Here is a 72,089-nt window from a genome sequence, read left to right on the forward strand (position 1 = left end):
GTCACCAAAAGATACACCATCAGGACCCCTATATTCAACACCAGCTGGCCCCGGCTAATAAAGATGCATGTTTGACATCTAGCTTTGCAACCCGTCTCTTCCCTCTCCATGTGGGCTATTGCTACTCTACCTCTTTGTAGATCTGGGGAGAAATTGATTATTTTGGAAATACCTTCATTTAACAACATCTGTAGCTCTCCAGTTCTCACACTGCCTGGAAAGATATCGTATCTGCTGGATCAGATCCATGCTGTTTAAGACCTTTCCTTGGCAACAAAAAAATGTGCTTTCACAGTTCATCTTTTCACCCCTGTGTCCATTAATAAATGGGAAAAGGAAATGTCAGCTTGCTTCTTCTTAAAAAAAAAAGGCAAAACCAGTATTTGCCTAAGTATATGTTTTGGTAAGTGAGGAATATTATTTTTTGCAAATGCAAAATATTCCCCAGTGTGTTTGTAATGAGTAACTTGTTACGTGGTTGAATCAGAAGTGACCTGAAGAAACTGTGGGGAAAAAACCCAAAAGCCTGGATGAGCATCATCCTTGTGAACAAATAATCGCTTTTATACCTGAGGACAAAAGGTAAAAAGAGAAAAAAAAAATGAGCCATTGTAGAATTGGAGGTCTCTATGTGACGTGCAATGGGCACTTGGTGACACTTGCACATTTTTTGAGGGAATGGGAGATGCAGATCAGTGGGATTCGCGTGCTTAGCTCAAAATTACTCACAAAAACAGGTCCGTTGCTCTGATTCTATCATTGATGTTAAGGATTATAGTTTGAGAGAACAATTTACTTCATGTATATTAATCACTAGCTGCTTCTCTGGTACGAGGAGCCAGCGCAGGGTCCAAACTCCAAGCAGTTGAGATGGTACCAAGAGGGGCGCAAGCTGCAACTGTAGGCAGCCTTACACCAGATCACATTTTATAATACAGCCCCAACACCAGACCCAGTGCATGCATGTACGTGCCTAGAGGAACATGGGAAACCATGCAAAGTACAGCAGCAGCGAGTTACCTAGTCCTTGAGCTGGCACAGAAAAAAGATCAAGGCATTTTCAAAACAGCACACAACCTCCAGGTTCTCCTGCATGTGGGCTTTTAACACTCAATAGAATCGATGATCATGTCTTCACATGTTTTCCTCAACTCTGAGGCCCAAAACCTACAGCTTTCCCCAGAAACAGGGCTGGGCAGAGTTCACCAGTTCAGGCTTTGAGCAGCTTCATCAACCCATTATTTTAGCTTTAATGTAAAGTATTCCTTCATCTCTACTTAGATTAAGAAGTCTGAGCAAACCTGAAACCGGAGAAACCCTGGACTCACAGACCTTGCTTTCAGGAGCTCCTCAGGCTGTGCCCTACTTCAAAAACCAATAGATGTGTTAGGGGCTACAGCAGAGAAATGCCTACCTGGGTACTCACACACAGACATGGCTCTGCACCAGATTAGCATAATAGCTACATCTTCCAAGTCACTAAGGACTCATAAATCACCCAAACAGAGCAACTCTTTCCTTACCCTAAATCTTCTAGTCATCCATCTCTAGCCTCACCTATCTCCTATAACACTCTGAGCCCATCAGTTACTAACTAGATGAAGCTGCAGGTAATTAGCTCCCAGATACATGTGCTTGCATAAACAACCTTTGTCTGTTGGCTTGTATTAACTGCTGAGGTCACCATCTGCCTGGCTTGGATGGGCCCAGCTGGAGCATACATCAGTGGGACCTGGGGATCTGAGCTTCCCTGTGAAAGGGTACAAACCTCCTCTGCATTTCTCAGACCCCTGTCCTGAGCTTGCCAGACATCTGTTTACATCACCAAGTCAATTGATCGCAAGACCATTGCTCACAGCAAGGCATGTGTCACCTTTATATTGCAACAAGTGTTCAAAACCAGACAAGACTTACTTACTCTGGAAACCCACTCTGGTCCAGCAATGCAGTCAGCCTAGCCAGGCAGGGAAGGCAGCTCTCACCCTTCCAGAGCTCTGGCCTACTGCAGCTCCTTATGTAATTTACTCCTTGCAGAGAGAAACTCTGCAGCAAGCTATTTATTGCTCATTTTGCAGTCCCATGAATACATCTGTAAACTGAGAAGTTACTGTGGTTGCTGATGATATGATATATTGTGGGAGCAGACCAAGAAGAGCCCAGGAAATTAACTGGTTTTGTGAATGTTATTTATTTATTCTGGTTTTTTTTAAACACACTTTTAGGAGGTTGGAAATTCTTAATACAGGAAGATTGGTTATATTAACCTCATGTTTTTGCTACTGAAAGGACTTTCCAATCTGACTTCTACAGGAGATGTTTTGGCAACAAAACAGTGCAGCTATGATTAACCTGATAAAAGGGAGCCAGAGCTGGAGTATTGATGGTATGTGCATCTAGGCTCTAGTTACAAAATGGGCTTTTAACCACATTCTCCCTTGCGAATTTGTGTTATCAGAGGCCATCTTAAAAAAAAAAAAAAAAGACAGAAAACCTTTCTTTTTCATTTTATGTGCGTATGTTTCTTTTATTTCTTTATGTTTATGAAAAATGAGACATTAATAACCTTGACCAGAACCACACACTGAGCAGACAGGCATTGTGCAAACTTCCTTACTTAGCTTCACTAACCCACGTCATGCAGAGACCAGGAGCAGCAGCGAAACTTTTTAACTAGAGGGTATTAGTGGATCCAGTTGCAGTTTTGTGAGGGAATCCAGAAGGATTGTATTGAGACCAACAGGCTTTTTGGGCTTCATTTTTTGATCTAATTTATTTTGAGAATACATTTTCAAAGCTGATTAGCTAGTGTACTAAATCATTGTACTGCCTAACCCCAAAAAGCAACCCTGACAAACAATTAACAATGGAAACACCATTGTGGCAACAAGTGATGGATGGCTCAGGGGTGTAGCTTGGGCCTAGTCTTTGTTCAGAAGAAAGTTGTTGCTGCGAAATAAAGAAATCGGTAGTAAAAGGTGAGAGCAAACAGATCATATCTGGAATAAAACCATTCGCTCTGTTTGAGGCTCAGGAGAGACAGGAGAGCCCAGTGGCTCAGAGGGAGCTACAAGTCAGAAACTGCGATGCACCAACGCTGCTTCTGCCATAGCCTGGTATGAAACAGCCTGTCAAGGTTTCTCAGCTTCCACTGTGGGTGAAATGCAATGTCTGCTTGCCTGCAGGCGGGGCATTGAGGTGGGGTGACTGCTCTCTCCCAGGATATGCATTCAAGGCTTGTATGCAGGACCTGTAATTTCAGGCCTGCAGAGACCCTCCACCTCACCCTGACCTGCTTCGATCCTCGGAGCTCTGCTCTGAACAACCAGCTGGACATCCTGGTCTGTCTGCCAGCCTACGCCCAGCAAGAGCCACACCCTGGTCTGGCCAGGCTGCCCAAAGTCTGCTCGAAGGCCTGCTGATCACACACTGGGGAGTGTTCCACAGAAGCAGGGTGAGCCTGACTTTCCCAACCTGCCTTGGACTCTCTCTCTTGTAGAGTCAAATGAAGGTGTTTGGAACAGGCGTGCTACTTTCTGATGATGCAGACAACCGCGCTTCATGGAGTAGCAAAAGCTGCCTCCTAAGTTCCTGAAAGACACTGCAGAGTTCTTCCAACTGAACAATCCAGAGAGCTGGATTTTCACCTGCAGACATCTTCTTGTGAACCAGGAGCTCTGGGATTTCTTTTTAACTCTTTTAAGAACATGGTTTCAAGTTCATTTCTATTGCCACAGGCTGTTTACTGATTCCTACTTTTCTAACCGTTGTTCCAAGTTTTGTGTTAATTTACTGATTTGTTTATAACTTATTGCTGTACTCTGTTAAGAGAAATACAATAATTTATCATAATGCCTCATATTGATTTTATTATGCAGTGATTAGAAAGTAATAAAGTTACAATGTAAAAAAGGAAGCTGTATATATATGTACTGTAGAACAGGTGGTAGGTCAAGATTAGTTACTATAGACTACTAGAAAGACCACATGGTTGGAAGGACCATTTAAGGTCCACAGTATTTCAGAGATTAAAATCTTTGAGAAACTTAACCAAACAAGACAAACTGCCCTTCTGTAATCTGCACAGGAATGTTATTTTATGTATGCTTCACATGCGCACACATGCATATACACACACACATATACCTGGGTCATAGGTTTTTTTAGGAACAGAGTAAGAGAAAGTAATTGATTATCCAAGTAAATTATTTATCTTCATTTTCTGAGGAGGCTCTTACTGAACCCTAAGACAACAATGTGCTCAGCCTTGACCTATCCCATAGCCCTGTACTGTGTTAAACAGCTGACTTGCTGAGGTTGAATTAGACAAAACACTTCTAGCTTCAGCATCAGAAACAAAATAATAGCAAAAATAAAGCCTAAAGAACTCCCTGACCATGTTTTATGTGCCAGATTGTCACAGAGAGGAACACAGACTGAAACTCCGAAGCAAGTTTAAAAAGACCTCCCGGTTGTTTTAGTGTTTAGAGGTTTGCTTTGGGGTAGATTTGGTTTTTTTGGAAAACAGGTTTAGTTTCAGGATGAGACTCCTGGGACCGTTTGTGCCCATTTCTGCTCAAGGACTATTGAATTAACATGACCAATTGTCCTAAGAGCAACAAAAAAAACCAACAAACCCCACCTCCACCCTGTGTCCCTGAGCCTTCTTCAGCAGCAGCTCTAACGCTCACCTGCAGTATTTTGGTGTTTTTTTTGGCTTGCCCTAGCCCTTAGGAGCCCAAGGGGTGATCAGGATGTCATTATATGGAGCTATATATGGAGCAAAAAAATTAAAAACCTTCATTCACAAATCTGCACAGGCAAAATACATGCTTTGGTGACTGCCTGCAACGATGGGCATGTTCTGACACTTAGGGAACTTCTGCCTGATGTGCAACGAGGACAGTGCACTGGGCACATCCACTTTTCCTTATAGAACTGATAAAACTTCTATTGTGCTGCTACTTCATGCAGGACCATCCCACCTTGCCTAAACCCCTGGCCTACATACCTCACAGAATCTAGGTGATCATCTCTGTATGTATTTGCTGCGGGAGTGTGTTGTGTGCAGGGTACGGCCGTTCTCCAAAACCCTCTGGTTGTTACACACTTGTCCCCACTGCTTCCCCCCGCACAGCCTGCACTGGTGCCGGTCCGCAGCGCGGGGTGCCTGTCCCAGCGCCGTGGCTGGGGCAGGGCTCGCTGTTAGCGTCAACACAGTATGGTCCTTGCTGACCTGAGGAGGTGATAGTCAAATGCAAATTGGAATAATGCCTTTCTGCCTATCTCTTAATGGCATTTTCATTTTCTGGGGGATTTTCCCTCCCACCCAAAGAAGATATGCCGTAAGCCTTGAGTTTACTTCTCATGAATGTATGTTGCCTAATATTCGTGCGTAGCATGCTCTGACCCACAGGTTTGTGTCCGGCGCTGGGTGCCCAGGGCTGGGCGCCCGCTTTATTCCACCTGAAGCTGCAAAAGACTCGGGGCAGTTACTCCCAGCGCCCCTAAATGCCCTTCAGGTGCCGGGGGCTGCCGTCTCTGCCCACGACTGCTGCCCGCCGCTGCCCCGCCGCGCCCGCCAGGTGTCGCCCTGACAAAGGTTTGCGGGCAGCAGCGGCGGGCCGGGCGCTGCCCGCGGGCCGGGGTTGCTTCGCACCACCCACACCCTAAATTTCATTCCCTTCTCCCCGCAGGGTCTGGGGCCGTGAAAGAGGCCCCGGCCAGCGGCGGCCGGTCGGGAAGGTGACGGGGGAGTACCTGCTGCACCGGGACACACTGAGCGGTGGGGGCAGGCGGGAGCCCCCTCCCTGCCCCGGGCACTCGGCGGGGACGGATTTGGCGGGGCTGGCACCCCCGCTCGCAGGTCCCGTGGCGGGCGGGCGGGCGGGCGAGGGGGGCGTCGCGGCCGTACGGAAGCCTCGGCAGGGCCGTGCGGGAGCGCCGGTGGGATCGGGCCGCCGCTCTGCTCCGCCCGCTGCCCCGCGAAAGGAGCTTCAACCCGGCTTCCGAGGACGGGTCCTGAGGGCCTTTCACTGGGTTTTTGTTTTGTTTTCAGAAAAACACTATCAGCAGAACAATTCCCGCACCACACCCCTGTTATCATTTAGGTAACCTCCCTGTTTGAAATATTTTAAGTGGATAATAAAATAGTCACCATATCCGCGTAAATTCCCACAACGAGGAGCCGATATTCTCCTCTCGCCGGGCCCCCGCAGGAGGGAGGCCCTGCAGAGCATCCCGGCAACCGGCTCCTCCCGCGGGGTCCCACCCGGCGCGGCTAAATCCCACCTGATGTGGGACCCCTAGCTGCCAGCGGCCCGGCCTCCCGGTCTCTCTGTCATTGGAAGGATCGCTCGGAAAAAAAAACAAACAAACAAACAAAAAAAAAAAAAAGGAAAAAAAAAGCGGAGGGGGCACGGCAGGTCCACGGGCGGTGGGCGTTTGGGCAAAGCGGGGCTTTTTCTTTGCCCACCGGCTGCCGGGGGACGGCCGCCCCTCCGTACCCGTCGGTACCGCCCGACCCGCCCCGCTGCGGGACGGAGAGGTGCTCCCGGGGATGCCCGTTCGCTCGCCCCGCCGCGCCGGTTCATTTTGGCTCGGAAACCGGGAGTAACAGCAGCACGTTACACACGGGGAGGCAGAGCCAGGGGAGGAGCGTCGGGGCCGGAGCAAAGGCATAAAACCAGCCCCAGGTGCTCAGCAGCCCCGGCGAACGGGCGGCTATCGTGGAGTCAAAACTTCAGCTCCGGCGTGTCCGCCGTCCCCCCGGCGCGGAGCAGCGCGGGGCGTGGGCCGGGCGCGGCGGCCCCATGCCGCCCGGCGGGCTGGGGCCAACCCCGGGGGCACCCCCCGGTGACACTCTCCGCAGTCCCCGCCGCTGTCCCCCGGGCCGTGCCCGCAGCGGGAGCCGCGTTCTCCGCCCGAGGAGGATCGCTATGAGCCTCCGTGCAGGCAGGTGATCTGTCTGCCATTTCTTGTTACCCTTCTTACCACCTCCCCCGCCTTTCTTCCCCCCTCCCTCCACCCCCCGGCTGGACAACTCCCTCCTTTGGAGAACACGCCCAAGTAGCTGAAGAAGAGAGAAAGGCAGGGAAAGAAAGGAGAAAAAAAAAAAAAAAAAAAAAAAAAGAGGGGGGGAGAGAGGGAGATAGTTAGCATTGAACCTGGGGGGAGCGCCCGGAGCCGCCGGCTCTCAAGAGGGTCCCGCAGCCCGTACATTGCCAGCAATAAAGCGCTACGTGTGACAGGCATACAAATCCGGGATAGAGGGGGGAAAAAGAGAGGGGCAGAGGTAGAGCGCGGAGCCCTAGGCGAGGGACATGGTGAGTGCCCGCGGGGGCTCGCCGGGGCGGTGCGGGGTGCGGCGGGGGCTGCCCCTCTCGGCCGAGCTGCCCTGACCCGCAGCGGCACCGCCACACCGGCCCCGGGCCCGGAGCGCGACAGGCATCGTTTCATATGTTGGTCTGAGACACGGCAAGCAAGGAATATGAACAGGAAAACAAGGCGCTGGATCTTCCACATCTTCCTGAGCCTAGGGATTGTGTACATCAAGATCGGGTGAGTAACTTTTCTTTTTTTTCTTCTCTTTCTTTTATAACAATTGCGCTCTCTCTCGCTCTCAGCCTAACCTGCCCAGACCTGTTACTATTTAACTCGGGAAGTCTCAAAAAAAAAAAAAATTATGGTGGTGATCACGGTTACTATTATTTCTTAGAAGACAGGTAGAGCCCCCGCGCCTTTGCGATACCCCGGGGGTCGCAGCCCGCCGCGGGGCGAGGTGGCGGTCCCGGCGGTGTGCGGAGCCGCAGAGGGCCGGGCGGCGGTCCCTGCCGCCGGGGTGAGGGGGACCGGGGAGGGCACCCGGTCCTCCTCCTCCCTGACCTGCTGTCTTCGTCACCGGGGTGCCGCACCCGCCTCGCCCCGTCCGGCTCCCGCCGCTCCCCGCAGCTCGGGGCCGGCCTCGGCTACCCAGCGGGGAAATGCCCCGCTGCTGCGGGCCGGGGAGAGGCCACCGGCGGCACGGGAGGGGAGCGGGAGGGCGGTGGCTCCCATGTCCCGCAGCATCCCTGGCTTGGCCCGGCCAGGTGCGCCCGGTGGCGGAGGGGCAGAGAGCGCAGGTTATCTCTGCTTCCCGCCCTTTAACTGTTCGACGTGAGAGGGGAAAAACCCTCCCAGTCTGCTGCCTGTGCGTGGCCCGGGCACGCAACACTGATGCATGCCCTTTAATTTACGAATGAGGAAGTTGGGTCCCGTTTTGGCAGAAGCCCACGTGTTCCTTATCTCTGCTTTGGCTTCGGAGAGAGGGAGAGGGAAGCAACAGCAGGGGGGAAAGGCGGGTACTTTCCGGGGACACCTGCCAGAGCTGGGTCCCACGGTGCGGGAAGGTGGCAGGGTGCTGCGTCCGCCACTGGGACGAGCCTCCCCTTTGCCAGCCCTGGTGTCTTGTTGTTGCAGGGGTTTTTCCTCTGTGGTGGCCCTGGGAGCCAGCATCATCTGTAACAAGATCCCGGGTCTTGCCCCCCGGCAGCGGGCGATCTGCCAGAGCAGGCCCGACGCTATTATCGTCATCGGGGAAGGGTCCCAGATGGGCATCAACGAGTGCCAGTTCCAGTTTCGCAACGGGCGCTGGAACTGCTCTGCCCTGGGAGAGAGGACCGTCTTCGGGAAGGAGCTGAAAGTGGGTACGTTGCCTCTCTGCTGTCTAATGACCAGCTCCCACCGCATGAGACCAAAAGGGGGGCACGGCTGTTGGTGTTGGGAGAGACCAGCTAGCTCACTCAGCTTGTGCCAGCCAGGACAGGACCATCGCCTGGAGCGCATTCACAGGGATGCTGTGGCTGTTGTTACTGATGTGATGGACTTCTGTGCTTCCTCCCAGCAGGGCACCTGCCATGGCCCTTGCTGCAGTTCAGGAGAGCATTTCCACATGTGTTATCTTCCACCACAGTATTTCACTGCCCTGCACTCACAAATGCTTTCTGAATGGTTTTCCACTGGTGTGCACAGGACAGCATCCTTAAGGAGGAGAAAAAGGTGTTAGATTCTGATTAAAGGTAGTTGTCAGAGACTGCGTGCTGAGCGGGGTTAGAATTATACTTCTGGGGTGCGGGCACCTCACCAGTGATACTGGCCTGATGTTTCTACCTGCTGGGACTAAGGTCCAGCAATCAGTCTCATTAGAAGAGATTTCTACCACATAAACTCTATCCAGTGTCCTCTCTCCCACCAGAAAGAAAGGGTTTGTTCTGGTTTGGGATGTCAGGGCATTTGCAAAAACTCTTCCAGTCCACAGGCAGAAGATCCCATTTCCAGTTTCCCTTTTTTTTTTTTTTCCCCAATTATTGCAACAGTACAAAATGCTTCAAAATTCTTAACTAAAACAGCAGTAATAATGACAAACACAAATAGCTGGGGAAACAGAGCTGAGGTTAAAACTCTCATACCTCTGGATGGCAAAATATATAGTAGTGGAGCTTACTCAATGTCTGTTGATTGCACAGCACTTCAAATACAAAGAGCAATGAAATGTCTTTTCCAAGTACAGGTATAGCCATTTTTAGAGCCATCACTGAAAGCTAATCACTCACAGTATGGCATTCCACATCCAGAAGTTGAAGTCAGGACCTGTGGTTTCCAGCTTTGAGGTCTTTCTGCCTCCTTCCCATCTCACATGTAGGTACAAAAACCCAGAAAATCAGTCAAACAGTGCTTAGCATGATACAAACCACGTAGGTTTTGTAAGAACAGAAGTGCCTGAGGACAGAAGCTAGAAGAGCCCTGAGCAGTCGTACAGCAGCTGTGCCTGGCTTCTAGCTTACTGGGAAACCCTCTGGCCTGGCCTGGTCTGTCTCTGGGCACTATTTAGTTATATATGGACAAATGGCAGGATATGGCCCTAGTACCTCATTTCTTGTGTTCTCACGAAATGCAGAGATACAGCATTGTCATTCTGCTTGGGAACTCCTGACAATGCCTGGCATTAACAGAGCATATATTTTATCACATAGGTGCATGCATATTTTCCAAAACTCAGACATGTTTAAGAAAAGAACAGAAAGAGAACAAGATGACTAAATTTGAAAGCCCCGTGTAAGTTACTGATCTTTCAACACTTTTGATAATCAAACAGAGTGAGTCAAGTAGGGAATGTAAAACCCACCCTGCACGGCATTGTGAAACATCTGAAAATGGACCATTTTTTCAGATTAGCTCATTGTTTCTGTTCCTTGAGCTGAGCTGTTCCTGTCAGTGATCCATGCAAGTGTTTGCCACTTATGTTAGTGAAGAGTCCATTTGGATGGCTGACAGGTTTGGGCTCATTTAGTCTAAGAGTAACATTTCCTTAAACAGAAAATGTGAGAAGGATTTCTTCTTCTCCAACAAATCTTAAAACTGTGGAGTTATTGTGGTCTGTTGTATAAACATGCACTTAGTTCCTCCCCCCCCTCCCAAAATTGAATTATTTAGCTAGCAGTTTATATTTAGGTACTTTTAAAGAAAGTCAATATTAAAGGAAGTAGACTTTGATCTGTCTTTGAGGTGATAACTCCTAATATGTTCTATCTATCCATTATGAAGCTAAGATAGATAGAGCAGATTCATTGTTGGTTTCAGAACACAGTCAAGTGTCAAATAGCATCCAAATTATAAAGCTTATTTAAAGAATAACCCCAAACTTCACATTTAAACAGGTTATACATTTACATTTGAAAATAAACTGATAAAAATCACACAGGTTTGAAATCTGCAATGGTGAATTTTACTTGCACACAAGGCATGCATGGTGTCTCAAGGATAAAAATATTCAGGCCTTCAAACACCATGAAATATTATAACCACTCTGGCTCAGGTTTTCTCCTTGTTCTTCTGCTTCTTCCCTATCAGCATGTATAGAAACCTAGAATATCTGACACAGCTCTTCTTTCTACAGCTATAAAGAAAAAGCATGTTTCCTACATTTCTCTCTCTTTCACTAAGATCTCTGTGTTGGGGTGTTCTCTAGCTCACCACTCAGAGAAATAAAGGCTAATATTTTGTTCTGGTTAAAAGGATAAAACCTGTGTACCATAAAGCCATAAATCTAATTTGATGCCCAGAAGCAGGAGGAGATCAGGCCTGTGTGCTCTACCTTAAACAGGAAAGAGAGAGATATATGTGCTATGAAGGACCATATACCCTATAAGATGTATTTTAAGGTTCCTGTGTAAGACTGCACACTAACAATCCAGGTTAACATTAGGGCAAAGATACTGTACCCTTGAAACTTTTTAAATTAGCAGCCACAGCTCTAGGTTCTCAATCCTTTGACATGGTGTGTATTACGAAATACCATTCAAACAGCAACTAATACATTAGTAACTTTTTTAGCATTTGAAGACTGATTATATTTCTCAACAAATTGCGTCCTTATAGTTATTACTTCAGGAGTATGTGGGGCACCTTTGTCTTGCCACTTGCAATAAAGTCAGCAAGCCACATGTGACCTCATTTTGCTTTCTCTGTTAGAGGGCTTCACTCTGCCTCTGGAGCGGCACTGATGTACTTGCTCTATGATTAGGATATGACTTCAGACTGACAGTGATGTGGCTTGCCTTGATACTGCACTGCTGAGCACATGCAGCGAGCAAAGTCTAATATCAATTTGGAAGGATGTGCTTAAGTAACTCTTATGCTAATAGGATTTGCGCGTGTTAGTCCATACAGATAAGTTCCCCTGGATACCACAGATTCTTGTGAACTATTTCCCAACCCATGATTTTGATGGCACACCAAGCTAAGTCTCTTCAAAACCAGGTTTCGTTACTTTCATCTTTATTGGGTAATCTGTTTTATAAATGTTATGCAAATGTACCCAAATTATTTAAATTCTCATGTTGACACTGCAGGGTGATTCAGGAGGCCTAAGTTCTCCTTGTGGCTCTGCCATTGTGTGGCTGAGGGACCTTGGCACTCTCCTCTGTGTTCTTCTTTTCCTATTTTTAAAAAGACAACAGGGATACCAGCATTGGTGACACTTTGAAGCCTGTAGAAGGAAAGCAGCAAACAAAATTATTTTGTTCTAATCTGTAGCATGTATGCATCTGCATTTTCACAAATTCACATATAATCAGTCTTCCAGTTCTAATTTAGTTGTAGAGTTACAGTTAGCAACCATATAAATTCATCCATGGAGGCATGGATGGTGTATTTGTGACTACAGACTCGAGTTTCCAGCTTGTTATAGCATGCTTCCAACCAGTATACAGCATATACTCTCCATTTCTTGAGTCATTTTATCTAGTTTGTCCTTCAAAAGAGATATTCTTCCCTACTGACATACTGTGGATATCTTATCGTGACAATAGTGCCAATAACATTAAGAGAAATAACAGGGTAAAAGTGATGTCAGTTTACTCCAGCTGAGGACTTGGTCCAGTTATGACAGGAAATGATAAAAGTCATAATCAAGACCAACACGAGGATTTTTTTTTCTAGACAGTTCTGTAGACACCCTATTAATAATGTAAAGTTACAAAGAGAATTTTTAAAATAACCATTGAGATGATGCAATGCTGCAATTATGGACATTTTTTAAAACAAATGTATTTGTTACAGTGGTCAGCAGTTCTGTTCCCAAAGACAGCTACAGCTGAAATCAAGGTTTTAAAGCAGGATAGGCCAAAACCGCCCTGGCCACCTCTCTTCAGGTGAAATGTGGTTCAAGCCTAAACATCTGAGCAACCAGGGATGCCTCTAACAGAATCTGGAAAACAGATTTGGGCTCTGATGGATCACAGCAAGAGCAGGTGCTATGGTGATGGCCATTCAGCAGGTGCTCAAGCAGTCCATTTTGCAGCCTGCAACCTTGTGAACAAGTATTCAACAGTAATTTTGCTGTTTGTGATAATCACAAGCCAAGGAGTAACTATCTCAGTTGTCTTAGGATATACATGCTTTTCATGGTATCTAGAGGACAGCACCATATTGGTATCATAGGGCAAAACCACAAAATTACGTCCTTTTGTTGTAACTGAGCAGCACTGCCACTATTAAATAAGACTTTCCAAGTGAAAATAATACAAACTGTTTGATGGTGACACAGCAAAGTAGGAACTTATTTCAGTGCAGATCTATGAAAAGAAAGGCACTACAGCCTTGAGGAAGCTGTCATGGACCTTGCATGGGAGAGGATGGAGGGAATCAGACAAGGGCTATGAAGATATATGGTGGTCCCTGAACAGCATTACAGCAAAACTGGTTTCAACCAAGTCTTCAACCTGGTCTTACAGAAATTCACCCATTTCTTTTTTTTTTATACACTGAAAGATGTTTCAGTATAATCATGTTAATACCTTCACCTACCTGACATTACTCATGTGAATAAGAAAAGCTGAAATCAAAACAAGAATCCATGTAGACTTAAAACTTTCGAGCATAGCAGGACAAGCCAGCACCTATGTATGTTGTACACAGTGCCTTTGACTCAGGGATATTACAGAGGTACCCATATGCACACATTAAAACCAAAGAGGCTGTTAACTTTCCTTTATACAGTATGCTGTGAGCCCTACACCACTCACTGGACTGAAATTAGCAGTGAATTATTTTCCATATCTTAAAAGAAACTTTTCTTCTATAGCTTCAACAACATAAAGGAAGAGGGAGTGTTCCTCCTCATGCTTATTGAAACAAATGACAACTATCCTACAAGCAGAACTCTTAACTAGCTTATTCAGTAACTATCAGGAACTATTTCTTTTGCTAGCATGCAGAAAAGAGCAAGATCTAGCTCATTCTCCTATCTGGTCTGGTAGATCTGAAAGAAAAACAATAGAGTAGAACTTCATTTTGTCGCCATGTTGAAGAAAAACACTTTTGAAAACATCCTGATACTGGTGTCTGCAAGAAAGGATTCCATCTTCAATCATTTTCTAGAGCATTTTGATTTTAAATACTATTGTGGTCTCTCATGTCAGGTTTTAAAGTCTGATTCTTTGAATTACAAAATAACAGACCAAGTAAACAATTATTGGTAGATAATAATGAAAATGTTTCCTGTTTTTTATATTGCATGGAAGATTACCTGCACAAGTCTGTGGGAAACTAGGTTCTAAGTGTTGCTGCACTATTCAGCGTGGTCAATATTTAGAAGAAAGATTGATAAATACTCTGTTTTCTGAACCAGCGGTGTTATGAAACCCATGAGATATACAGAAAAGAAATATTGCTGTAATTAACAGGACTCTTGCTATCTACTCAAGGAGGGTCAGGATTTTCATTTTGATGCTAAGTTTCCAGCCTTTACAAGCAGTTTTTTTTAATGCAGTATCTTGTATGAGAACAGTTATTTGCAAGCAAAACAGCGTCCAGGCTGAAATATGTCCTGAACATCTAAAACCTAGCATGCTGCTTTATGCCTAAAATCAATCTTTCTCAGCAGGGACTGTCACAGTAAGATAAAACATTGCCCCAAGGTCACTACAATTGGAATTCCCATCAGAAGGTTTTCATACCTGCCTTCAGATGTGTCTTGTGAGTACATGTTTCAGAGAAACAAAAATACTACATTTCTTTAGAAAGGTAGGAGAGCTATCTCCTATTGCAAGGTCAGTACATGGGGTTTTCTAAAGTAAGGCAGTGGTGTGGAGGGATCAGAGCCATCTGAAAAGGGGAAACTCTTGTTTAAGCTCCAAAATACCGGCTATGATTTTTGTAATGTGCATGGTTTGAGTATTAACTTTATAAGTTTAAAGAGGATATTTTTGAAAAATGGTCACTATACTTGACATTTCCTCTCCAAGAATTTCACCTGTTGATGAAACAAACTTGTGAAAGTGGGCGGTGACTAAATCCCCCAAAGTCTCAAATGCCTCTTAAAGCAACTCATATTATTTATTGGTACTAATCTTTGCAAAGAACACGCTGCCAATTTATAAGGGAACTGACGTTTTCATTTCAAATCAGTACAATATTTTAAGGCACCAAACCCCTCAAAACTTTGAACCATCACAGAAGGGGGAAGCAAAATAGGAGGGGGATACTTCAATGATTTTTTTTAAGCTACCATTTTTATTAATCACACATGCTAGGTTAAAGAAAGATAAAAATAAATAACCTGGAAGAAAGGAGGAGGCACACCCCAAAGTAGGCAGAAGATGAGTTCTGTTCTTCGTTTTTCCTAGTTATGAGTTATGACCTCTATAGAGAGATGTAAAGTAATGTTAGCTATGGCACATAATTGGCAAGGTATGTTGTGTTTTCCATCTTTATATTGTCTCAGTCATATTTCAGCTCATGTCACTGCAGATAACTCCCTCTCTGACCCTTTGGCTTTAAATGGCAGAAAATACAACCCGTGTTTTCCAGTGAGATAAATAGAACTTTGTCTTTTTTATTTCACAGCTTAGTCAGTTTATGAGGGGGACTGATAGGGCAGGCCAAGCTATTTAGAAACATACTTAGATCCTGAGAGAACTGCTGAACACCTACCGACTTACTGCAAGTAAATTCACTCTGTATCTTGCAGGCTTAGGTCCTGTTTCCCATGCAACAGCAAGTTATTGTGCTTCTTTTTAAAACTAATTTCTCACTTCTAATCAGTGTGAATGAGTTCTTTTACAAACCATTCAAATTTTAAGATTAAACTTAAAAAAATTGAATTAGCTAAATTAAAAGCAGAATGCAGACCACTATTTGCAGCTGATACACAGGCAGGCCACTTGCTGATCAGCCAAAGCCCAGTCTTACAAACATTTATACACAAGAGCAAAGATATGCATTTGAGTGTTTGCAGGATTAATGCTCCAAGGTATGCATGCGTTGTATATAACCGTGCTCAGTGTTAGGAGAGCCACCTGTGCTGGTAATATCTATGTTTGCACTTACCTGTGATAATCTTAGTGCTTCCCTTTATGACATCTGACACTTTATAGTGGTGGCTGATTGTGCAGAGCTCAGAGGCAAAGTTAAAGACAGCTTGGGATTGTTGCATGCTACCCAGTGAAGATTTAAAGACAGGACTCCAGTGTTTTGGAGGATGATTTGCATCAAAAGAGTGGAGCTGTAGAAATACTGGAAGTCATGGATGCCAAGCTATCTGCCAGTAAAGCAAACGGACCTGCAACACACTGCATACCTTATTTAAATCCAGAAAAATATAGAAAGAGCAGGGAGATATTTATGTCCAACACATGACACAGCATCTATGTTTATATAGCACTTAAAGTACTTGTTTAGGCTGAGGACAGCCCGAGGTCTGCATGGGAGGAGCAGAACCAGGCAGACGTTGATGCCCATACCCCATTGCCAGGCCAAGTGCTGATGGGTGGCACTGCTGCGGTCAGGAGCAGGGGGTGCCTCCCCACTCCCCACCAGCTGCAGCATAACTGCGCTGAGCTTGAACATCGCTTATGGTAATACAGCAGTTATACCTGGAAATGCTGGCATGGTTAGAAAGCCCTGTCAGATCACTGGCCTCATAAATGACCACATCAACCTCTGAAAGACCACTAGATCTGATGCTCGGAGTTAAGCTCTGGTGTGTGTTTAGCCTTTGCTTATTCGAGACAATGAGAAAACCGTGTCATTCGGGAGCTGAAAGGATGGTTTACAATTCTGATACATGTTTTTCAGCAAGTCACTGGCTGAAAAAGCCTCCACAAAAACCTCTTAAGTAGTCCCAGCATCTGGGATGACAGTTTGCACCAATCTTCCACAAAGATCAACTAATCTGTCCATTATCTGCATTTTTAAATTACAATTTTACTTTTTTAAAAAATATTTTTTTTTAAAAAGATTAAACTCCAGTTGCAGTTTAAGGATGGATTTAGTGGGGATTGCCTGCAAGAAGATTTAATTCCTGGGTCTCCATTGAACGCTTCTAGTAAATGGGTCAGAAAATACTTCAAGAGACAGTTTGAGTATCTCATGCCAACGAGTACATTTTATTTAAACTCTCTCCAAAGGTCTTTTCTGATCTCACTGATGAAAACATACCAGTTTACTCTTCCAGCTACTGTCTGATCTTTCTAGTCATCTAGGGAAGGTAATGACTGCAGATTAGGGTTTTCCATGCCCTGTCAGTCATACAGAAGAGTGAAACCCTTGATGTTACCATCAGCCCACTGACTAACCATCTATTTTTGCTAGGAAAGAAGTGTTTTGCTTATTCTGGTCATTAACCAAAGTGGGCTCTGTGTCTCACATGGTGTGATGCGTTGCTTCCAGTTCTGTTCCTTCTTAACCCTATGTTTTGTACCATATCTCCTGCTTTGCTAATTTCTTTGTCCTCCTGAACCAGAAATGCTGGTCCCATCTATGAAGTACTTTGCGATGCTATAGTCACCATCACCTACAGCTTAAAGTAAATATGAGAGAGTCTCAGTATTGTGTTGATATCAAACCCTGACCTTTTTCTAATGTTAAGATCCTCAATTTTTTACTACTAAATTTTCAGAGGGAAAGTAAGGCACAGGTCAAAGTTGGCTGTCAGATGCACATAAATACTGTAGGCTGAAGAGGCAATAAGAAATAAAATAAAGGAGGATTTTGTCAGGTAATTTCCCAAATTGTTCATCTTTGGGAATCCAGAGGTGATGAGGTTGTACCTTTCAACCTACCCATATTTTGAGATTAGACTGTGGAGCAATACTTCCCTGGTCAGAGTGGTCTAGTGCATCAGCAGAAGCTTGGAGGAAACAAAGAGTTGCCTGCAAGGAGCAGCTGTCTGAGCATATCTTGTTAAAGCAGTGTTTCCCTCTGACATCCTCCAGGCATTTCAACTGTCTGCTGAAATCAGAAGTAGAGCCATAGTATTTGTTATTTAAAAGTGGCAGGAAAACACATATTCTCATGTCATCCCATTTGATTACAAAAACCTATTACACTGTTTTGGTATCTAAAGCATTGTCACAGAAGAGGCTTGGAATGAACTAAGCCTACCCCTACCCTGTATGCTGACATTTCTATAAGCCAGACAAGGGTAACCAAGCTTAAAAAAGTGAATCATTTATGGAAAACAGGGATAGTTTGATGCAAATGTGACAAGCCACTTTGTCAATACTACACAAGTGCCAAGGTACTTCCTACCTGGATCAATTCCTCCAGACGCTTGCTTTGTTTACCTTGTAATCTCTTAACTTTTAGTTTTGAAAAGCTGCCAAGCTTTTTCCCCAAACAATACAAACTTATAAAATAACTTAATTTCTGTAATATATTTTATGATTAAGCTTGACATCAGATTCTGATTCTGCTTGTACTAGTTTTATACTCTCTGTGTTGAATTTTTCTCCCTTCTAAGAAGCAAAAGAGCTGCTTAGTCTTTAAAATGCTGAGTGTGTCAGATTAAAATTATTTCCCAGTTGAAAACAACTTTTTTTAGATAAGAAATCATCCAACCAAAGGAAAAACAGAACCAGATACAAATTTAAACTCAAAATATTTTTTTGCTGCTGTCCCATTTTTGCTGCTTCATGAAACAGAAATCTAGTGTAATGCATTGCCCCTTCAAGGAGGGACCATCTGAATGGAGAAACCAGGACTTCTTATTGTACTTCTGCTGTTTGTCAGTGCATTTTTTATAGCGTTGTACTTAAAATAGGGAGGATATTGTTGAGGATGAACTAGAAAGATGCTCTGGCTGGTGCTGGTGGGTTCACTCTGGAGTGGGACCCCACTTCCACCTGCCTCCTCTGGTCTCCCCACGCAGCCACACAGAGGCACTGAGAGCACAACTTCAAATACAGCTAAAGCCTGCGATGTCTATCTTATGTTCAGATTTTCATAAAAAGCCTCTAGTTCTAGAGTCTCTTCTGCAAAGTCCACAGTCATAACAATTCAACATTTTATGGTTTTTCTTTTTTTTAAAAAAAGGGAAGATGAGAAATCCTTTGAGGAACTCTCATACTTAAGTTCTTCAATAAACACAGTGCATAGCAGTATCAATGGGAGTACTGCCTATGCTAATAAAAGGGCATGAAGTTGCCCATTAACAGAACAGGTTTTGATTATGTCAACTTGTTTTCCATTTTACTTTCTTGCCATAAAGAAGTGAATATTTTTCATTGAAAGAAACATTAAGTGACAAGCACAGAAATCTAGATCATATATGTGAAAGAGATGTAGCTGAGAATGAAACGCTTGTAGCATTTCTTTCCCAAGTGATTTTTTTTTTTTGTGAAATCCAATAAACAGCAGAAATGTGCTTGTTTCATGTATAATAAAATATTGCCAGCAGTTGAGGTCTGCCAGAACTTAACTGGTGGGTGTTTGGAGAAGGGAAGCTGATCTTCCCATCTGCCCTCTCCTAATTAAGAGCCTGATTCTGATCCTATAGATGAAAGGGTACATTTTGTCATTGGAGAAATAATAGTAGGGGTAAGTTCTTAGTTTGGGAGATCCAAGAATTTTTAAAGGGCTGTTTGATATGCATGGACAACCTCTGCAAACCCCCTTTTGTTTTGAAGGGGTCCTCTGTCAGCAAAACTGGTTCCAAAAGACTCACAGATCCCATAGGATCCACACATACGAAGTCCACACACCAGAATGCAATAAAGCTTCAAGGAGATAAATTAAATCATAGATTTAATGTGAGAACTCCCCCAAAGAAACAGAAGCCTGTCATTATAACCATATTGCACAATATAATATTGGCTTAACCACTTCCTCACAGCCCTCTGGTGAGGCTGTTACTTTGCCTTGCTTTTGTCATGGTACCTGTCATTTTTCCATCCTGTGAGAATTTTTGAAATTAAAACCAAAACTTATTTCATTGAGTCTGCACAAATATCAGTGTTGAAAGCTTTGTGTCACCTACAATGTGAAAGAAATGTTCCAGTTCAGTTAAAATATTTTCAGAACAAGATTTCTAACAGGGGGTGTTTTCCTGTAAAAATATCTTTTAGTGTAGAATTAAATTTCTAATTAAAATCCTATTTCTGAGATGATTTTTAAATAAGTTAAATAGGGATATTTTGACAATTTCACCCCCAATTTCCTCCTCTCCTCTCCTCTCCTCTCCTCTCCTCTCCTCTCCTCTCCTCTCCTCTCCTCTCCTCTCCTCTCCTCTCCTCTCCTCTCCTCTCCTCTCCTCTCCTCTCCTCTCCTCTCCTCTCCTCTCCTCTCCTCTCCTCTCCTCTCCTCTCCTCTCCTCTCCTCTCCTCTCCTCTCCTCTCCTCTCCTCTCCTCTCCTCTCCTCTCCTCTCCTCTCCTCTCCTCTCCTCTCCTCTCCTCTCCTCTCCTCTCCTCTCCTCTCCTCTCCTCCTCTCCTCTCCTCTCCTCTCCTCTCCTCTCCTCTCTCTCCTCTCCTCCCCTCCCCTCCCCTCTCCTCCCCTCCCCTCTCCTCCCCTCTCCTCCCCTCTCCCTCTCCCTTTCCCTTTCCTTAGCATTTTCTAACCCACCCTTTTGTTATGAATAGTTTAGTTTGACTACTACTATCATCTGGAAATATATATATACATATAAACATATATATATATGAAGTTGCCTAAATAATACCTACTACTATCTCCTACTACCTTATGGACAACTATCATTTTAGAAAGTGAACATCCACAAAAATCAATACTTAGAAGAGTAGGGACCTGCTTATGACTGCAGATTTACAGCCCTTCTAATAATAGCCTTCTGATGTTTGCAATGTAGGACCTTGCCTGTCTTTTTCTAACTAATGTCACCATGTTGTATCATGCACTTACAGCACTGTTTTAATTTCAGGTAGCAGAGAAGCAGCGTTCACATATGCCATCATTGCTGCTGGAGTAGCACATGCAATCACGGCTGCCTGTACACAGGGCAACCTGAGTGACTGTGGTTGTGACAAAGAAAAACAAGGACAGTACCATAAAGAGGAAGGATGGAAATGGGGAGGCTGCTCGGCTGACATCAGATACGGAATAGGATTTGCCAAAGTGTTTGTGGATGCCCGGGAGATTAAGCAAAATGCAAGGACACTCATGAACCTACACAACAATGAGGCCGGGCGGAAGGTAAGTACTTCTGCTCTCCCCCAGACAAGGTCATCTCTGGCCTAGGATTGGAGATGCTGTTAGACCACGTACAGTGCATGAGAACTACAGTGCATTTGAATGCTAACCTCATTTTACAATAGACAAGTAGGCACCTTTGCAAGTTATACAAGCTTGTTGGACCATCTGTCCATCAAATGTTTGTCTAAATGTTACTCTACAGTGGTAAAAAGAAAAAAAGCAAACAAACATTTTATCTGGGAAGTCAAATGGTACTTATGATAAAAAGCTTGCCTGCTACTGTGTGGGTGAATAGGATTCTCATCAGGTTCAGACATGAACTTCTCACTCATTTGAAAAGGGATCATTTTCAACCCAACTGTTTAAACCTTGTTCTTTGTGTGAGGACTACCTTTATAAAGAGAAAAATACTTTAGCAAAAAGAACTCAGACTGCTCACTGTTACACCATTATATGGATTTGGTGTATCATTTTGCACCGCAACATCTCCGCCTCCTCCCCATTCTTTGGGACTGGGTAGCTGAACGCAGCGACTGCAGAACCAGTGCTCACGAAGACAGGAATTCAGCAGCTTCTGATATGCATGCTTCCTGGGGATCCTGGGCACGTGACTGCAGTGGATTTGCTGCCTTTCCCATTTGTTGAGCTCGGCCAGTTTTCTGATTGTCAATGGCAGCCATTGCAGATGCAAGACCCAACCCTACTTCTACTCCTTAGATCCTTGCAGGTCAGGCATTCTCCAGCATGCCTCAGAGCAGTCTCAGTGGTGAAGGGGCTCTGATTTATATCACCTGGGAATAGCCAGGATGTCTGTGTGCTCCCCATACAGCTGTGTGCAGGTACAGTACAGTGCTGCTTTCCATGCAAATGTTACAATTTTGCTGATCACATCTTACAGCATGAATGCAAATCCTCTTACTTTCTTAGCTCTCTATTTTGCCTTCTTCGCTGTTTGCACTCCTCTGTATTAGTACGGATTTTAGCGTTATGTTAGTGTGACTTAGAAGCAAATGGGAGAAGGAAGTTAGGAACAGCAGTTAATTTGTGGATACTATTTTTGTTGTGGTAATTACCTGTAGGCTCTGAGACATCTCCACTTACGCTGGAGCCAAGCAGATGGCATTGAATAAAAGCCATTTCCATCCCAAACAAAAGTCTAACTTTTCTTTTATTTAATGCTACTGTAGTAGTACTATAGGTCAGATGATGTTTTTCACTCTGCCTAGTGTCCCAAATGCCCGTGTCTGCCTCCCTAGTGTAAACATGGTACTTCAAAACACTAGCAAAATTAACACCGAATTCTGAGAATAACTCAAGGACTAACCATTAATATTTGCTAATCAAATGATCTGAGATTTAGTATCTTGAGTATGTGGTTTCTTGTAGTACAAAGGCATGTACTGAAAAGCCTGGTAAAACACCAAGGCCCACAGTCTGCTCTGCTATACAAGCACAAATCCACTGAAATAAAAAATAGCAGAGGAATTTCACCTTTATGGGAAAGCTACTTCCCTGAAAGGTGTGCTTTTCTTTGATAGGTGCTAGCAATAAAAGATTCCCAAGAAATGACACACCAGCCTATAGGGGACTGCAGACATAGATGGAACTGGCTACTGTCTTAGAAAATTGTTTCAATTACAAAGCTCAAAGATATAGACAAAAAAAGAAGTTGCATTTCTTGGATCTGTAATCACCCAGGTATAAATCTAGGGTAGAGGAGGAGAGATACTGGTCCTGGAGGTGGCCTGTGGAAAAGCAAAGCATTCAGCAGCCTCCCCTTGAGGACATGAGCTCCTTGTGTTTCTCACCTATATGTGCACAATTTGACGTCCTAGAAGATTATGCTTGGAAGATTCAGCTCTAGGCATTGTTACCTGGGAGAACAGTAGTGCGTCCTATCTCTGGCGATCTGCCATTTCTCCAGCAGGCTCAGGAACTGTTCTGATCTAGAGATATTTCTACGCTTCTTCCTGCATCCCTTACAGAGCAAAATTACTCATCTTTGTTCGAACAAATCTCTGTTTGAAATCTTCAGGAGAAAGAAAGAGTAACTGACTGAGAAGAGGCATGTTATTCCACCATCCCATAGAGGATGAGTAAATTATGTTTTTGCTAGACAGATTCATTTCAGGCTTTGCTCTTATGTGAATGATCACAGATTTAAAGACAATTGGCAGAGAGAGGCCTTTTCGGGTATTTGGCAAGCTAGGTCTCTCACAACCTAACTCACAATAAAAACTGTCTTGTTTTGAGGTGGTACTCTCCCTTTTGGATCTGTATGGATCTAATCAGCCTCCACACAATCTATTTTTGGTGGGTTTCCTCTGGGCTACAAATTCTTGTCTAGTTTTACTCGCTCATGGCTAGGGTTTTCATGATATTTATGTACCTAGGAGACAGACTGGCACCTACTGGGCTTCCAAAAAGAAACTAGATGTTCAATTCTTATTGATTTGTTATCTTCACCTGTAGGCATTGCTACACTGTTCAAATGTCAGTCCCCTCTACTTCTCTGGTCTTGCAATGTGAAACTGCACCGTGTCCTGTGCCCCACTCCCCCAGATGCTCATGAATGACCTGTGAAAAGGTCCTTCTTTAGGATGACACCAGCTGCAGGTGATTCAGGATGAACTCTAGTAAATCATACATATATCATTATATAATGGTCTTAAGAATCAGTAGTAAATTAATCTATTCCATCCTGGCAAGCAAGAGATGACAGACTTTACACTGTCAGACTTCATTGGCAGGCCTGCTGGGCTTACCAGAGAAACTGAGCATAAGCAGGACTGTATGGTACAAACCAACAGAGGACCACCAGGAAAAGCCTGATACAGACTTTTTGGAGATCACATTTCAAGACTTTCCACCTTCTCATAATCTTGTTTTATCTAGGCAGATATCTCCCTACTGCCTGCGGTGCCAACAACAGTTTCTCTGCACGTATAAAATACATGAATCTGTCATAGCAATAGTACAAGCATCTGTCAGCTCTTTCCAGAAGCAAATAAAAATTGATTGTGTCAAATGTGGAGGATTTTAGAGGCCATAGGTGGAGAACATCCATGCTGCTATTCCCTTTCCTGAACAGCCTTGTTAGCGCAATGCTTGAAAAATGCTCCTGTGCACACCCATGATGCAGCGCATCCCACCTGAGGTGAGCGTGTGTGAAGTGTCTCCATTTCCAGCTGGTCCTACCCTGCAAACTAATGCCAGTGCTGTTGACAGTTCCTGCAGAATGAGCACCCATAATGCCTCCACTGCTGGGGTGGAGCAAGTAACAGTTTTCCTTACTGTTAAAGGACAGGGCTCTAACTCTCTGTTTTTCTCTCTGTCTTGGCGACAAACCACCCAGGACTCAGTTCTGTAGCACATAGGCACAACTTCAAAGTTCCCAGGCTACTCGGAGGAGAAGGGACAGAGTTCAAAACAGGGGTTGCATACACCCTACAAAACTGGCTTGAAGCAGCCAGAGAAGCCTCACATCATTTGTCAAACCTATCAGAGAGCAGCTATTTCTGACCTCCAGAAACAGAGTTTAGGGTATCTTTCCACTTTGAATTAGTATTTCCTGAAATGCTGATTCACTGCAGGAAGAAGCAAGCAGTACAGGGAGAACAGGAGGAGGATTCATAACAGCTGGGTCAGGAAAGAGAGATAAAGCTTGAACTAATTTAAAGGCATAATCCTGATTTGCCCTGAAAATTTCCATGTGAGGGGTTATAATTGCAAGACAGAATTGTCTGTTAGCAAGTTTGTCTTCTCAAGTACAAAGTTAATTACATTACTGTAACACAATAATATATTTCTGAGAGATAGTTATGCTCCAGGAAATAAGAATGTTATTCTCCAAGTTACCCTGCTAAAAAATAGCAAAGTTGATATTGAAAAGTTCTGCATATTTTGGCTGTAAACTTTTCATTTTGACAGCACAGCAAGGTACATGACCAGATTGCTCTCTCCTCTCTTTTTCTCTGTGACATTGAAATTCCACGAATGGTATCTTGCATCAGCGTTACATCATATTAAGTATAATGCAATATTATGAGTCATTGTTATAAATCATGGGCACAGGCTGCATTAGAAGGCTTTTGCAATTCAAGAGCACATCAAGGTGGATTTTTATTCAGTGTTTCTCTTCGGAGGCATACCTAGGTGCACTAACTTTGCAATGTATCTTCATCCTCTGAATCAGTAGCATTTCAGTTTTCCCTTTCAGCTCTAAGGGTCATAGAGGAATTGCAGTGCATGCCTGTAAATATCAAGCAAATCTATAAGAAACCAGAAGGCGTTTCTGAAGTAGATCATGCAATCATTGTAATAAACTGAAGTGTTTAGTATTTTATCATTTAGGGAAAGCTGTAATAATGTTGAAGTGAAGTACCAGCATTGGGAAAGCATGGAGTTCATGAGTTCTTGCAAGCTATTCCGTAAAGCCTATGCTTATGTCCCTCACCCCCTTTACTTGCTAGCATCTCTGACCTCAGGAGGAGATTGCTGCCATATAACTTTCCTGAAGTTCTTCCAGTTCTTGTATAGTGTGCAATCACCACACCACTGCAAGAATTTAACTATCCTCCAGAGTTATTTCTACTTCATTCAAGATACCTTCATCTAGCCTATTAGCCTGACTACAAGAAGCAGCACAGAAACAAGCTTTTGCAGATGAACCACTTGAAAGATTGTAAGGATCTAGCACATTGTTAGAAAAGAGAAGAATAATAAAGGAGGCTGCCAAAAAATTTAACATTTATAATTTTTCTGAAAACAGGCATGAAATTCCGGAGATTTAATAGTTCTGCCTGAACTAAGTCTTAAAGCACATGGAAACACGGCACTATTCCTGCTTGCACCCGTAGCTCAGTTCAGCTGCCTGCAGTGGAGGGGGAGTGCAGCTTGTGGGCTTGTAGCCCCCCTGGGGTGGCCCTGCCTGAGGAATACCACAGCCTTCCAGGGGGACCCCAGCAGTCCAGCAGCTCCTGGGAGGAGCTCTGTTTCCAGAAGACGATCAGGGATGCATACTGCCTGGCAAGTGCAGTGCTAGCAGGGTACAGTTGGTGTGCCAGGAGGACGTGGGGCCCATAGTGGAGCCAAAAGATTCCTTCCCACATATATGTACCAGCTGTAACCTGTCCCTAAGCAATCTCTGCACACAGCACAACTGGATAATAGTAAACAAAAACATGTACTTCTGTATTCAGCTGTCTCTCAGTTCCATGAGAAAGAATGTCTCTAATGGCACATGCACATGAGAATAAAGCTCCCCTGTGTCTGGAGCTTCTGAAAATTACCATAGACTCCAGAGAGTCTAGGAGACCAGCTTCAAGCAGAACAGAACTGGGTGAGGCTGCCTTGATACTTCTGGCACCAGTAATCAAGTGGTATTATAGTATCAGCAGCACAGCCACATGTTCCTTGGAGTTCAGGACTTAACAGTGCCCTTGCAATTGCACTTAATATTTTCCAGTGGTTTTTAACTTTTTTTTTTTTTTTGGCACGGGCACAGAAATGTTCCTGAATTTTGAATTTTGTATTCAGAAACTTCTAGTTCTTAATATTAGGGATGCTCCTTAAATACAAAGCTGATGAATGATTTTCCTCTTTACTGGTAGATACTAACTACTTGTGAAACTATCACAGCTATGGTATATTGTTGCTTTTGAGTGGCTTTAGGATGGAATGCATTTTTCAGTAATAACTTTCCACTTCTAGTTACAAGTTCCTGTGAGGGATCGTGAAGAGAGAAGCATACCCAGGACTAGTTGTGATGCCTGCTCGCTCAAGAGCTTGTTCATTTACATCCAGCTCCCCTTACTACTTTGGGCCTCCATCGTCAGTAGACGTGTTGAGTGCATAAGAGCATCAAGCACAATGCTTAACCCTGTGCTGCACCTGCAATACACAGCTGGCTGAGCCCTTTCAGAGGTTTCTTTCCTGGTTGATAAGAGACCAGGAAAAGGCCTCCTATGCATCCATTCCCGTAGGAAGATGGGGACCTCAGTCTGTAGGTGCCCTTTGTTGATAGTGGCAGTAGCAATTCTGACAGACTTCAAATGTAGTTGTTTAGACCCTGACAGATGAGGTTGGTAGACATGTTAACATGGACCCTGGCAGAGCAGAATGGGGCAGAGCAGTGGCACAACTGTAATGGAGATAACTATGCCTAAAACACTGCACAAACAATCTTCAGCCAAAGCAACACACAGCACTTCCACTCACAAAACAATTGTAGTCTTAACAAATCAATAGCATGGTTTCACTGCTAACGTGTCACATAACATCTAGAAAATCTGGTGTTAGGTGCACCAAATATGGCTATATAGAATGTCCTAGTAGCTGGCTTGCTTAATTAAGCTGTACAATATTTTGCCTAGACTAAACTGGGCAGATGGAGAAGGTTTAGGACAGGGCTTGTGGCTCACTGTGACCAGAAGGAATATGTAAAAAGGCTTCTGACAAATCTCACTGACATGGCTGTAAGGTACAGGCAAAGGGAAGGAGTGACCACCCACAGACCTGGGTCCAGTTACAGCACGTTTTCCAAGGTAAACCCAATCCTGTCCCACACTACAGTTCTTGTGCTTCACAGCCCCCCTTCTGTCAGAGCGCTCGAGACTCAAGTCCTGGCACCACAGCTGTAGTTCAATGCAATTAGAAAAGGAAGCCTTAGTTGCAACAAAGTCTTTCCTGACGACTTTGTCACCACAGGTTTGTTGTGGGGCAGCAGGCTTTCCAGAAAGGCCAAGCACAGAATTTGGAGGAAGTCCAATTCACTGAATGGGAAAACTCCCTTTGAGGTTGGTGGAATCACAGGACACAGTTGAGTGCTCCCAAAAACCCCATCCCTAGAAAATGTTTGCAGGGCAATTTACTAGGTGCAAAACCAAAATACATCCTATGCACTCTTAAAGTATTTTGTTTGTCTTTGAAAGGATGGAAGTTCTGGTTTATGGCTTTCTTATTTTTTTTTTAGATAATAGTCTTAAAACAAGTCCAAGCTTGACAGACAAGCTCTGCATCTTCTCAACAGTCCAGAGTAAAGATAAAGGGAACATTAATGTTAGTCTAAAATATGAGAGGGAATTGGACTGCACAAGAACTATAATCCGTAAGAATGAATTTTCATTCCACTTGTCCTCCACTTTCAGCTAAACAGAAACTGTGATACATGGTCCTACTTGTATGTTGGCTTTCAACTCCCTCCTATGTCTTACGTGGTTGAAAACTGAATTCCTGATTTACGCTGAAGATTAGAAAATGATAAATGCTATCACTTACCTGCAGTTGCAATTTTAGAGGGTTCTGGCATTATGAGCAAAACATGCATTTCATGTATATGATTACTAGAGCTGACAATCTGTCATGCTGCTGACAAAGATAGTTGAGACCGAAGGCCAGGGTCTGTTAATAAATAACAATTGTCTCAAATTCCAAATTTAATATCATGCACATTTTATAACTGAAATAATCAGATGCTTGCTATAATGACTAATTTGCTCAGCAAAGCCACTTGCTAGGTCACACATTTCTGGACATTTTCTAATTTAATTCAGTCTTTCTCTTTGGACAGTTAGCAACATTTCCCACAGGGCATACACTTGACATTCAGTACTTAGAGGGGAACATTATCTAGGCAAAAATAGTTGCTGTATAGATTACTCAGTTGTCCGACTGTTTTCAGCAGCTTTGGATGGGACCCTTGGTAGAGTTCAGTGTCTCTCATGTTGCAGAAAAACCCCCATCATTTCTAAACAGACATTACTGAGTTGAAACAAATGCAACTATCACAAAGCATAAGCACTTCGAAGCAAATACATGCTATGCTTGAGTATCATAAAACTTGTGCTGATTGTGTAATAAGTTGTGAGAAAGAGAAAACTTAGCACCTATTAACCTTCAACTCTGACCTATGAACATGGCTGTTTTGCCTTGTATTATTTCCATTAACCTGTGCTTTTTGAAGTTTTATTGAGAAATTAAACTCCTAAAATTTTGAGATTCATGCCTAAAGTTTGGGCTAAGTTGTTGCAAAATTTCCAGAAATAGCTGATGAGCACAGTTCTGCTTCTTCTGTATTCTTCAGGTGACATTCATCAAACTGCAGATTTACGTTTCCAAATGTAAGACTGGTTTACTTGCATAAAACTTCCATCTCCATATTTTAGCAACTTAAGCAAAAAAATAACAGAAGACAGGTATTGGTCAAGTTAGCAGGAAACTAATGGTTAGGCCAGGCTATTAACTGAAAACATTTTTAATACACAAACAGGCAGTGTTTATACTACACATACAGTTTACACTGAATTATGCTGGGAATCTTGCACTGTGCAGACTCATTCATTACATCTCTGACAAAGTATACCCACTCATTACATAACCCTAGGTCTGTGTGGTTGAATCTCTGCTGCCATGTTGTCTCAACAAGGACAGAAATGGGAACCTTCTGCAGTTGCAACCCAAACCTCTAGAATATGAACTGAAAATATCTCCAGGAACATTTCCAAGAGCCTTACAATGACAAGTCAGTAACATGAACTCAGTTACTTGGGCTAAGCAGAGTTGCTTGGAAGAACACATAACAGAGGTTTTGGTAAAGATGAAAGTTAAACCAAGGTTTGGTTCAAATGTTTTATTAGACACTTGGTGGCAGAAAACTCTGAAGTCATGAAGCCCTGAACACTCATCAAAAGCAATAATTACTAGCATTTGCTGTACAAATGGAACAGAGTTTTGATTTAATGGAAAAAATTTCTAGGTATTTTGAAGTAAACAATTAAAAAATCGATTAAATGAAGAAACCCCTTTTAGTCCAAGGACACAGACAGGGCCTGTTTTGGTACTGGAATAATGTAGAATTAATCTATTAAAGTATAAGGGTTTCAGGTAATTGCAGGGAGGATGCTTGACTCTGCATGCCCAATTACTGCCAAAAGGCACTGGTATTAATTTGCATTAAAACTGGTTATTGAAATGACTCTGAGCCTTCTGGTACTTAAAAGTGAGCTGCACCTAATGGACTAGATTTGGTCCCCTGGGTCAAACAGAAGGAAAGTGTTAGTATTCACAGACTCTAAATCAGATGGAAGCCAACATCTATTGCTAGTGCTCTAGCAATACGTTCTTTTGGTAATGTCAGCAGGTGGCCTACGCTAAGGAAACTGGCCTTGCCTTAAGCATACTAAATCTTATAGTAAATATAAGAACACACATAATTATGAGTACAACTATGTATTCTCTTACAGGGCTATTCCCACATGAGATTTTAATTGAGTCATAGTACATATTGTTATCTTTGGGTACATAAATCCTGCAGTCATAAAACAATTAACTATTGAGAGAGCACAATAGTTAGTGTGTAAATAAAGAGATTCACTAAGGAGTCAAGAATATGTGTCCAAAAGGTTTGGATAAAGACCTTGGTTGAAAAAGAAAATCTCCAGGAAGTGTAAACAATGGAGATCCATTCCTGCAAAAGCATGTCTTACAGGTGATGGCAAACTCTTTCTTTGTGAGTTGCCTGGGATCTAACAACACTAGTGTTCACGCTGCCACCTGGAGTATTTATAGGATCTGTATCCTCCCTGTGGTCTTTTATTTCACAGAAGTTTCCTCAAAATGTCTACCCTTTGTCATATTTTGTTGACTTACTAAAAAGTTGCAGATGTTACCAATGGGACACGAGAAGATAGGAAGGCAGAAGGGAGACAGATACCAAGTGAGCACTTAGGCTTTGTTTTCTCAGGAAATCAACCTGAAAAGCCTGCCTTGATATAGTTGGAACACATTTAGGCTAAAAGGTGCAATCAAAGTCTTAAAATATTTTCCAGAACAATAGAGATTTAAATAACTATGTTAAGGAATATCTTACCATTAAGATTTTTATAAATTCTATTTAACAGGATTATACTTTATATTTAGGTTCCTCTTAAAGAGAGATTCATAAAATGAATATCTGATTAATACATTAAACATGTACTGTAGACATGCATTATTTCTTTTTTGATGGGTTTATGTACTAGTGAAAGTCGTGCTTAGAAGCTATTGTTACAGGCATCCTATGACCTTCTGAACTGAAGACCTAGAGCAATTGGTTAGCCCTTTGTTAAAAACATCAGTCTTGATATAAGGCTCATTTATATATGACTTACAAAGAGGAACTATTATTGGTATTGTTGGATGGTGCTACTTAACTCATCTCTAAGTAGTAAACAGGTAGATCTATTAACAAAGAGCAAGAGCTGTGCTGGTCTGGAGGATGAGTTGACCAACAGGAATAACGTGCATCATTATGGTGCACCTTAAAGGCGAATTTCTGTTAATATGTGGTTGCTCATCTGTAAGACAAAAGCTTCAACTGCTGCTTAAAATACCTGCTAGAATGAAAAGGAGAAAATCTAATAAGGTAAGTTGGCAAGACAGAAAGCCAAAGAAGTTTGCTTAGACTGCACTAGGCATTATGCATAAAATTAGGAAATTCCACCTTCTTCATTGACAACAGGCCAGCAGATCCTTGTTAAAATTCTTGGCCTAGATACGGCGCTGCTGATCTTGGCAGGTGCTAGGCTACAGAGATAGGCTCTGCTGGTAGGATCTTATCTCTGATAAGTGGAAGCTATTTGAAAACATGGAAGTGTGGATCTATTGTCCCAGCTGCAACTGGAGGGGGAAAACTTATGTATAAAACTTAATTTGAAAGTCATTGTTGTGGAATAATTATTCTCACAAGAATATTACAATTAACACCAAAATCATGTTACTTTATGACACGTGAATATTTTGAATTGTAAACACAAAGTTTGTGGAAAAATGTTCACAACACGCAATTTGTGTGATCAAGTTTCTACCTTATGATAACTAAAATAACTGCATGATTATTAGCTGGAGGAGTAATGGTAAATTTCTCATAAAATTACAGGAATAGCTATCACTTACCTGAGGAGCCTGTTGCTCAAAGTGCTAGCATGGTGATATCCTACTCAGGGTACAATCATCCTTGGCAGTGTGCTTGAAGCCTCTGCCATGGTCTAGGTCATGTTATCTCTGCAAAACAGTGTGACTGAAAGGCATGGAAGTGAGTTTGAGATAGCTCAGGTGCTCTTTTGTGCTGAATAAATGGTAGGTAGGCAGAGTGGGCAATGGGTACACCTTCAGCGCTGTTTACCAAGTTGTGAAAAGTATGTTAGGTATTACAATTGAAGCTTAAAGATGTCTCTCTGTGAACCAAACATGAAGATACCTCATGCTTCTTTCTAGACAAAAGGAATTAATGAAGTTAAGAAATACTGCATTATTATAAAGACAGTCCTGAAAAACTAACGTAGAAGTACTTTGAAATCACCTGAAAAACTTGATAGAAAGGAAAAACATCCTTTGTTTACTGTAACTGCTGGCTTGGAGAACAAAAATTTATATAAGCTTTTCAGCATGAGAAATATGCCTTGCATAATATTATTTGCCAAGTACCTAAGGGTTAACTCTCACAGTTTGGTATGCAACTAAATGACCCTATAATTAACTCTGTGTGGCTATTGGTTAAAAATATTTGGAAGCAATATGAAGTGATATTATTTTGCAACTAGTACTCCTGCCAGTACCTGGCTTTATTAGTTTAGCACAAGAGGTGTTTTCTGATGAGTTGTCTGGAACAAGTAACATGGTTCTTTTGGTTTCTATCACTCTTTGGAAACTTTTCCCTTGACACCTTAAGCATTTGTCAAAATGCTCTACCTGGTTGTTCCCAATTCTTTACTATACAATGCCAGCACCACTTCGCTGGAGTGCTTCACTACCAGTGCAGAGAGTAACAGGGAAGGTGAAGTTTAGTGTGAATGAGTCAACCCTGTACCATTCCTCTCTCTGTGTACATTAGCTGTGATGAGGATGAATTCCAGTTGTGTCGTTTCCTCTTTTCCCGACTTTTTCTACATGAAGAGTGACTCAGGCTCCGTGACATGGCCCAAAGTGATGGGCAGCGATGACATCCCTGCCTGAATAACACCCAAGACTTTAACTCATTTTGTTCCTGAACTAGGGAGTGTAAAATTTTATTTCATCTTACCTGGCAGTACTTCCAATGTCTTCACAAATAGCATGTTAAAAAATAAACTATAAGCACAATTACTTTCCTTCTCTCTTTTTTTAAAAAACCTACTCCATCCTACATTTTAATGACAGCTTGATGCACTGACATTTAGAAGCCCAGGGTATGAATGAAGATCACTGTCCCAAGGTCAAAACTAAAACCAGACATACTGGACATAGAAGGCTAGAGGGATTATATTGACTTCAAAGAGGTCCAGGTTGGCAGACATCACTCAGTTAAGATTTCATTGGCTTCATTACTCTGATCCATACATTGACTGCAGGACTGAGCTCCTAGACTGAAGTAGGTATTAGGGAAAATGACATTTTAAACAGTGGACACTCCTTATCTTTTTAATACATGGCAAAATAGTGCACAGATCACTAGAGAGGCCTCTTTTAGAAGCATCAGTATTTTGGAGTGATTTTTAATTTGTGACCAGAATATAAGGAAGGTAGCTACAATCTAAAAAGGAATGTTATGTTGGTAACATGTCCAAATCCAGAAAATCTGCTGTCTCATTTCCTTTGTAAATTGTCTTAGTGGCAGTGAACACGATCTTGTTTCTTCACTTTCAAAACTCCTTAGTCATCATCTTTGATGCACTTCTTGCATGAACATGCTATCCAGTATCTTTTTGAGGAGGAAGATATGTACTGTAGAAAACTTATATAGTGATAGGAAGGTAAACTTGATAATATAACCAACAACTCTATCCGTGATCTTGTAATGCCACCCCCCTTTCCCCCTTGTACCTTGTATAAGGTACCCAAGTAGGCCAGACAGCAGGACTGAACAGTATTTCACAAGCTAAAATCCATCACATCCACAGTGTCAGTTTTGCTTGGACAGCAGAAAATACCGATCCTAGATAAATTTTCCCTTAATCTCACAATCCCATTTCAGTAAGGGGCTAGGAAATCATACTTCCGCTTAAATAAATATAGAATATAAAATAACATGCTGAATGGCTTTAAGAAAATTCAGCTATATTCCAATAATAGTGGGTGAAAGCACATTAAAAGAAACCAGATTTTTTTCAGAACTTTTTTTCCAAGCTCTTTTTTATGACTGATCTTTAAACTTCCAACATGATGACACTTACTTGGCACTGCATTGATCCAGTCTAATCTAGGTGAGAGAATGGGTCTCCCAAGAGTTATTTCTTAAAAACAAGTAGTTTGTCAAACACATCGACAGTTATGTTTTCAAATTATTTCAATTTTTTCCTGTTAAAATATTTGCCTTGCTTTTAAGTAGAAAAATCCACAAAATGAAAATGCAAGTCAGAGCAGTCTTGTAGAGAGATGTACCAAGAGCTATCACAGCATTAACCCCTGAATAAACCGTCAAGCCAGCTTTCAAGTACTGAGCTTTTGTCATTAGCAATTCAGAAAACAAAAAGTCCCACACCAGGAACCCTCCATGCCACAGCCTATTTGCCTGTATGTGCCTGTAGTATGTAGGAACATACTACTTTCAGTCTATATCCTGATATAAAACTTATCTAACCATTAGGCTGGTAACGCGTAGTTGAGAAAAAACTTCTAAAATAGGACTTGCTGCCAACAGGAGGAAGGGAGGGTAAGAAGATTTTGTATTTGATATTACACAGAAAGTTTTGTCACTAACCACATCCCTTAAGAGTATGTGAAACTCAACCTGAAGCTTACAGTTCCAGCTTGTGAATTAATGGCTTCGATGTACATTTTGATGACCAGAGAGAGAGAGGTGAGGGTGCAGGTACTTCCTCTCTGGGGAAAACTGGAATGTGTTCATGAGAGACATAAAAAGGCAAGGAATCCCACGGGCTAGCTTGCAGTTGTTATAAGATATGATGGAAAAGGGAGGGGGTGAGGGAGAAGAGAATACCTGGCATGAGACTTGCCAGTGAGGAGGGACTGTCTGACGTGGCAGTGTGGATTTCTCCGTGTATCATTCCTCTCAAATCTGTATCAGATTTTGCTGAGCTATTAACATCAGGTGTTACCACACCATACCCACTATCTCTGCAAGCAGTATCTTGATGAAGATAAATAAAAACTTAAAACCTTATTTGACTTTCACAGGCTATGATTAGATTTGCAGAGCTGTCAGAGAAAAATATTGAGGAATGAGCAAGCTAGATACAGACTTTGAGCCACATACATGGAATCCACTTTCATAGCTACTTTTGCAAAACTGGGAGGGTTTTGGCAGAAGTTTATCCTAGGAGCAGCTACAGTGGTATATAAGGTGTTCTCCTAAAAGGACCTCTCAGTGACAGAAAGCTGAAGTATTATGACATCTTATTTTATTTCACATAGCAGTTCCTACAGTCTGAAAAAGGCAAGGGCCATGCCTTATGGTTTAGTTTGAGAAAAGCATTATTAGGTTTTGTGAGAATCTGTCTCATTAAATCTCTTTTTTTTTTTTTAAAAAAGGCAATGTCCTTGTTATCCTAAGTCCAACTATTCTGAAAAAATAACAGTTATGAAAGCATCCTATGACATTTATTTTCTACTGATCTTTTGTTTTTGGTCTCAGAAGTGGTGCTAAAGTGATTTAGTACATGGCAAGTCATGAAGGTTATCAGAAGTATAAGAAAAATATGTAGGAGAAAATATTTTTTGCTGCATTCCTCTCAGCAGGGGAGGCCTTGCTCTTAGACTTCTGTGTTCATTTGCTTTTCTGCACAGTACTAGTCATTGAATGAAGGAAACTAGGTCTTCTGTCTTCTAATTTAAACAATACAACTTACCAAAGGAAAGAGAAGAACATCTCATTCGCCTTGTGTGTGCTGACAATAGTGCATGAGTACTGTGACCATACCAAAAGACTAATATTTTTTTTCTTTACTTATTTGGTGTATTGTGGAAATAGATACTGCATTTAGAAAATAATTACTGCTGCATATAGTCAACTTTGTTTTAAAAGCTGAATTAAAGGGCAACATTCCAGGGCAGAAAGTAAAAAATCGTTATGGAAGTCTATCAAGTGCATAGAAGAAATGTAAGGAACCTCCTGCTTTGCAATGGCATAGAGAAAAGGCAGGAAGAGTACACAAAAGGTTAAACTTATGAGAGCATAGAATTTCCAAAGTCTTAATTTTTAATAGTATAATGACTTAGACTCTGGAAAAAGTGTTTCTGCTTTTTAAAATAGGATATCCATTATTGAAGGTAGATTCCGGTATTGGGAAATACTACCCATCTGTGGTGTTTCTAGCATTATGTCATTTATCAGCATTCTCTTGGCTGTCTTCATGTTAGTCCTCAGACCAGCATGTTGCCTGATCTTTAGGTATCTATTCCAAGGAAAGTGCAATGATTGTTTAATTGATATAGGTCACATGCTGTGGTGATTTCTCAACCATTTTTTATTTGAAACAAAAAATTCTTGTAATGAAAAAAATGGTTCAACCTGCCAGGGGTGGTAGTATTTCTGGGATAGTCATGGCTCATAGTGTTTTCAGTGTACCAAATTTTGATACCCACTTAAGATATTTTTCTTTTGCACAGATTTACTAAACAAAAACATGAGAAGAAAAAATCTTTTGGCTGCATTTAATAAGGTCTTCATAATATGTTCAACTGAACTATGAATGACTGTCTGGAATTAATCACTCTTAATATGGTATACTATCAGTTCCACAGTCATCCACAGTTAGTTTGCCATAAGATATCACAGTAAAATACGTTGTATTTCTACAGAACACATTTTACAACAGCTTTATTAATATAGTTAGTGAACACCCATTGATGGGAACTAATCTCTTCTGTTTAACTATGCTTTTGCTAACTTTAAACTTTCATTTGGGTACTTTTTATTTGCTGTTTCTCACATTTCATAAAGATTTCATAGGGTTTGTCTTCAACAGCAGTGTTTCTTCTTTTATAGTCTCTCATGTTCATTTTTGTTTTCTAGTGAAAAAGCACCAAGTATTATTTCTACTTTCCTCAAGTTTCAGAGCTTGGGTGTTAAGACAGTGCTACAAGTTACTTAAACTGTATCATCCTTTTGAGATTACTGGCACACTTGAATAAAGTAACCGGCAGAGTAATTTCCTAGTCAATTTAATTAGACATAATCTTTTGACTACTTGTCGAATCAACCTTGCATATACATCCTCTGCCCTTTTCAATGCCTAGTCTCACTCTAGACCTCACTGCCAGTTGCTTTATATATGGTTTAGTTCTCAAAAAGTTAATTTGTTGAAAGACTAGATATTACATGGCTTTATTGTATTGGCTTAAAACAATACTTTTACTCAATGAATCCCTCTTCAAAAGCAAAAAACATACTTCTAACCTCATTCCTGAAGTTTGAGGAAATCAGTCTTATAGCTACAGTTGCCTCTGAAAGTAAAATATATCATAAGTCCTCATCTGCCACAAGCTGAAACGCGCAGGTTTGCATCTGTCTGTTGGCCTCTCCAGCCCACAGAAATGTTGTGACCACTCTCCAAGCCCTACCATGTTCTCCTCTGGAGTGAAAAATCCACTCTTGTTTTGCCAATAGTTGTGTTTTCTTTGACCTATACTAAAGTATGCATGCAGGCACTTGTAGAAGACAGGTATTTCCTGACCCAGATGGTCTGATGTCAGACAAAATTTGGAAAGATTATGGCCTTGGTGGGATAGGAATCAGTGTTGTCTACATCAGCTTCACATGTAGACTGGAGTCTGAGTTATTTCTGATGAAGCAGTAAAGAGTCCCTGGCCTCAGGCACTATGGTATTGGCAGTGTACTAAAGGTGAGGCAGGATTTAGTTTCTGTGGGTAACCCTGTTGGTGAACGGGAATGCACTGGAGGCGTGATGGTCCACTGTATTTCAAACTGTAAGTTCTTCAGGACAGCTTTGTCATTGAGTGTTTTAGCGTTCTGGTGACTGAACCCAGGGCTGTGCAGTACGTGACCCCACATGAGTGGGCATGTGGGGTCCCAGACTGCCCTGGCAGATGCATTTGGAAAGTCAGCTGACTTTAGATGCTGGAAACACAGGGAGGCACAGAGCACTAACTTGGGTAACAGAGATACTAAGCTGAGAAAACCCACTGCATGCAGCTGATTGGAGTTGCTGAGAACACCAGCCACACAGCAACCTTTCCATTTGCTATGTGCACCTGCAGCACCCATCTCGCCACATGGAGGGCACACCTCTGACATGGCTGCGGCATGGCAGCAGCAGCATTTGTAAGCAAATGCCACTGTAGCACGAAGTTGCACCAGCCAGCACTTTCCACTGGTTTCACTGGAAACCAGAACTGTTGGCTCAGCCAGCGCCCAGCCAGGGTACCATTACTAGACACCCTTGTTCATCACCGCCCACTGCAGGACCACAGTGCTGGTACTGGCCCGTGCAGCTTCTAGGCTGCAACGTTCTCCAGAGCTACAGCTTGCCACCATCACATGACGCACCCTACGTGTTCTCTGCAAAACTAAAGGCAAAGAAAAAATATGTTAAGTTCCTAATGGCAGTGCCCAAAGGTACTACATCTGAAGATAATATCAATAGAGAGGGCCAGTGCAAGTTCTCTTCACACAAACTATTTCCCAGAGGCTAATGGCAAGGGGAGAGAGAGAGACAAAAAAACAAGTACTGACAGTTTACTGTAGGAGCTCAAAGAAAAAGTGGACGAAGCTAAAAGAACTCCAGCTCTTTGTTCGCATTTAATCCAGTTCAGAGCATTCACTGGTGCATACAGATTTACTTTCCATGGCTGACAGAGCTGGATATGGTCATTTGGTAAGAAACAGAGGATCTAGGATTTAAATTTTGTGCCCTTCAGGCTGTTACATTTTAACAAAAGTCAGCCTATAACAGGTATAAAGTTCTAGTCTAATGTAACAGGCGTGAGCTATGGGCTAATACCTTCAAAGAAACAGATCTTGATTTTGAAAGGTGAAGGTTGCTTTCTGTTTTTAACACAGACCAAGTTTTTAAGGGGTAGAGCACTTCATTTGGCTCACAGAAACCAAGCAAAAGACCAAGGACTCCTGTCCCTACCCAAAGTATTCCCTACTTTATTTTCTTCCTTCTCTTGTCAACCCTCATCTTGAATTTATAATGGCACTGATTTACCAGAGGCTACTAGAATGATGTAATGGTATTAAAATATCACTGTCCACATATTTTAATGCAAAACAAATAGTCCAAGCACCTGATATCACAGTACAATAAAACTATCTAATCACCATTACAGGCTTTTGCTTTTGCTGAGGATAGGCAGTTCAAATTACATGTAGCCTATTTTCTAAAGGCTATAGAGTCAATTCATCTCTGGCTGAATTTGCAAAACACTGCATTGAAAGACAGCACCAGCGAGGAGGGTATGTATACGAGAACAGAACCAACAAAAGGGTTTGTGAGTGAAAGGTACAGCAGCTGGGTTAGAAAAGGCAGAGCTGGAAGGGAAAGTTCAATTGCAGAGTTCAATGGACCCAAATTAGGCAGAGGTTTTTGAGTTATTTTAGCACAGTATATTGGAAATGCAATCCCAGTAACTGTGAAGAGAAAAGAGGGGGTTAGCCGGTAAATCTTAGGAAGTGCTATCTACAAAAAAAAATGAGAACAATAAATGTGGTACAGTTTTAAAAGACAAAACTCTTACCCCTCTGCCCCCTTCTGTCCCCCTCCAAGGCATCTAAGAAGTATCTGAGAAGTATTGGGCTCAAGTAATACTGCTCAAACTTCTCATGTTCAGACCAAACCAGACCTTTTTACCCTAAGTGCTCGTGCCCAGCTTTAGCCAAGACCAGAAAAGCAGAAGCTCGTTTTGGCTAGCATCATGTCATCCAGCACAGGAGACCAACATGTGAAACAAAGCTGCCCAGTTGCTTAACTGCTCCTGTAGCTTGCTCAGCTCTTTGCAGTGGAACTACATGTTGTCTCAGAGATTGCTGGCTATACATGGGATGTTAATGAAATAAACCAAAAGGCAATTTAAACTATTTAAAGTAGGGAAAGTAAAGTAGGGAAAAAAAACCCCTACCTGTATAGATGACACTAAGCCATGATGTATTTTGTATTAATGTTTCAAACCAATTTGGACGATCCTGATGGAAGGCAAGTTAGAAATATTTTGTTCCAAGTTTGAACATTGTACCACGATATAAGGCCAGCCACTTGAACAAGAGCAGTGATTGAATTAGGGCTGAGAAATGTATCCCTGGCTAGTTTCAAATTTTAAAAAGAGAGCTTTTAAAAAGATACAAATTAGGCTAAAAGAATTTTTGTTATTCTTCCGGTTTCTGTTCTATAACTCCTTTTCTGTCTCCTCATCTGTCTTCTAAGTATACTACCTTATGAATGAGTGAGCAATAAAAGAAGTATGCAGTGGCTGAGGGAGAAACTCAAGATAACAAGATAATGCAAAATGTAAGCCAAAGAGCTGCAAGTTAAGAAGTTTCTCACATGTGAGTTTTAGGGCAGTCATGAAAAGCTAATTTAAAACAGTAGCACAAAATGTAACCTAATGTATGTGAAGTTCACTACTGTCAAAATCTTGGACCTATACTTTCTAGGGGTTTTAATCCAGTCTTCAGAACACACGTGCTGACACTTCACTCATAGACTAAAATAAAAATAAAGCTATTTTAATGCCTTTGAAATCCCAGTCTTCATTGAAAAGGGGCAGAGGAAGAACAGTGAGTAAAGAAGAAGCTACAAACTATCCTAAGGTTAGGCAATAGCAATTACTGTGCCTAGGTGACATGGGAACAGCCTCAAGTCCAAAAAGTATGAGAATAATAAGCTAGTACGTGCAGTCTTTAAATTACTTGTTTTAAGGCTGCCAAGAACAGGACTAGACTATGCCTGCCAGTGTTAGTGCACTGGTTATGATCTGCTGGCTGTACAACTTAAGATGTGCTTTTTCTCCTTGCCACCCCCAGTTTATGCTGAGATTTTAGACTTGAAGTCCCAGCACACGTGTCTAGCCTTCAAGCTGGACTTGGCTCCTTCAGTGCAGGTTGCCATTTTCAGCAGCAGCTGGTGGAAAAGCAGATGATGTCTGCATGGTAAGTTTTCCTAAGGCCCAAAACTGAAGTGGGGGTTATAGCAAAGGGTTAATTCAAACTTCCATATCACTGACCTCCCTCCAGCCTTCTAGGCTGTCTAAGTTTGGGTCTGTACAGATCAGCTGGGGATTCTCAGGGGAAAAATTATGTGGCCACTCCCTGAACCCAGATAATGCTTCTGGCTGGGATTTCTGCTGCTGGTATCTGCCAGGTTAGGCACAATTTAATCACCAAAATTATTATGTTCTCTTTGAAGCAAAGACCAGTGGGAAATTAATTGCTGGAATTAGCTATGTTTTCTAGCATTAATGCAATGCTAGAGTGAGGTAAGTTATAGGGCTCAGGACAGACAGCAGGGACTAAGCTGGTCTCTGGTTTTATTTGGCAAAGACTGGGTTGGTAAACCAACAGCAAGAGGGAGAAGATACAAGGATAAAGTTTCAAGGGATGTGAAGGTTGAAGGGAGGATGAAGCTTGTTATCGTCAAAAGGAAAGGCATGACAGCTCAGGCATTAGCATGAGACCCCCTACAAAGAAAAGGCCACAAGACAGGGTGGAGCAAGCCTTGAGGTTTAGGTGTATCAGGTGCTTTTACAGTATTAAAGAGGTAGAAAATTTTTCACAAGAATTGATGACAAAACATTAAACCAATTCCTCATTTTTACTCTTATCATTTGTGCTCTAAGACAGACCTAGTTTTCTTGCAAAGTATCTGGGGCACTTTGTATGCTCCATTACCCACGTGAGAGGAGATAAAATACTTCAAATCCTCCAGAAAGTGCAAACAACTTAAGATTATGGTATATCAAAATAATACTTAGATTTCCACATTGGAGCAGTAACTTGCAACATTTAGAACAGATGATGCCTGTATGAATAAACGGTCACCAGCCCTACACTGTTGATTAATGTGAGACCGACAGGAGGATAAGCATCGATAGAGTTTATTGGCTTGTTCACATCTTGCAGAAGCTTATGTAATTTTTGGTGCAAAGACTGAAATGCAGTTTAATTTTGAATCTCTGTTGACAAAAATCAAGTTCTAGTACCTATTGTTGAACTTTCAAAGCATCCTGCATGTGGCATTTCATGTAAAGGTGTGATTTTCTGCCTGTTCTTAATTTCACTGCCATATGCTAAAAATTGCAGCAGAAGAAATCTGAAGCACTGTACAATCATACTCCAAAAGAAAGTGAAGAAAAGCTGTGGTTAAGGAGGTTCCCATTTTGCCTTTGGTCCATGGGCTGTGAAATTAGGCAAAGTTATTGTCCCTGCTTATCTCAATGTGCAAAAGGGGCATCAGCTTTGCAGGCAGGACTCAAGTTAACAGTGGTGAGCAACAGAGTCACCAGGCACGAGAAACCCACAGCTTTGGTGGGAACCTGGCCTGTGTCTGGCCTGTGTCTGGTGGCAACTCATGCTGGAGAGCAAACCCATCCATGACTGTCATTCAATATGCATCAAATAACCCTGTTATTTTGAAAAGTCTAGCTTGAATTAATGCATCATTATTTGTTCTTCCAAATACAGATTCTGGAAGAAAACATGAAGTTGGAGTGCAAGTGCCATGGGGTCTCAGGATCCTGTACCACTAAAACATGCTGGACAACTCTGCCTAAATTCCGGGAGCTGGGCTACATCCTTAAGGACAAATACAATGAAGCCGTTCAAGTCGAACCAGTGAGGGCAAGTCGTAACAAGCGTCCAACCTTCCTCAAAATAAAGAAGCCACTTTCCTATCGCAAACCCATGGATACAGATTTAGTGTACATAGAAAAATCTCCCAATTATTGTGAAGAAGACCCTGTCACTGGCAGTGTGGGAACACAGGGAAGGATGTGCAACAAGACAGCCCAACAGTCCAATGGCTGCGATCTGATGTGCTGTGGTCGAGGCTACAATACACACCAATACTCAAGAGTGTGGCAGTGCAACTGCAAATTTCATTGGTGCTGCTATGTTAAATGCAACACATGCAGTGAAAGAACAGAAGTGTATACCTGTAAGTAAGTATGTGGCTGGGCAGGCTGACATGCCCCTGGCCATGCATACATTTGCACATGCACTCAACATACCTACACAAGGCTGTAGGAAAGACCTGCTCTCCCAGAAGAAATGTTGATGAATGGAGCCCTCTCTTTTCTTCTCATGTTTCATTGCTTATGTGGATACACATTTCAGACTCTTATGAGAGTCAGCCAAGAAACAAAACCAAACAAACCCTACCCCAAGCCACCTGACACACAAACCAGAAAGACAAAGATCATGTCAGTTAACCTGCACCTCTAAAGCAAGAAACGTTGACTGCCTTGTGAAGAGACACCAGTCAGAAGAAAATCTCTGAGCATGGCAACTAACTCTTGGTTTGGAAAAAAGATGGTAAAAAACTTCAGTGTGTAAGAAGCAGGGAGGGGTAGGGAGAAATCCTAAAAAAAAGGGCTTTGCACAGGATGGGATGGACAGTGCCCCATCGTGAATTGCCCATGTGAATGTGTGGATGACAGATTTAGGCTTCTACACTTGTGAAAAGCTTCTGCTGGTCTTGCCCATCTTTCCACTTCATACAATTTGCTACAGCAAGTAGAACTGTTGAAGTTTTCTTTAGACACTGCTTAATCTGCCTATTTTGTGTGTGTGTGGGCTGCAGATTTTAGCACAGGGATTTGGGACACTTGGGCATAATAATAGCAATATTTAACGATTTATTCAGATAAAACTAATATTAATTTATTTAATTAAAAAGAACTCTACCAACATTTTTTGAACTATTCTGCAATTAAAGTAGATCTCTGGCTTTATTTGTGGAATGATTTTGTAGAAACAGCAAGGAAAAACTGGAGCTGTATATATTATTCTTAACTAGGATATTTCTATTAGTTGGACTTGCAGGATATGTTCGACAGTACTAGATGTTTAAGTACAAAAGCTGGCATCTTTATATATATGTATATACACAAACACACATTGTTGTTTTTTGGGGTCTTTTTTTGTTTTGTTTTGTTTTGGTTTTGGTTTTTTCCTGTTTGCTGCTAGTTGTCTGGAACGAAAGTCAAGCGGTAGGGGTTACAAATCCTTACCTTTTTTTCTTCAATTAAAGAAAAAAGCATTAAGAAAATCCTGTTTGGAATATGCCTAAAAACAAGAAAATCCAGACAAATTTCCATCTTTTGGAAAAATCAACCATAGGATAAGAGAGTATATTTTCTAAGAGACTATTTTTATATAAATATTTTATTTATACTACGTCTGCTTGTTCAACCTGTGCTTTTTCACAAAACAGGCATACAATTTGTAATTCTTAGGCTATTTAACAGAGAAAGGGTAATTAGTTTGTGGACACAACAGCAACAAGCTGGATACATTCAGCTGCAATTGTTAGATGTGTCAGAAAGCAGGATGAACTTTCTCTCCGGATGTGTGTACAAACTGGCTCTCTTCCTGCAGCTCAATTTGCAGAATATGCAAAACATAAACAGAGTATGTAGCATCAATTTTGTCACATGGCTTGAATTCATGATTGGTATTAACTGGATGCTTATTTATCCCATTCAAGAACAAAAATCCGAATTAGCTTCCCACATGCATCAGTCATTAAACTGTGGCATTATGACTAGCAAATGTGCTGTGTATGCTGTCAGTTAAACCTCTATATTGTGTTACTGTCAAATTTGATTTTAATCAGTGGAAGACTGTAGACTATGACTGTAAAAACTAGCATGACACACATCGCCTGATTCTCATGGATAGAATACAAAGCTTACGTTTTGTCCAACTCTTTGGCATTTACATTATTCTTTTTCCTAAAAAAAGCCAGAGCTCAAAAATCCAGAGAAACATCTAGGCAAATTTAAAGACTACTCACTTGTTTTTCAGAGTCCAGCTAAGTAATTTTGTGTTCCCTTTACAGTATTTCCATTTTATCACTGCTAATTTCTTCAGATAATTGAGTGGTAAATATTTATCTGTTTTAGAATCATTCTGTTCCTCCTGCTTGACTAATTTGTGACTGATAAAAAAAAAATCTAATTTTAATGTTGTTCTTCATTGGGTAAGAAACGTGGCCCAGCACTATCAATGGTATTGCATATTCTCTCTGGGACAGACCAGATTCTTCCCTACTTCCAGACTACAGGATCTCACAACTTTAATGAGGCTAAGAGGGGCATCAGAAAAGGAAACAAACCACCATCGAGCGTGCAGTGCATTTCACTGACTCCTGTTGATAACAGCAAGTGTTACAAGAGTAGATGATACAGATATATCTTGCCTCCATTGATCTTTCTGAGGCAAAACTCCCACCTCAGACTGCGAAAACAAAGTTTTCTGAGAAAATAAACAGAAGTATCACAAAAGATGTTGCAAAGTTTTGCTATAACAACCAAACCTTTTAGAACTCGTCTGAATGTGGCATGGTGGGTTTTTTTAACTCACTTTTTGTATATATGTTATTTATGTAAGAACACAAGCTGCTTGATCCTAGCAATGTATAATTAGGTTTAAATATACAGTTTCTTTGCAGACCTGCCACTTAACACCAAATAGAATTTTTATGCAATTCAGACATCAGCATGGGATATCAAAGTAAAATGATTAACGAAATCTACTTTCAAACTTAAAACTTGTCAATATAAAAGCAATTTTTGGGGGTAATTGCTTTTAGTTCATCTAAATTCCACACATGAAGAACTGATAAGACATAAAATGCAATGAAGTACATACAGTAAGGATGTTAATTACAACACTCTAGTATTGTTAAATAATTCAGACCTAACATTTAATTCTGGAATCTCTGCCTGTTCCCCCTCCCAGTTTGTATAGGTTTTTTACTTAGTGGATACAATATCATAGCCAAAAGTGTGTTTTCTTCACTGATTAGAGTTATTTTACAAATTATTACTTTTGCAGCATGTTTTTGCCATGTAAAAGCAATCTGTAAAACTCCTGCTTCCTGTATATTTCAGTATACAGTGATGTGCAATGTACAGCTAGCAGATTAAGTATTGAAGGACAAATATCTTTAAACAGTTTTACTCACAATAATAAAGAACCGGATGCACAATGAAATTGATTTGGTACACATTTTCCCTATATTTTACAGCTGGTTTTCAGTGCATTAATTAGAGAAAATGTTGATTTGTTTGGTAACTGGAATATCAGTTTGGGAACTATGAATTAAGGTGCAAAGAAAACCAAACGCTGCATTCAGCTAGAAAGTATTTGGAAATTTGGCTCTGTCATCTTAGATAGGAGGAGTCTGTCCCATTATAATCTGCCATGAGTCTGGAGTTAATTGGTCATTCTCTAAATGGGCTTGAATGGCATGAAGAATAAAGAGAAGAAGGAGAAAGATTTACGATTTTGTAGATATTCCTCCCCTCGACAACACTTTGTTCTTTGTCCTCAGGGATAGAAGAGCTCTGTTTTTACTTGGTGAAGAACCACACAATGGGAGTGAAATGCACACAACTGCAGAACAATATAGCTCTCAAAAGAAAATACATTTTTTCATGTCTACTAACCAAGGGAAGCACTGGGTTGCTGTCCAGATTAATAACCTAGCTGAGGCTTTTAAAGAAAACATACATTCAAGAAGCAGGAAGAGTAAGAGGAGTAGTAAGCATAAAAGAACAAGCATAATTGCAAGTTGGGAAGCTACTATTTATGAAATCTCACTTCCTCATTTGATAGCAGAACCCTGATTCATGGAAAAGAAGCCGTTCTGCCTTGGGCTTCCTAAGCAAGTTTTAAGGATTTTACCTCTTGGCCTTTTCAGAAGGACAACTAACCTGAATACTATTAGCTTGAATACTCGAAGTACCTACATAAAACATGAATCAGTCAACAATTATGTTTTCTTTGCCTTTTATGCACAAACCTGATGGAGATATGTCTTTCAACAGTGATAATTAAACTGAAAATATCCTTAAAACATACTCTTAAGTGGTTGATTTGGTAAAGTTATTGTAAGGGTACACAGCTTCTTAGAATGAGAAAATAATGGTCACATACCATTTTACACAAGGCTCTGAATGAGCTGTCTTGTGGATTACAAAAGTGCTTTTAACTGACCACCCTTAAAAATAAATTTGTTGAATACAGAAACATCACAAATTGCAGTCAGGGTACACATATTCAAATGAAGATTCAGCATAAGTATTTCTGACAACTTTTTACATTTAACATTATAGCAGATATCAGGAAATATGCACTGTGAATGTCTAAAATTAGTGTATTAACTAATACAGAACCCTGCCCCCAAGTGTAACACCAAGAAGTCAACTAAACAAGAAGCTCTCCAACCCTGCTGTTGGTGGAAGGACAAAACTGCAGACTCAGTGACTGACATGCCTAGACAGGGCTGGCCAAACATGACTGATACTGCTGTCAACTGATGGATACAGCTCGAGTCAGGCTTGAATGTTCCAAACTGTCCAAAATTGAACGCAGTACAGGATTTTTATCACACAGCAGAACTTTGGATTATGAAGTTCATCTAGATTCCAAAACATTCAGCCTTAATTTATGGTTATCTATCTCAGACAGTCGCCACCATGGCAAGTGACTTAATTTGCTAACCCAATTCATGCTTTTTTTATCAAAAGCATACCAATAATTCCTCAAAGGTGGGCAATTTAATCTTAAACAAAAATTAAGGGAATCCTCCCTCTGGAAACAAACAATAACATATGGTTAAGTCAAAATGATGAAAAGAAGTACTTGGATCTAAAGGACTTCAGATGTTTGAAGAAGGATACCAGAACCTTGTGATTCTCTTGTCCAGAGGTGATAGTCTAAAATGGTAAAGGTTTTATGAAATTACTGATGTTTCCATTTTGTTGTTGTTACATATTCATAGATTTATTATTAGCACATATCATGCCATTTGCAATTGAGAGGTCAGAAACAAGTCACAGAGAAATCTCACTTGTAAGTGTAACAGTGTATTTACTACCGGTGCTCACAGGTTCATATAATTCCTTACCTTCACCTTGTATTTTTGTTAGCAATGTCACTGCAATGCGCTCTTGTTAGGAAAGATACTGCTTCGTAAAGAGGTTTGATATCTCTGGGAGAAGTTGAGATTATATTTACTTTAGTGAAATGTTTCTAGGATTTTGTGCGCACAAAAAACCCTGAAAATGAGGTAAAGAGGATAGTATCAAAATAACACATAGCCAAACTCTCTGAGCACAGAAGACTTGACCTTAGTTTTTGTGTTTCCTGTGCTAGGTTTTGTCCGTTCCCTATACCCCAAAAATATATGTCACATATATCACACCAACTCCACAGATGATTTTATGGTTGCTGATATAAATAATTCACTAGCACTACATCATAAGCCTGATACTACCAGCACAGAAAACCCTGTGCTCCTCTAATTTCTAATTATGCACAGAAGTTTTTTTGGGGAACAACACATTATGCACAACTTTCTGTTACTGCAGTGCGTCACTGTCCCATTTTCACCAGCATGCCTGCCTGCAGCTTGTATGTGCTTGTTATTTTATTCCCTCCAAGCACTTGGAGTTTTAGCTCTCTATAGAGTGTTTATAAAGTCTCTGGTCCATTCCTAGTCACTGATGGCTTGTGTGTCTTGATTTTCGATCTGAATGTGGGGCTACTACACAATAGAGGAGGAGGACGCTCAACATGAAAAAGCATTCATCCTCTCACAGTGTACTTTTTATTTTCCAGACCAATACAAGAACTATGGAATTACTCCAGTCATCTAATATACAATGTCCCCCTAACTCACCTTTGCAATATTACTGAGAAAGCTGCACTGATAATTACTTAAAACAAAGGTAAATAGAGTGGAGCAGAAGGGGTGATCTCTCATTGGCTAAATTTGCATAAGAAATTGTAGCAAAAACTGTGACAATACAGTGCTGAGTTTTGCTCTTTATCAGGCAGTCTCATCAATTTAAATGGGTCTTCACATGAACTGTGTCATAGATAGTGCTTAATATTATTGGTTAATCACATTTACTCATTGTTCACAACCCTTTTCCAGTCATTAATTTTTCTTATTCTCTCAATGTTATTGAGCTTGTTTCACTCACATGATGTCAGCAAACACTGCTTTAACTACTAAGATTTTACAAATAGTTTAGCAGATTCCCTCCTGGATCCTTTATGCCATTTCTCCTTTTATCCTGAAATCCTTTTATTATTTCCAAAATAACAGGCCAAACTGGCATAACACACTTAGCACTTCAAGGACAAAAACCCCCAAAATTATTTTTGGCCCTGTAGAACTTACATTAAATTAAATAAAAATCCATTAGAGAGGTTTCTGGTATTGTCCCAAGGATTACATTTTACCATCACACACTATGACTCATTCTCAGCAGTGGAACATAGAGTTCCTCCAAGTGATGGCAACAGTATCTTGAAGAAAAGTAATTCCTACCAAATGCCATCAGACTGCTTTTTATTATGGTCGGAGAAAAGCAGTTCATCAGACAAGAACTAGGAGGCAGATAAAAAAACTTGAAAGAAAAAAATACTAATGGCCTATTACAAGTAGGGTGCAGACCAGAAATGCTTTGGGAAACAGAGGAAAAAGCACATAAGAAGGAAAAATCCCTGAAAAATTCAATACATGGAAGGCACACTACTGAGTCTACCAGGGAACACAGAAAGGGCTTGGCTAAATGGACAGATTTTAGTGCAAGCTAAGGATGCCTAGCTGTTACACAGCTCATAGTGCAACTTCATTTGGCTCAGGCCAAATCCAAACACCTATTCCATTGAATCAGCAAGAAACCTGTTTTGTGAGTCGTTTCTTGCACTTAATTTCTTTTCTTTTGCACGTGGGCTTGCAGAAATATGCACTATGGGCATCACATCTGTCCACATATAGCTTATTTTTTGAATGATTTAAATTCGATCTGAACTGTTTCAAACTACAGAGGATATTAAATAACTGCCACCTTGAGAAAGAAGTAAACGAAGAACGACAGAGAAGATACAGTACAGGTAGTAGTGTTAGACCATAATGCCATCACACAGGACTGGAATATATATAATTTATCACAAAAAAAGGGAAAGTTTTTTCATATTTTTTGTTTTTTTTAAAAAGGATAGTTCCTTTTGGTCTTCTGTAACACTGTTGTATCAAGTTGAACAACAGTTCTGCACTGAGCCTGGCCTCAGTCTGCCACTATTATCCCCATAAACAGACAGGAAATCAGGACACACAAAGCACAAGAGGGTTGGCCAGTGGGCACAAAGGAAGTCTGTGAAAGAGTTAGGACTATGGCCCAGATTTCTCCTCTTTTGCCATCCTGTTCCACGGAACTCAAGCAACGACCGATTTGCCTACATTTTAAAATACATACCCAGATTTTAGTGTTTCAAAGTGTGTTCACTGCATGTAGTAGGGTCACTGCATGTTGTGTATAGCTGAAGTGAGGAGATTCCTTCTCAACCTCATTAAATGCTAAGCACACAATAATTAATATAGCCTCCACATTAAGTACGAGTCACGCACCAGGGAAATTGTAGAAACCTGGTCTCACGTTGTCTCCTTAAGTCAAATGATTAACAAAGATGTGAGGCAAAGGAGGTAGCAGACAGTAGGCTTTTTAAGTCAGAAGATGTGGACAGCAGTTCTGCAGGGGGAACAAATAACCTCTGGCAAGCTGAAACTCAGTGCAAAGTCTGAGGGTTTCCATAAAGCAGCGACAAGTTGCTGTGATGCTTCATCACTGAAAGCATATTAAAAAGTTAACAAATATTCTAACGGAAAGCATTTAATAGGACAATGCTAAACTGCACAGTATTTTCTGCCACCAAAAGAGGGGGATGTGAGGTGACTCACTCGGGTCAATGAGTTATACCAAGTAAGTACAAATTGTGAGAGTTAGAAAAGAAGTTAAAAAAATAATAATAAAGGGATTAAAGCTTTTCTGAGATGTTAGGAAGGCAATTTATCTGCTTCTGTCTCTCCTTTAGTACGCATCTTGGGTACCTGTCAGGATGTTTTGATGCTTGCCCATCTAGTTGCAAGACACATGAGCTGAATTCAGATTAAACAGTAAAAAAACCAACTTCCCAGAATATATATTGTGTTTATTTAGGCCAGACCAGCTTGGACGAAAGTGCAAAATCAATCAAAGACTAAAAGGAAGTTGGCAAACTGTCAGTGCCTCAGCATATCCTAGCTGTGCTTCCTTCATGAGAAAGACCATGGTGAAGGGCTGAGAAATCCTTAGTGTTTATAACATAACATAGGTTTATATAACAAAAAGATGAAATAAGGTGACACACAGACCTTAATTAATGACTACACACCAAAGTTGTCATTTTGATGACTTGTTTGGGCAGGAGTGGTAGTGGCTGGGTGATAGATTATTCTCCCTTTATCCTGCCACAATGACATCTGCTTTATTCACAGATCAGCCACCAGTTGCTACAACAACGCCAGTGTGCTTTAGAAAATGTTGTAGAGCTGCTGAGAGAATCTTGGCTACCCATTAGCAAAATGTTAACTATGCAAAACCAAATCGTGTTTGGTTTTGTTGTAGGAAAGAAGTCAATACTCTGCAATAAGTAAGAATGTCAAAAAGAATTTACATTCAAAAAGTGGAGAAAGGGTTTAACCCATGATATCATCATGATTCAAAATCCTCCCTGAAATTCATTTGTGAGACATTAGGCCTGAAGAACAGAGAAAATAAATAACTAGTTTTAAAAAGAAAGAACAAATACACTTTCCTATGAGTAGCTTGTTGTCTGCAGCGTTTTAGCATGTCTGTTGCCCCTTCACTTTTCCTGTTCATTGTCTTAGATTTTTACTCAGTAATCCTTTGCTAATAGGGTTTTATTTATTTTTATGTATTTCTTTTCTTCCCACTTAGCACTTTAAGGAGACAGTAGGTGATGTTAAACCATGCTAGTAAACCAATTTGTCTGCCAGTAAAGTCCCATGCTCCCACTTCAGTATAAGGTGACAGAACCTCACACTCCAACATATTCCTTAGAAAGCCAGTTATAGGAAAGCATTTGTAGATATTTGTAGTAGGAATTGTTTTGTCCTCCAGCCAAAGAACGCAGCAGCATGTTTGAGAGCCAAACAGGGCATGCTGTGCCTGAGGAAGCAGAAGCAACGCTGGGAGCAGGTGAACATCCCCCTGATAAGTTAACTGTGGATGGCATAGTGAAGGCATACGGTCAAAAGCACTGAAATCTCCAGCTGCTAAAGTAGCTACTTTGTGGAAGATGCATCCGAGCTACAATACTTAGAGTGAAATTCCTCCAATTTCTAGGAAAGCACCACTTGTCATCTCCCAAGTGATTCATGTTGGGCTGCCTGCCACTGACAGTGGTGTTAATATATGTGTAACGGCATCTAACAGAGAGAGGTTTCCCCTGCTCCTGATCCCTGCTTTCTTTTGAAATAGAATGGGTCCATCTGTCTTGATAATAATTTTTCATCCACCTCAAAGTTAAGTGAATATAATTCTTAATTTGTTTTCCAAATGACTCAAACAATTTTCTTCCCTGTCTCCCCAGCAAGATCAGATCGATTTTACAATGTGTTGTACTTACAATTTAACCTCATTAAATGTTTATAACATTAAAAGACTAATGACATAAGCTCTGTCTGTGGTATTTATAGGCTTTATGAAGAGACTGAAGACCTGGAAGGACTGAAGCTCAGGTTAATTCCTTCAGAACTAATTTCAACACCTATTCTTATCTGTAAAACACAAAATACTACTATTCCAGGGCTATCATGTTAATTTAACTGCAAGTTTATCAACCATGTTTACTGCTGGAGTTTGAAATCTAAACCCAGCCCACAATAGATCATAGGTGTATTGCTTTTCTGTCACTGTAAATAAGTCCCAAATGTTAATCTAATGATCTATTTACATAACCAAGATAAAGAAATTTTAAGCTAACGATTACTGGAAGAATATATGTGAAAAATCTTCAGTAACCATTTCTGCTACATTCTAAACACTTGTTATAATTCCCTCCCCAAAGTAGCTTACTGGGTCATTTGTGCCCCCAGTATGATTACTTTTAATAAGCATTTTAAATGAAGAATGCACCTATATTTTGCTGCTCACCACCATTCTGTCCAGCTACATATGTCTGGTTTTCCTCCTTGGTCCTGAGCTTTCTGCTTCTTCCAGAGATTCTTTCTAGAGCTGCTGATCTTCAGTACATGGGAATTAAAGGGAGCTCATGAATACTAGTGCTAGTGCTAAATTAGCACTTGTTGAATTAAATTCCAATCCAATGTCAATTTTTGAGGGAGAACAATTGGAAAGTGGTTTTTTGGGGGGTTCTTTTTTTTGGTTGGTTGGGTTTTTTTTTCATTTTTGGGTTTCTTTGTTTTAGTTCATAGTATAGTCAGAGCTTCAGAAGCGCCAGTGGAAAACTGTGTTCAGAAACGGATGGCTGCAGGAAGCCATACCTGATGCACACATCAGAGCCTGCTTCTCTGCACACTGCCTGTCCTGATCACCCAGAGAAGGCACTTCTGAAGCATGAGAGGAGACATAGCCCTAGTACTGCTGCTATAAGCACTTGAGAGTAAGTATAAAGTAGGTAGGCAGGTGTATAACAGGTCACTAATGGGTTGCTTGAAGTATTTGAACACGTTGGTTCATACCTTCCCAACTTTACCCAGGAATACCAGCAGATATTCTAGTGTAACTGAGCAGTAGATTAAACTCAGATTTTGGGTGGTCTCTCATACAGCTGACATGAGCATATGGGACTTGGTGCTGTTCTTTTAGATTTAATGCAGTTCAAGACTAAGTTCAGCAGCTCAGCACATAGAATCATAGAATCATAGAATTGTTAAGGTTGGAAAAGACCCTTAAGATCATTGAGTCCAACTGCTAACCTATCACTGCCAAGTCCACCACTAAACCATATCCTCAAGCACCACGTCTACCCTTCTTTTAAATCCTCCAGGGATGGAGACTCAACCACCAGCCTGGGCAGCCTGTTCCAATGCCTGACAACCCTTTTGGGGAAGAAGTTTCTCCTAATATCCAACCTAAACTTCCCCTGGCGCAGCTTGAGGCCACTTCCTCTTGTCATATTGCTTGTTACTTGGGAGAAGAGACTGACCCCCCTCACTACAACCTCCTTTCAGGTAGTTGTAGAGAGTGATAAGGCCCCCCCTCAGCCTCCTCTTCTCCAGACTAAACAACCTCAGTTCCCTCAGCCGCTCCTCATAAGACTTGTTCTCTAGACCCTTCACCAACTTCATTGCCCTTCTTTGGACATGCTCCAGCACCTCAATGTCCTTCTTGTAGTGAGGGGCCCAAAACTGAACACAGTACTTGAGATACAGCCTCACCAGTGCCAAGTGCAAGGGGCACTATCACCACCCTGCTCCTGCTGGCCACACTATTCCTGACACAAGCCAGGATGCCATTGGCCTTCTTGGCTGCCTGAGCACACTGCTGGCTCATGTTCAGCTGTCTGTCAACCAACACCCCCAGGTCCTTTTCCTCCAGGCAGCTTTCCAGGCCCTCTTCCCCAAGCCTGTAGCATTGCATGGGGTTGTTGTGACCCAAGTGCAGGACCCAGCACTTAGCCTTATTGAATCTCATACCGTTGGCTCCGGCCCAATGATCCAGCCTGTCCAGGTCACTCTGTAGGTAAAACCTTCCTGCCCTTGAGCAGATCAACACTTCCACCTAGCTTGATGTCATCTGCAAACTTACTGAGGGTGCAGTCAATCCCCTCATCCAGATCATCAATGAAGATATTGAACAGGACCAGCCCCAACACTGAGCCCTGGGGAACACCACTCGTGACTGCATCTACCCAGTGCACCAGAGATTCACTTGGGGTTTCACCCCAAGGCTAAAGTTCACGCTCAACTTTAAAGAAAGGGCACAGCACAAAAGGTAATTTTTAAAAGGACTTTGGGTATCACAAGTATGTCAGGCAAAGAGCAAGGCAATATTTGCTAGCATCATTGACATGACCACAAATTGAAATCTCTGTCTTCCACATTTACGGTATGTAATCTGAGAAAAGTCCAAAGAGCATCCTTAAAAAGCCACTAACATCTGATCTCAGCCCAGAGCTTGGAATGTGAAGTGGAGGTGGTTGTGCCAGCTCAGTCCCAGAGCCGATCTGCTCAGCAAAGTAATGCTGGCGGGTGCCATGCTCGCTTAGCCACCGCCGGCCTGCATCAACAAGCATTCTTTCAGCTGTCCCCCATGTTTATGTGCAGTGTTGGCAAAGAGGGCAGTTTCTTTCACAGCTATCCAGCTAAAAACCAGCACATAATCCTACCACCCTATGGACTGCCATTTTAAGCTAATTATATGCTAGGAACTTTATTTCCTGAAAATGTATATTGCATTACCAAGAAGTATGGATAACATCTTCATCTGCCAGAAACAGGATTAGTTTTGACAGAGTTATGTTTACAAACATAAAATTTATCACTTTTTTTTTTTTTTAAATAGCACCTGTGTACACCTGGAAGAAGACAGTAGGTAATGATTTATGTCGGACAGTAACAACGGCTGTTTTTGCTGGAACTATGCCATAACTTAGTGTCTGTTACTCTGCCCTTTTGGGTCAAGACAACACATCAGTCAAGTAAATCACCTAAGTAAATTATTGAGAACTTAAATTGACTTTTTCTACATAATATATAATTACTTCCTTGAACCAACATTCCCTTACATCACCGATCTAAAAAGCTTTCTCTTTATTTTTTAACTGAATATTGATTGAATTTAAATTACAGCCAACATGTAGTATTTATCTGAAGTTCAGATTCTAGGGAACAAACTTTCTTACAACTTTGTCAGCCTTTGCTTGTAGTTCTTTGCCACCCACACGCCCACATCACTCAGCACAGCAAGCCTCAGAGCTGCAGACTTGCCCATCACGTTCACAACACAAAAATGAGCCTGATGCATCTGCTGAAACCTGCAGTGTCAAGACACTTGAAATTAAACTCCTGGGATGCCTGGAGATGCTGAAGGCACTCCAGCAGTACAGGGAAAGATGAAAGAAGTTTGCAACATCAAATTCTTACCAAGATGATGTGAAGCAATGAGGATTTTTGCTGTAATCAGCAAGACAGTTAACGCCTAGAACTGAGAATTACAAGTGTAAAATCTCCATGGGGACTACAGAGGTCTAGAGTCCCACGAGGCTGTGTCTGGTACTGGCTACCCCTACACGCTTATCACAAGAAGAAAAACCAAATATGCAGAGATTTCTCAAGTCATTACAGAAAGACAGCAAGAGACATTCCTGCAGATCACCTTCTACTCCTGAGCTCTCGCCCTTGCTTCAACTACAGGGTGCATGGGCATAGTGTTGCAATAGTGTCAGAGCTCAGCAGCTTCAAGTCAGAGAAACTTGGCCAGGTCAGCTGCTCTGCACATTTTTTTGACCCATAATCTACAGAGTGAAGACTATTCACTTAATAGGATGTGGGCCTGTATCACCGGAATGATCTCAGATATTAGGAAAAAAAATTCTGAGTGCAAATATGCTTTCTGTCAGATAGTTGTGTCCTGTCCTCAATCATCCTCTCCAAAACTACTCTTCGAAGACCTATTAAAAAAACAATCACTCTGTAAAGTATTTTTCCTGCTTTAGGAGATGATCAAGTGGAAATAAATACAATTTTCAAAAGTGTCTGCATGCAAGTTTGGTGGAGGGGAGGAGAGGCAGGAAGGAGACTCTGGACTTGAAGAAGGAAGTTTTCAAGCTGGAGGAGCCTCACAATAAAACCTCTCACACAGACAGAGATCATGTACTCTGCTGCTTTGGGCATAAATAAAAAGCCCCTTAAATTTAAGTTTGAAACTGTGGTCACATGACCCTAGCCTGCAAAGTATGTCTGGCTTTAAGAAAAGGCTGAGTAGGTGGCTGCCGAGCCTAGCAAGGGCTAGCAGGAGATCAAGTTTGTCAATGTGCAACATTTAATATTCCTTAGTCAGAATTGTTTCCGGTTAAAATTGGCAGAAGTGGTGAATATAATTCCCTTCGTATTTTATTAGCAAGATGGGAAGTTAATGGGAAAGGGCATCTAAAAGTACTTCTGCTAAGGCTAGAAAATACATTAAAGTCAGTGCTGTCATGGATTACACCCAAGGTCACAGGATTCAGTCACAGGAATTGATTGGTGGTATTTACAACTCAACAAACTGCTTTAAGCAAGTGTGACATTACGCCCTACACTATTTACCAAAGGAACTACATACAGTGAGGCTATAAAATAGCTCATCAGTCCATGAGTATGTTAATGTGGTTGATGTGATCTTCAGCTACAGTAAGTATAATTCTACTCTCTCAATCTAATACTCTGTATGAAGCTGTAACCGTGTGAGCCTAGGAAAGCAAGAAGGGTGTTGTTAGTCAAGCTTACACATTGCTGAGCATTCTGCTGACTAACATTTACAACAATCCCTTTTATTCAAATGTGAGATTAGAGAAAGCTTCTTTGTATTTAATGCATTTAATTGTATTTTAATTAAGAATAATTTTAAAAAGCAAGGTCATACTTGTATCTGTTGCAGCAGCATAAAGTGAACCCTCTCAGCCCATCAGCAGAAAAAATAGCATGCTCATGCCTGTATCCTGAGAACCTCTCATTAGCAGAGAGTTATGGACACTTGGACTGAACCTTTGTTTCTGTACCACACATCCTCCTTCAAGTTTTACAATACAAAAGGTTAGTTTTATGCTGGTATGTTTTACAGTAGTTGAACATGTCAGTGCAGACAGACACCAGGAAATCCTAAAACAGAAGTCCTTATGCAGGTTGCCTAAGGTCTGTGAAGACAGGCACCTGGAGGACAAAGTTCCCCACCTGCCCTGATGGGGGTATGGAATGGGACACTTTCGCCATACATGCCCCAGAAGAAATTTGGAGATAAGAGCGCTTCCAAACCCTGCAGACAACAGGGAGGTGGAGCTGGCTTTGGCTCAGAGCACAAGCCTGGCACAGTGGCCAAGGGAACCTCTCCTATTGTGCTGATGTGTGCTCCACCTCACACTCTCCGTCCAGCTGCAGCACTCTACAGCTCCTCTGCAGGCCATGGGATGTGCGCCAAGCACCCCACTGAGCTGCCCATGGGTTAAGTGTCTCCTCAAGCCCTGAGCTTCTTGCTCAGCAGTGCAGAATTTTTCACTATAAAGAGGGCAGGTTTTTTAATTACCAAAGAAGACATATCCCCTTTTGTGTAATTGCATGTGCTTGAAGCTGCTCATGGATTTTCAGCCAACTGGTGTGTACAGACTTTCTCCTCCTTATTGGAAACTGTCATTTTTTAATGCATTACTTTACACAGTAAATTGATTGTGGGTTTGTTTGGTGTTTTTTTTTTTTGCTAACCTTTATGAATCCTCTTGAGTGATCTGTGGATGGGATCAGCAAACAAATTTTGGTCTAGCCTTCCAAATCCTGACACATGAATTGATTTCAGCAGGACACATTAAGTGAATGATGGATCACTGCCAAAAGGGCATGTAGGATTTTGCAAGGGGGAAGGGAAGAAGAAGGAGACTTTGCTTTCTCCCTTTTTTCTCCTTCTTAGCCAGTCTTGTTAAGAAAGGGCAAAAGCACTTAAATTCATTGCTCTCAAAGTAAATTGGTTTTCTTTTCTACCCTCTGAGAAGTCTTCTTGCTTCCAGGCTTATCCCATTGTTGCCTCCCTCATCCTTAAAGCAAAAAGCAGTGAGATGTCTGCTTACCCCCAGAGCTGCATTGGCCCTGCAAGCAGTCATAGCCCTGCTCCACCAAGATGTAAGCGCTTCTTGTGGGTTCAGGTTCCCACTGGCTGCCTTGGCATTGCCGTCTCTGCTGCTTGCTTTCTAAGGCTCAGCTGACATTTTCCCAAGCACATTAAGGCTGGCAACAAGAGTGGGGCTGTTGTAATAAATGACAGTAAGATCACAAGCTTGAGGGAGCTTGTTCGTCTCCATTTGCAGCTCTCTTGAGAAGTTTTCAGAGGCTGTAGTTATCGCCCTTTTCTGTATGCTAAGCCAGGGCTTTTGATGCTAATTTGTTGGCACTGCAAACTCCCACTGCAAATGATAGATCCTATGACCTTCTTCAGTTACAGATAACACAAACTGCAGTTATATTTAAGTGGCATATTGGTTAACCTCAGCAGCTTGCAATACTTTCCTTTGACTCAATTTCTATCATTAATAAAGGGTTACATTACAAAGGCACCTTGGAGTTTCTCACAGGGAAATCTAGCCAACAAGCTCTTTCTTGTGAGCACTTTTCTGCACTGAATTTCTGTTTTAGCTGGGCCATGCATTACAAATGCTCTGAAACACCAGCAGCAATGAAGACATTAACACTGCATTAGGACAGGTATTCTGGCAAAATGCTTTCAAAATTAGATGCACTCAGTAGTAACTATTATTGCTGCTATCACTTTCAAATCCTCTGAAAGGATTTGTGGACAGAATCACCACATAAAATCTGGTCTGGCTCACTCTGGGACTATTGGATAAATAAAGACAACTAACAAGAGAATGGGACCTGGGGGCATGATTTTTTGTCTTCAAGAACATGAGACACAGCTACCTCACTCAGAAAATCTGTGAAACCTCTTGTGTTTTGGGGGAGTTGAGTAGTGTTGCATTTTGTAGGTGGAATCCAATTTTCTCACACACATGTACACACACACAGTGTCTGACACTGAGAAACCTTTGTCACATCCCTTGAAAACTCATTGCTATCAAACATTAGCATGAACGCACTAGCTGCTTCAAGCTGCGTTAGTGGAGCATGCAGAGCTCTCTGCAATAATGCCCTTAGGAACCCATGTCATGCAGCGGTAGAAGCAGCTGCTAGAAGCAGCAATAGAGCCAACAAGGTGCTGAAACTCCTAACTTTTCTGGAAAGACTTGGATGGGTGCTTTGGCAGCTATTCCACTCAAAGTCAACACACTTCCCTCTATTGAGGAATACAACTTACTCTCTTATTGAATAAAAACTGATAAGAAAGCAATGAGGGTACAGAGTTTGGGTTACTAGGAAGAGAGTCATGCCCTATTAGCGTATTTTAATAAGCTGCAGAACCAAATATACCACACGTTCTTCTGGATACTGGACACGTGGATGACCAAACCAAAATTTGCAATACTTTCCACTGTAAAAGCCTAGGACCCACCATTTTTCACTACTACTCCCAAAAGCCTATTTCCTATTATACCAAGCAAACCTACCTTGATTAACAACACATTGTTTTCACAAGAAAAACAAATCATAATTTCTTCATCTCCTTTCCTTCCCAGAAACAGAGTGGTGACTGACTTTCACAAGTGCAGCAAGACTGGCACCACAGGCCATATATACTGCTTCTCCTTCAGCCCTAGATGTGAAACTGGATGAAGGTGTTGATCCATGTGAGTTCTTGCTGTCATTATTTCAGTCAACTTCTTCTATGGATATTTGCTCAAAAATTGTACTCTTACTAGCAAAACTGGTAGCATCCACAAATCATACTTCTGACCAGAGCTTTATACTTGCGTGAGCTTTTAGTCACCTTCAAAGGAGGGTTGATTTCAACCAAAAGCAAGAGTCAAAATAGAGTTATACAGATTTTTCTGCTTCTCAGAAGGACATTCAATACCACAACAAAATATTCAGTAACTCTTAAATTTTGCATTATAGGACTATATCATATCTATAGCTACTTTTACCTATAACTATCTAAAAATCTACACAGGATTTCAGTGGACAATGAAATGTTTGTCTTACTACTAGTTGTGGTGTGCAGCTGTAGCGAATTTATGTTGCACATCCTTTAGCTTGTATATTAAGAACAGTATCGTCTTCATAATGGAAACCCTATTCCACATTGTAATTGAATCCATGGCTCTACATCCAAGGAAGTTACTGTTCTCTGAGATATAGCACAGCAAGACCCACAGTATGTAGTGATAAAGTTTACATCAAATGTATACACAGCTGTCAGGTTACAACAGTGTTTCAGGACACCATCAATCCATGTAAGCACATAGTATACAGGCGATGACAGAAGTCCAAAAATTGGAAAGTATGGAAAAAACTAGGGGGTTCCAAACTTTAACTTTTTTTTTTTTGCTTTCAAACAAGGTTGTTCTTTTACAGTTCAGTCAATAAGGCACATAATTTAGAGCTGCCCTTCACTCTGGTGTGCTGCTACTAAAGGGAAAGAAGGTGCAGACAGCTTCTCACTCCTTCTCAAGATAAAGAAGTTCTAGACCATTTACCTTGTTTAAAGACACATAGAAGAGTCTAACAAATTAAAAAGATACTGAAAGTGAACTTCTCCCTCTGAAAAACAGAGACCAAAATGAATGGGTACAAATCCATGCAGATAGATTTCATTTATAATGGTGATTCTTATCCATTCCCTTCTATTCTCCATCCAAGTACCTATGGCTTTCATCCACCAGTTCCTCTACCCTTCCTCTTATTTCTTTATTCTCATTAGTACCATCTCCCCATTCACTGCTCGATTATACAGAACCAGGTAAAGTCAATCCAGTAAGGCAAATTTGCTCCTTGTTTACAATATATCACATCTGAGTCAATTATGTGCAAAAGTTGTCTTAGACCTCCTAAAAGCTGATGTAGATACATAAACAAAAAGTCATTATTGAATTGGCTACAGATCTCCTCATTCACCTAATTACTCAACAGTTTGTTCAAGTATGTTAATTATTTGAAGATTATCATTAACCAGCTTGCTTTTGTTACCAAGATTTATCTTCTGTTTGCCAGGGAGAAGACTGCTGAAATTCTGTTCTGTTGTCTGACTTGCATCTTGTTGAAGGTTATGAACTGGATTTATACAGCATGAAATGATGAATGGGGATTGAGTCATTTCATATATTAACATCTCATACTTACTTAAATGAGACAATTAATTAAGATAGTTTCTACAGCATGTGTAATGGTTCCTATCCATCTCAAGGAAAGAACTACTACAACTTCACTAAGTTATAGTAAGTTTGAGCATCCAAATACCATTTAATCATTTCAGTGAAATTTATGATCATGCAAACGATACATCTTCTCCTTATTACTAAAATAAGGTACTAGTGTATGATGGAGATACCAGCATGTAAAGTATCTAGAATGCTATTTAAACCCACACAGCAATCCACCTACACTGCAGCATGTGCAGTCTTAAGCAAGTGATTCTCTTGGAAAAAATTTCCTTCTTTTTGTACTTCCTGGCAATATTTATCATCAACTCAATATAGTTAAGGAAAGCATTCTGCTTTTAAATATGCTAGATCAGATTATGCTGTCAGTAAACACAGTACTCATACTTACTGTAGTAAGACCCAGAAGAGGTAAAGTCTATCTTTAGTCCTATGCTACAGTACATGGGAATTGCAGAATTGTGGCAGTTTACGAATGCAGGAACCATACACTGGGGATAAGTAATCCAACTCACTTTCCCTTATCTCTCAGACACTAAATGTGACGAGCAGAATGCAGCAACCAGTGAGACAGACAATAGAAAATAGACAATACTGACAATAGAAAATCAGAGGGTCTTCCCAAATGCTCAATGCCAAGTGTCACTTCATTTCTAGACCACAACAGAGAGAGAGAAAGAGGGAGATATCTGCTGGTTTCCATGAACTGCATACGGTGCAAGACGCATTCAGTGGCAACCCACTCAGTTATGTGGTGTAGGTAACGGCACTAACTTTTGTATTTTATGCAGCTGCAAGCAATAATGCAACTGTGTAGCATGCCAAAGCAATCCTTGAGCTACAGGACCCTTGCCTTGGCATTCAAGATTCCTGGCAGATGCCAACAGTTTCTTCTCCCATGTACATTGCTTCCCTTCTCCACCTTCTTGAATGCCAAAACACCTTGAACTCTTTCTACACTAGCTCCATTTCCTTTCCATAGCAGTCCCAATATGAAAGGTACCTTCTTGAACTGATATTAGTAGCATAGTATTTTGAGGTAATTACGTTAGATTGATGCCCTCCTTTTGCAGTTATTGCTTTAGCAATTAAAAAGCATTAACTAACAAAGTCAAAGACTAGTAGGTTTACTGAATGACTGAATATTTACAAGTATATTGTACTTTATTCCTCAGCTTTGAAGAGTAACTATTATAATGTACATTAAGGTATTACATTGAGCACTTCCTCCTATTAGATTCTAATGTAATGAGATAATTTTCTTCCTTCAAGAGTAGTATTCATATCAACATAGAAGAGAAAACACATTCCTTTCTTCTGTGGGATATTTGGAATAACTCTAATCCATTCTTAAAATTTATTATTAAAGCATGGGTAGTTCAACTCAATTAAGTGGACCGAAATGACACACAAGTTTGAACAGCTAAGGAATGTAATCAAGTGACACTCCACAACATTTAATGATGCAACAATGGAAAAATAAATCCCCCAAACCCAGATCCCTACAAAACACACAGTCTTAAAATTACATTACAATGTGAGACATCAAGACATGTATTATGCAGGACAGCTGAATTCACAATAGTCAAATGTCATTACATGATAATTATACTACTTAGGTTTGCATTTTGTAGGGGGCCTATTATTTCATGATTTAGAGCACATTGTCTCATTCTCTAAGCTATAAAACATTACAAAGAGGATTTTTCAGGGTGAGTGTTTCAGTTTTTAAATGAAAACTTTTCTATAAAGCAAGTAAAATGAAGATCTTTACATCTGTGTGGGAAAAGTGGAGATGAGTACAGCATAACCATGCTCAGCGGACTCCTATTAGACTACGTAGTCAGGTTATATATTTCTTTAGTAGCGAAAGACTCCCTGAAACCAAAATAAAAAACCAAACAAAACTCTTCTCAGTGAAATGCACCTCTAATATAAGACTGCATGGGAAAATCATTAGTATCATCTACAATGGCTAAGGTGATGACTGATGAGCACTGAAGAACCATACCTACATTAAAACCAAGTGCAGGGCTTTCATTCTGCAAGACCTTTGTGTTCACCTAAACATGGCTTAGTAATTGCTGGCAAGAGACTCATACTAGACCACTTAATTCTGTCATGTCCTGTCATACAAATGTGCCATAGTTTCATTTTCTAATTAATGAACAATGAACTTTCATTTAACTCTCCTGTGCTTGTGAGTTTGAGTATAGCAGCCAAAATACTCAAACAGGATAAGAAGCTCTTTGACTCTTCCAACCCAATTTTTGCAGACCAAATGGGCACAGATGGTCATTTCACAGTTATCATCTGTCCTGAAACTGAGCTTTCTGAGCCATTTTAGCACACATTCTGAGGCTGTCCTTTCAAACACAGATAAAGTCCTTTACTAATGCTGTTGTGAATTAAACATTCAGATTCTGTCAAGGTGTTTTGAAATGCAGGATTTGGCTCAGAACATATTATCTTCCAAGATTTAAACATTTCAGTCTTTTCTTGGATTTCACTGTCTTTTATTTGTTGTGATTTAATCCAGGAACAGGGAATGACTGGGTCCTTTCAATTACCCCTTCAGATGACTTCTTTGCCACATCACTCCCTATTCATTGTGTCACTTGTGAAACCATTAAAAATGCCTTTTGATCTTACTGGCCACATGCATTTCAATAACAGGCACCTCCTTCTGCTTGTCCATATTGCATCTTAAAACCTGACTTAAGCTGGTTTGCAGTTCAGAAGATTCTCAGAGACAGGAGGAATGGATACATCCTGACTTCACAGACCACACTGACAATTTTGAGTTCCAGCAGAGACAAAAGACATTACAGTTTGTGAGAAAACAGAGTAGTCTTTCTTGAACTTCATGGGTTGTATGGGTTACTACCCTTTTTTCAAATTCCTTAAATGTCTTCCAATTTTCCCCACAGCATATCCTTACTGGTTTTGCTGAAGTCTTTAACCAATCAATAATCAATAACTTTGTCAAATCACAATAGCATCTAAGGTATGTCCAAAGTGCTATTTACAGTCTCCATGGACTACTCTTTTGGTTTGTCACTTCTGTCTGGTCACTCTTTAAGGACCAAATTGAAGTGTGGACACTAAATGGATTTCTATACCAAAAGACTCCAATCACAGATATATGCAATTTTATGAATTATACTGCTTCCTTTTCTCATGGGAGAGGCAATATTGTTCAGGAAAAGAGTCTGGCAGGTCAGTGTAGTGGTACCTGCAGTCCTGGGGCATGGTTGTGTCTTGCCTCAAGTTCTCCCTGTTCTCTTTGTGCTGGAAAGATGACCCCATATTGTGGTGCAGGATCTTGGGGTCCCCTCAAAATATCTCAGGTTGTCCCCCCTATCTGGTTTCCCTCTGAATTTTCTGTCCTGGCATCTCTTCTCCTCAGAGTGTCCCCCAAAAGTCTGTAGTTTCCTTGTTCGAAGGATTGGGCAGAGAATACCTCTTTGGTGACCGATCTGTTCAAATCATGCTGCTGTATTCTAGTCTGCTATTGTCATTGATGTTCACACTTTGCTTGATCAGAACACTTCCAGACAGGCTTGCATTTCTTCATGATGAACAGGTTGTTTGGATAGCTTGGCTATTTATTTCCTTGAGCATACAAACACTAATCAAGGTTCATTCTGTTGTTTGGGACAAGAGGTTGGTCATATTTTGTATACTTCCATTAAAACATCCATGTAAGATGGATACATTTATTTTGTCAGTGAAGAATATATATACACACACCTCCTCTAAAATGAGTGATGTATGAAACCTTAGATATAAGGCCTATGTTTCATGAAACCTACAGAAGCATGAATTTGGTGTTCAATGACTGATGCTGATTGCTAGAAGCGAAGTGCTCACACCAGGCAAAGAAGTCTCACAGAAAATACATTCACACTGTCTTTAGAGTCCCATGTGTCAAAATTTTGGTGAAGTTAAGTGCAAGTCATGACTGGAATCAAAATCAGGCTGGTGAACTACTTTTCACATGTATTCACAATCTGTGCACTAGTGATATCAAACTGCTTAGAGCTCTTCATGTGAGCAGTTGTTAACTGACTCGGATTTGTAAATACTTTAAAAAATTCTTGCAACTTAAGGAAATCTGATTGTGATTGGGAATTCCTAGCCTTTCTCCTCATACTAGTCATCAAGAAAGCTAGGATGCTTTAAATGCCTTGAATTTAAAGGAGTTTGAGATGTGCTTTGAAATGAAAAATGTATTTCGTCTTCCTGGCTCAATTTCCATGGCTGAAGTTACTCTAAAAATGTTTTATATTTAGCAGAAATTTTATCAGCAAACAGATCAAAGACAGAGAATTTCAGAACTCAGTCTGTTTTTTCATCCCTCCCCAGCTGCTTCTATGCCAGTTAAAAGAAAGTAAGTGGGGCCATCGTAAAAGAAAGTCCAAACCATGCCAATCTTGCTGGCATATGCATGTGGGAAAGGAGAGGAAACAGAAAAAAGGACATGCAGTTCTTATTCCTTCTTATGACAAAATCAATAATTTTTCCCTTCCTGTGTGTGACAGCATACAGCCTTGGTGAACCCAGTGATTCTCTCGAAGAAACTGAGGCACCCACCTTCGTGGGGCTGTAAGCTGGACTCTCAGAGCAGAGCCACAAACCTGGTCCTTCCACAGCCCCTCTGTCATCCCAACCACATGGTTATTCAGAGTTGAATAGACCAGAAACATCTTTTGGCACTTCAGTTTAAATTAGTTTTCCCAAATATTTTACAATCAATCAGGTGAAATATAATGTAGGTACATCCAAGCTATTTAGAGCATCTGGAAAGCCTTGTGCCACAGCGCATGTGAACTCGCCCTGGTGTGGCAGTGTGCTGGAGTAAAATGTGCTGTCCTTCAGTCACGGCTGTGCCCTCAGTCGACAGCCAAGCTGTTTGCTGAGGCCAAGATCACAGTCCCCAGAGGAGCTCTCATTCCTTGCGTTTTTTAAGTGGAGCAATTCTGACACTTTAACAGAGGCTGAACCAACAGTTGGTTGTTCCTCCTCTTCCCTTCTACTAACAGGTGACTTTGAGCTGAATTAAAATGGGACTTGGAATGAAAAATAGCCACTTTTGCTCTGTGGCCTCTAATTACCCAAAGCCATTAAGAAGCTCTTGTAGAATGGAAAAGCTGCAGTGTTATTTTCATTTCTCTTTTCCCTTGTTGGTAACCTATGCAGCATCTAAGGCGCTCTTTTTGTGCACACTGAGCTGGATCTGTAAAACAAAGTCTGTACAACACACCCCAGCTAACAAAGCTGTTTGAGGTAAACAGCCCCCTGACACCCTTTGAGATTTTCTTTTTTCTTATTTCTTCTCTTTTTTAATTCCATCTCAGCAACTGCTGGTGCTCTGGCTGAATGCAAGGCACTTTCTCTTCAGAAGCTGATTGTAGCAAGACTTAGATTGCTACCCCTTTCGAAGAAAAATGCCTCTTGACAGCCCTTTGGAATGAAGAGGGAGTTACATGGAGGGGTGACACTGGCAGAAAGAGTTGGCTCTCACCATTTCTTGAAACTGCATAATGAATGAAATGTTTAACAGAAGAGAGGATGTAGGGCTGGCAACATGTATTAGTTACAGGGCTTTCTGAAGCCTTCTGTCCACCAGTTTTAGCCACTACTGAATGAAAACTCATTTTGAAAGCAAAAGGGACAGGCACTGTAATCTTTCAGCTCTTCATCCTCCACTGGAAGCCAACCAAAAGCACTTGCAATGCTCAGGGAAGAAATGTGTTCCTCAGCTAAGGGAGGACTGCTTTGCAATCATTTTCAATGGTGATGATGGCAATACTTTTATCAGTTACTAATATTTATAAATGCAAAGTACCAATAAGGACTGAAACAATGAAAGTCAGCTGCATAAAAATCAGCTACCCTCTATGTGTGCATATTAACAGAATTTTAGATAAACCAAAGAGATCTTCAGTCTCTTTTCCAAAAACAGTTTAATGTACCAGTCAGAAATCCTGACTTTCAGCTCCTTTCTTTAATCACTGAACCAAAACCTCCCTGCTATAGCTGGCCCTGCTGATGCTAGTTTTGGGGGTACTATTCTTAATGATTTATGCTCGCCTCTATTTCTGCACAGACTGAAGGATAGAATAGTTCTGTATTGTGGGGATAATTTGTGGTATCGACCTTTCACAGGACTTGGTCCAAATAAAAACCTTACTAGTTGGTCAGTGCAAAACTGAGATTTTCCAAGAACATACAAATGTTTATTTAAAAATTCACGAAACTACCAAAGTACAGATTACAGACTTAAGAGCTCTCTACCATCACAGTTGTGAGAAACAGTAAGAAACAGAGATAATTTCTTACACAGAACATGAAAACACAGTTATTCTCTGATGAAACTCATCATTCTTGAGACATGCTTCCTACCCAGCACTGCATACTGTTGATTCAACGCAAGTGCAAAAGAGACTGAAACCACATTTAACCGCTAATCCTATATTACCAAATGTGGGAAAATGACGTGTTAATTTATGCAACAGGATCTGAAGAACAATGTAAAAGGAAAGAAAACCATCCAGGCAAATATCTTGGGTGCGCCTTGGCCTACTGGATCTGTGCACCTGGCAAATCAGCAAGCTAAAGCAAACAAATGTGGGAAGTAAGTTCATGTTTCTGAAGAAAAGAAAATAAGACAATTTCCCTTGCCCCCCATTCTAAGTTTGCATTATTATACTTTCCCAGGGCTATTCCATGTTAGCTGTTACCATCATTCACAGCCGTTGTTTAGACAGCTTGAGCAGTGGCAACAGAAGTGAAGTAGATATTTATGCAGTTGAAACTATGGCATACAAGTGCATCTTTGGCTATAGCCAGCAGGAAGAGATTATACAGAGAGAGTTAAAACGGATATAATATTGAGGGAAAAATAAGTTCTTGAAAGTTTTGTCACAAAATGTTAAAAATGTAGTATGTGAACAAAGTATTCTCTTAGTGGTACCTCACTGTTTAGGTTACATGGTTTGTCATCCAGAACCCAGATAGCACACACAAAATTACAGCCTGGAGAAAAGACTGTGGAGCTCCAGCCCTGCCAACAGCGTGTTTTGACGTTAGCTTGCAAAGGGCCCATTTGTTAGTTACAATGTGTATGTATGTGTGGCAAGAAGAAATTAGATGACTCTTAGAAATGTTTGAACTCCTTTGTTGGCAAAGCAGTGAGAATCTGTGCACGAATCAAGTACCTGCCAGACAGCTCTGGGACTTGAGGCCTGGAAGCATTACATTGAACCACTAACAGGGATCAATGTGGTCCCATGTGGGTGGAACATAAGCCAGATGCAAAGCTGGCAGGAGCCCCAAGGGGATCGAAAGTGGGTCCCTGTGGGGAATGATCAACTTACCTCCCGGGGCCTGGAAACCTCCACTAAGGGACTGTGGCAAATCTGAGTACAGGCTTGGCTGGAAGAGCATGAAAGGAAGGAAGGACTTGTAGATTTTTAGAGATGTGGATGAGTGGTGGTTGGGAGGAGTAGAGCTGCATGGCCCAGAGTGCAGCAAACAGGAACAGCTAACAGACACAGCAGTTTGCTATTACTGTTGCTATATTTATTACCATTGATCAAAATATTTATCTGCAAAGTGCAAATTTATTGAAGAGCTTAGTGCTTTGCTGAACTGAGAGTACCTAATAATTACCAGCCTTTACAAAATAGTGCATTGCAGAAAAATAAAGGAAAAATACCTGAAAGTAAAAGGTGCCATGTGCCAATTCCATCAGTGCCATACTAGTGTGAGTAGGTGTGTGTACTGGATTGTAATTCGCCCCCGGGCAAAAATGGTCTCTCTGACTTGTACATTACCTTCTCCCCTGCATTTAGCCTAAGCAGGGCTGTACAGATAACAGATTAAAGCATAATATAATGAAAGACAGAGAATACGCTTTGTCCAAATGGAAATGGAGTTTGAATGAAGAGTAGTATAAAATAGAATGTGTATTCTTGTTTATGTGAAAGAAGTATCTCTGGACTAAAATGATTGAAAAGTATCTATATAGGTCTATTTAGAACTGGAAAGAGAGAGGCAATTTGAAAAGTAACTATTTTATCTGCTAGCAAGCTGATAAGGGAAGTGATGTGACTGAATGCTGCTATTGTTTAAAAGCAACAGAAAAGATAAGAACCAGAATCCTTGCAGAGATGTGTGGCCAGGCTACATTACTAGCTGGACACAACTTTAAAAAAAACCTAACTAAAATGGCAAATTACTTACTTGGCAAACACAGAAACATAGCCCCAGCTTGTGCCAACTCCCAGTCCCAGCTCCACTGAGGCACCTGAACAAAGGCCTTTCATAGGCAGTGTAATTTAGGCTACCCGAGTTAGTCAGGATGCTCAGGTGTATAGAGGGGCCTCACGGAGCGCCAGACAGAGACAAATTCACATGGAGTAAGCGAAGCACTTTGCTGGCATGTGGACATGGGTTCCGGAGGCTATTCCCAACACAGAAGACAATCATTGGCAGGTAATAAAGGAGGCATTTATGTGATATGTCAGCGGTTAGTGCAAAGCTTAAAAGAAATGAGATCATGTGGCAAGATAGCATTCTCTGCCTGTCCCCCAGGGGAAGGAGCATTACTGTTATTACTATAAGCCATTGTTACCGCTACTTCTTTGAAATAAAACGTGACACAGTATCGTCAGCTGATACTTGTGCGATCGCAGCTATCATAAATTGTGGTTTCCAGAATATTAATCTCCTGTTACGCTATGCAACTACCACACAAGTGTGCAGCACAGAGGCAGACAGATCCCTAGGAAAAAAATCCCATTAGCAGCACTCAAACAAGACCTCCTCCCCTCAGATACTGCTTTACTCTGAGCTTTCAAAAGTTAAAAATAAAAAGAACAAAGCAAAGTAAGAACAGGTTAACACAACAATTGTCACTTGCCCTCTTAGCATAGATAGCATAGCTATAGCAATTCAGCCCAAGGCGGCCAAAAGAGATTAAGTTTATCCAGTTCTTCATGCCCTGTTTACTAGAGTTTATCAGAATAACTGTCCATTTCTTTTCTATATTTTATATAGAAAAAATAACTCTAGCATAATCTTTCATTTGAAATGCAAATCTAATTGCTTGTTGTAATGGACATGACAAGTACAATATGGTTCTTATTAAAATTGGATATTTGGGGCAAAACAGCTTCATTCCAATTTCTCAGTACATGGAGAAAACCTAACCTAGTGCAATGATGTAAACATTGAAACATCTGAATTTATTTGAAATTTCAAATGAATTTTTATGGTAACCATTAAACCAGAAATTTTTCATTTTTCTTTAGAAAAGACACAGGCATGTTATTCTTTTTTTAAAAAAACTTTAAATGAAGCATATGTATCACAACTGTATGTAAAAAAAATAACAGATAGTTGAAGAACAGATGAGCACCTTCTGAGATTGAATTGTTGTGTATCTATTAAAACACTTGTTAAACCACTAAACACAGGGTTTTAAAAGCTAAGCATGTCAGTACACCATATAATAGGTCACTTCAGCTATCGTTTATTTATGTCCAAGTAATGGTAAGAAGGTTTAACCACACTAAAATATACTGAACAATGTTTGTGTTTATCCCTCTGCGACTTGCATCTAACCATCAATTTTCTTGTGACTGTCATTTCTTTTTTTTTGTGATAACAAATTTACATCATTTGTTGAAAGGAAAAGTTTTGGCTAATGGATTCCAGGCCATGAATTAATATTGTAATAGTAAGAACTACTAGATGGAACGAAATTTCCAAACTGGGGTGGGGCGGTGGGGGTGGGGAATCACGCTTCTTATTTTCAACATAAGCATACAGAGTTGAAGTAAGTGAGTATATCACAGCTATATAATAGCATCAGAATAGAGTTCATTAAAAGAAAGTTTCCCACAGGAACCCTTGGCAATTCAGTAAAGAGTTTACGTCTGGTTTCTCAAATACTTCTGCAAAGACATTTCCAAAAACTTCCTTGATTACCATTTAGCTACCAAGGCTGGTCCCAGTGCAGTATTTGTCACTAATAATATGTGAGATCACACCAACTACAACAGCTTCATACTTTCTTCTATAAAAGTCAAATATGGAATAAAGGCAATATACACAGACACAGT

At 41.1% G+C, this 72,089-nt stretch overlaps 1 protein-coding gene across 1 annotated transcript; it reads left to right on the forward strand.

Moving 5' to 3' along the window:
- The first annotated feature begins 6,139 nt into the window (after positions 1-6,139).
- WNT7A (Wnt family member 7A) lies at positions 6,140-47,062 on the forward strand. Its single transcript, XM_075096689.1, has 4 exons — positions 6,140-7,557; positions 8,455-8,681; positions 20,692-20,963; positions 42,577-47,062. The coding sequence occupies exons 1-4, from the start codon at positions 7,487-7,489 to the stop codon at positions 43,054-43,056; spliced, it is 1,050 nt and encodes a 349-aa protein (XP_074952790.1). The 5' UTR covers positions 6,140-7,486; the 3' UTR covers positions 43,057-47,062.
- The last annotated feature ends 25,027 nt before the right edge of the window (positions 47,063-72,089 follow it).

This window comes from Phalacrocorax aristotelis, chromosome 6 (genome assembly GCF_949628215.1).
Source record: "Phalacrocorax aristotelis chromosome 6, bGulAri2.1, whole genome shotgun sequence".
Lineage (NCBI taxonomy): Eukaryota > Metazoa > Chordata > Aves > Suliformes > Phalacrocoracidae > Phalacrocorax > Phalacrocorax aristotelis.

Excerpts from the sequence above, each read along its gene's own strand:
- WNT7A (XM_075096689.1), top strand. The coding sequence starts at position 7,487 with ATGAACAGGAAAACAAGGCGCTGGATCTTCCACATCTTCCTGAGCCTA. Across the intron at positions 7,558-8,454 it reads ATTGTGTACATCAAGATCGG|GGGTTTTTCCTCTGTGGTGG; the intron begins GTGAGTAACTTT and ends TTGTTGTTGCAG. Across the intron at positions 8,682-20,691 it reads CGGGAAGGAGCTGAAAGTGG|GTAGCAGAGAAGCAGCGTTC; the intron begins GTACGTTGCCTC and ends TTTTAATTTCAG.